General features: G+C 40.0%; 1 long non-coding RNA gene across 2 annotated transcripts; it reads right to left on the bottom strand.

The window, feature by feature from the left end:
* Positions 1-11416: 11416 nt before the first annotated feature.
* On the bottom strand, positions 11417-55689 carry LOC138105707 (uncharacterized). 2 transcript variants are annotated; one of them, XR_011148625.1, is made up of 5 exons: positions 55098-55689; positions 53681-53841; positions 18922-18999; positions 14417-14542; positions 11417-11619 (listed from the first exon to the last, which is right to left on the bottom strand). It is a non-coding gene; the product is annotated as an uncharacterized lncRNA (long non-coding RNA). The 2 variants fall into 2 exon arrangements; XR_011148626.1 differs by lacking the exons at positions 14417-14542; positions 18922-18999 and adding an exon at positions 12041-12132.
* Positions 55690-67830: the final 12141 nt, after the last annotated feature.

Consider the following 67830-nt stretch of genomic DNA (forward strand, 5'->3'; position numbering starts at 1 on the left):
GGTATGTTTTTATCTTCTCTTTTAAAAAAGAAAACACATTTCCTGGGTCAAAATGAAATATATTGTAATGAATTCTGATAAGCCTAGAGAAGCTAAATAAATTTCAAGACTTTACAAGTAATTCAAGTATCAATGTTTCAAATAAAATAACGTGTAAGAATTTGTTTCCGCAAAAATAAATTCCTCGTGTGACTTAGCTGAACCCATTCTACTGGCAACTGTCCATGTTTTCCCCTTAGATGTTACATTTGTGCTTCAAAACCAAGTGGCTCACACCAAGCTCTCTGATTTCTCTTTGTATTGCTGTCAGCCTATTCACATGTAAAACAACACCCCACTGCTTAACCCCTAATCTGCACTGAAATCCAGAGTAGCCGTTTCAGGTTTGATGTTTATGGCTCATCTTCACCTTGGAAAGGCTGTGGGTGGTGCCTCCACAGCCCCCTTCCTCTCAGGAGACCACCCTAAAGGATTAGTACATTAATGACCAGAGGTTTTATAAAGGCCAGTGTTTCCGGCAACCTGAAGATAAACCAGTGTTCCTTTGCCATCAGTCATCTGCCTGACTCAGAGAAAACATGGGCATTTTAGCTTTTCCTGTTGAGCACCACTATAGGCTAGGTTGAAGGACAAAAGCATGTCACAGTATCAAATCTCATTAAATAATATATGGGTTCAGATAACTGAATATGCTAAGGAAGTGACAAAAGCCTGAGGCTAATATGTTATGTATACAAAGGCCTCCATCTCTGTTTTTTCCACACTTCCTATCTGTGATTACAACTTCAGGGCCAAAAAATGTCAGAATTCAGTGACGTTTAAAAACATGCATTGATAATAGAAGAGCATCGCTGTTGTGCTGTAATCACACAAACCCCTGATCATTACAAGCACGGGAAATTCGTGGTCAAATTGTGCTTCAAAGCAATGCAAACACATAAAGGTGCAGAAATATGGGTCTAAGTAATAGCAGCTTTGCCCTTTCCTACCAGTAGCATGATGGAAAAAAGAAAGTTAGGAGGAAGACAGCACGAGATAGATTAAACTGATTTGCAATGACATTTTTTCAGACACCTCTCTTCTTGTTAAGAGAAGAATGACAGGTTTTGGTATTTAACAGCCACATTCACAAGAACAACATGAAATATTAATCTGATGCTATTGTCCCTTCTGGATTTATAACAGGTGATGTAATCATTGGTAGCAACAAGTTTCCTCCAAATGCAGCCTGTTCTGGTGATTTATATTAATTTGAATTGTATTAGAAGTTTAAGATTTAAGGTTTCTTCATTATTCTGTTATTATCACCTTTGAGTCTAGAAAAACCCTACAAGTGTTTCAGCATTTTCTGATCTATTTCACTGTCAATTAGCAACTGATTAAAAGATTTGTAGAAAATGACAACATAAACATCCCCTTGGTAGTCTGATGGTACTACAAATGGAGGGAGGTCAACATCTGAGCTCCACTGTGAACCCGAGTGAGTAGATTTTTTTGGATGATACAGCTGCATCCTGCCTTACTGAAGGCAGTAACTACTGCAGACTGTGGTGATATTTTTCCTCATTCTCTTAAGCCTTGTTGTATAGCAGGGAAATGTCACTTTTTCACAGAGTAAAGAGGTTTTTCTAATTCATTTTTTGTGTCAGGAAACTCAAAACAGAGGGGCTATCATGTTGTATCAAGCATCATGTAAGTACCATATTGATATTTTTGGTGAGGTCTCTACTGTGCCGGCAGCCTGTAGCATTCTTTTTCTGATGTCTCCAGCAGAGTTTCTATTATTGAAATGCAAGTGTTAGAAAGAGAAGGATATCTGAGCTCACTTGCAAGGAAACAAAGTAGACCTGTCTTCATACTGTCTTCTCTCAGCAGCACAGAAGGGCACAGCTCTTGTGAACTTTACATTTCCTTGTGTCCAGTGGAAACAAAGAAAGGGAGGAAAGGTTCTGGCTAACATTAGGAAACACCTTTCCACTGCGAGGGTGATTGACCACTGGCACAGTTTTCCCAGGAAGGTTGTGGCATCCCCCCTCCTTGGAGATTTTAGAAAGCTGTCTGGACATGGATCTGGGTGAGTGGCTGTGCATGGCCCTGCTTGAGCAGGGGCTGGACCAGATGAACTCCTGAGGTGCCTTCAAACCAATTATGTGAGAAGATTTTGGCTCAGGTGTACTTACTTTATGTTGGTCTAAGTCAAGATTTCAATCCTGTCTTATGAAATCACCTTGATTTTGAGGATAAACAATAGTTTTTATCAGAAAGTTATGTTATTTTCTAAACTAGAAGATAAGACTTTTTTTTGTTTAAATGATCAATATCAAAATTAAAGAATGAATATGAAGTTACGGCAAATCTCTCTTACACAGAGAGAATGGATGCATGGGACCTTAACAATTTTACACAAGCAATGACTTTGTTTTCCATCTTTGAGTGCTATTGGGTTAATGCTCATGAAATGCAATGGAATCATGCATATCATTCACACCAGGGTAGATGCTGGCAGCAAGATCCACTCCAATAAATCATCTGAATGGTTTTATGTCTCTGATGCTTCAAAAAGAGTCACTGTAGTGTTGCAAACAGTGAACTCACAGAAAATCAGATTCTAGATCTTAGGTCAGTTTTCTGGGTAAATAAATTAAGAAAACTCAAAGAAAAAATTTAATAATTTATGTGGGACTAGAACATGAAAAAGTCTGGACTACATGTACACCAAGGGACTTGATTTCACCTGGTCTTAGCTTGTTCCATCATTTCTTTCAGGTGTTTTACTTACTGCACTCTAATTGACCTAGCCAAATGCTGAAAGAACAGTTCACACAGCTCAAAAATGGTCTTGTTCTTTCTTCTTCACAAGCCAGAGGACAAACTGAATAATTGTAGAGGCTTAATCCTGTGGAACTGTACCCCATTACATTTCAGCATTAGGAAATAGCTGAGAAAAATTTCCATACTGACATGTTAATAGTGCAAGACCATGAGTTTTATTAATTCAACCTAATTACATTATTCACCCTTTATCTATGCAGCAAGTCAAAATCACTGTTATGCTCCACAAAGACAAGGGTCATAATAAAACCCAAATATTAGAGGCGTTGTTTGACAAGATGCAGCTTATGACAGAAAACCGTTTCCTTTCCTTGAAAAGAATGTCATTGTGACCATGTTCACTGATGATTAATTGTAACCACTGTGTTTTGTTTCACTTAATTCCCTCTAGATAGGTTCATTGGATTTCTGCTCTCTGCATTTCTGTGTGAATGTATTTTTTACCGGACTTCTCACTCAAATATGAATGCTGAAAATCTTGCATGGATCTGTTTGGAAATGGTAGCTAGCTTTGTTGAAATGCAGAACATCACCCAGCTGGCATGGTGAAAGCAAATGACACTCAAGCTCCAGAGCCTTTGAGAGTATGCTTGAAAACCATTTCCTTTACATTTTTTAATGCTTCACAGCATTGCCTCTAATCATAACTAATGCTTACTTTGTGCCTAATGGTGCAAATACCATGTATGATGGCATTTTATCTGAGGTGGCATAAAAACAGTGCAAGAAATCATTAGAGAAAATGCTAAGCAAATGTGAAAAATCAGCAAAGTTTAAAATGAAATGTTCTCTCTTGATTTCATACATTCCTGGCATAATAATACTGTAACATATCATTATCATTAGTTGTGCTGCTTGAATTAAGGCTATATAAACCAGTTGGGTATACTCTTGTGTTGTAAGGCGTTCTTGGCAGCCTGATTCCACCACAGCTGTTTTAGCCGCACTTTTATAAGAAGCCCTGAAATGAAAGACAATATATGTAACCACCAGTTTGACCCTTTCTTCATGTTGGGTATGGGCTTACTACATAAAAACATGGAGAGAAAACTTGCATTTCCCCAGCTCTCCAAACAGAGGCCAGAAACAGTGAGAAATACACAAGTAGCAAGAGATGATCCAGAGGCTGCCTGTAAGGAGATGAAACCAAGTTTCAAACACTGTCTCCAGTAGCTATGTGTTGCAGTCGAATCAGCAGTTCTAGCTGGGAAAGGAAATATTTCATCATGATGATTTTAATTTTATTTTTCCTAATTCCAAATAGTGCTGAAATCTTACTTGAGATCAATGCAGTTGCAGGGAGCAACTGGCAGGATTGTGGCTCTGTGCATCTATTTCAGCCTTTGAAAATCATGACTGAAATAAAAAGGTACAGGCTAAATTTTATTTTTTCATCTTCTCTTTCCCCTTTTCTCCCATCAAAATAATTAAGAATATTTGCCTGTGTTCACAATGCTGTTTCATTTCATTCAGCCATTCCATAAAGCAGGCATAGATAGCTGAGCTACTTGGAGTTCAGAGCTAAAATTCATATCTTCTGACTATAATGCATAGTCCATCCACATATAAGCATTACAAATTCAATCTCACTTGTTATATACAAATTTAATATAGTTATAAAAATAGAAAGGTGTATATTACCAGGACCCCCTACACCCAACCAAATAATCCTAACACCCCAAGTGGTACCATGCTTTCAAAATTGCAGATGCTGCATCATAGGCATTGTCAACGTCACAAAGCCTCTCTTCTGTGGATTGCCACTGATTTGCATTCAGATAAAAATGGTTAGGACCCACTCAGGATACCAATATTTCCTATCACTCTCCCACACAGAGGGACTGGGCATGTGCATTAATGCTCACCATACATCACATGTACTTTTACATTGCTCAAAATAACTCTAAGTTTGGTGCAGGATCTCTGAGAGAACACTGCATTATTATGTTTCAAAAGAGTTTGCTCCCTTTCAGTGCATCTGCTGCACTCACTGAACCTGCTGGCCTAAGCATGACGGGGCGGTGAGATGCTGATTGCGGCCTCTGCGAATCAGATTGACGAGGCAGCCGTAATGATCAGCCTGCCAAGCCTCACAGCTACAGTGTCAACACAGGCACAGCGCAAGGAAGCGTTCGGGACACGAACTTCAAAGTCATTCAGTCGATGTTTGTGCACACCGATATATTTCCAAGTTTTAATTTCTCTTTCACAGCGCAGGACTTCATGGAGGGCAGAGGATTGAAGTAAACCCAATTGGAGGCATCCTTGAAAAGCAAGCTATGGTTTTAAATTGCAGCTGTAGTGTATGTGAGGCAAGAGGTTGTTCAGAAGAAGCAGGGCCCCATTAAAAACCTCTGTGTGTTTTGCAGGGGAATTTTATATCGAACAACAAAACCATTTTCTTTTTGTGCTAACAATATCCATTGCAAAGTTTTCAGGGAGTGGTGACGAACAAGAAGACAGAGAGGAAACAGAACCTTCAAATACATTTCCTTACTGCACACTTTCTGCTGAATTGAATTTTAGTTTTATATAGAAAATGCTAGCGCCATATCTATATTCTGTTATATTCCCAGGCATTCTCTCAAAAGAAAAACCAACAGCACAATGCAAATTTTTATGCACCTAAGTGATATGTGCTCAGAATAGTGATTGGCCCCCTGTGGTATTGGGAAAAAATGAAAATCTTTGCTAATTAGATGCCTTCATAATAAGGAAATTTAATGGTTACTGTTATGCAATCAAGAATGAGAATGTCTTCCATTACAAAGAGCTATTCTTCACTACTATGCCAGAGAAACCACTAATTTTATTTTCAGATCAATAGTTTGTGTGTTGAGTTAATAAATGTGAAATGTTAATGCAGTATCAAGCAGCAATTTAGGCCTCTGGGTCCTAGTAACATCCCTTCTAATCAGCACACTCTGCAGTGATATATAGGATTATCTGTAGGGACAGATGAATGATACAATACAGAGAGCTACTGGTAGCTCTTGTAGTGATTCCAAGCTGGACAAGCCTCTCCAAAGAGGAACTGACCATACAAGCTTTCAAAAATCTTGTTTGTCTAATAAAATCCGTATAATTGTGAAACTTGTTTTCTCAAGAGGTATAATGCATATTTATTCTCTGTCTCAGGCCAGTTGAGCTAATAATGATTGCAATCAATAAGAAAGTCTTTCATGAGTATAGTTTTCTAATAGACACTTTAAGGGTCTCCAGCTATCAGATGAACCTACTTACATCTTGTGGGTAATTTACCACAGACATCTTGCAAAAATTACTTAGGGGAGTTAACATTTATTTTCACTCAAAGCTTGTGAAAACCATGCAAGATCAAGGGAAAGAAAAAATATTTTATCTCTGCATTAGAATTGTAACTAGCAGGTTCAACTTTCAAAGGCCCCTCTTCACAGCCTCTGAAACTGCACAAGGAATGGTTGAATGCCAGCTTTCACATGCAACTCAATGTGAAAACATGAGCTTTCCTATGAAAAACAGGCAAGCAACACTGCATTGAAATTTCAGAGAACACACTTGAAAAATTGCCCTTAATTGTCTGGTGTGCTGTGCTTGCAGATGGATTCACTGCCAAGGTGTATTTATGGGACATGTGAAAGTCGTTGTTATTCTCTGTTTGTTCCTCTTGCCTGATTTAGTTGTTTGGGTTCTCTAACACTTTCCATATGCAAGGGATGGCAGGAGAAGGCTTTGGCATGAGGCTGTGTGAATGCCTGTAGCTCTTCTTGATAACCAGGCCCATTCTGGGGGAAAACTCTTTGGCCTCGTGAAGCCTGGGCTAGCAAGTTGTATTCTAAAATGTTACCATGGTGTTGTGTCGTAGGGCTGACAAATTTCCTGACTATTCCATGACTCTGTAATGTTTTGTTTTTTCGTTGAAGCTGTGAGTCCTAGCACCAACAGGACCTGGCTTTCCTTTAAAAAAAAAAGTACTTTCCAAATGTCTTCTTTGTGAAAGAAAACTTGAAATTGTAACTGAAAGGCAAACATGGGGCATGGAGCTTAAGTCTGTAAATTATTTTTAAATACCCTGATTTCTAAACAAATGTCCTTATTTTTGGGATTATATACAATAATAGTGCTGCAAGTTCTAGCAAGCACACTTTTATTATTATCTTGCTGTTTTTATGAATAATGGTGTTTCTATCTCAATGGTTATTTTAAACTCATGCTTCAAAGCCAGCCAAGCTGAAGTATGTTCACGTTAGATTTTGATTAAACAGTTGAAAACAGTGGTCTGTCTCGAATGTGCTACAAAGATATTATCTAGGATTTCTTGTGCAATACCTCAGTCATTTTTTTACTGAAAGATGAAATTAAAAATGTTGATAAACTGAAACAAAGGTGTAGATGTTAAATCTTCACGTGTTGCTGCTGAATGTTTTCCCCCTTACTATATGGAAAGGTAAAAAACATGTTACTTCCTTAACACAGAGAACCTGTCTCTGCAGACCTAGAGTAATGGTAAATTCATTTGGCCATTTCCATTCAAATGTTTTGACGATTCAGTGGGATGATGCACACTTTACTCTGTAGAGAATAGTATGTGATAGCTGAATCAGCATGGAAAGAAGTTTTATTGATGTGGGAGTTTGAAGTTTAGATACAAATGGGAAAGTATTACATCATGATGTAGACAAAATCAGATGAAAACATCATGATACAGAACAAATCAGATGAAAACATAGCCCGTCTGAATATTTGGCATTCTTTTCCTAACCTGGGTAGCCAGTAAAACAGGTGCTAAAGAGAGAGAATCTTCTATATTAAACACAGTGAATATAAAGCATGTGTATGCTCACATCAGTAAAGTATGTGCAGAGAGACAGTTTCAGATAAATTAAAACAAATTATCTTCTAAGTACAAGGCACTACTGCAAATTCAGTGACAGCTTTGTAAATGAGTACAATTCTAGCATTGCTACCAAAGTGGTATTTGATTTGCCTGTGGGTTATCTATTGCAGAGATTGTTGAGACCTTTCAATAGCTATAATGGAAGATTCAGTCAGTGGTGTAACTTTCCCATCTGATTGACTCTATGAGTAGTCATGCAGAGTTCAGAGGTCAAATTCAAGACTTTATGGCAAACCTGAGAAATATTACCTTTCAGTTTAAGAGTCCAGGAGGAATCCAGCCATTGCAATAGTAATTTAGCATGGCAACATAATATATGTGCCAGCAGATACATTGATGTTATGCTAAAATATAGACTAATGGCAAATATTAGAAGACAGCAAGGAAATCAGTAACAACTTTCGAAAAGCAAAATGCTATTGCAAATTATCCATGGAGATCTGAGGCAAATAGTGCCTCTAAGCATGGCTGTCCATGCAAGAGAAGTCTTCACATTAAGAAATTATTTTTGGTTACTTGCCCACTTAAAAATAACACTAATCTCCAGAAGGGCTGTACAGGAAACTATTCTATTATGTAGTGCCTTAGACTACACCAATAGTCACTCTCGAGATACTCCTTCTCCTTACACCCCTTAGACTCATAATTTAAGGTCTTTCCATACCTAACAGCTATCTGAAATGTGAGTCCTGGATGAAACCTTGTTTTCCCTCAAAACATATCTGCTTCTCACTGTTGACATAATGATCTTGATCTAGACAATTTACACTCTCATTTTAGATTATCTGTATTTTTTTTTTGTGTGAGAAAAATATTTGAATGCAAGTAAGATGCTAGTTAAGTGGACTCCAACCCAAAGTATTTTTCCTGCTTTTACATAAAGACCTAGGTACTCACAGAGCTAAATATCAATTAAGCACTGATGTATAATTACATAGAAGAGTAATTGAAAAAAAAGGGATTTATTATTTATGAATTATGTAATTTTAATTATACCTAGACAATTCCTAATAGTTCCTTTGAAAGCCCATGCACTTTACTCCTGAGGAAATGAGCCTTCAAAGATGACTTTCTATAGACCCATATGTTTAATCATTTTAAATACTGGCAGAGTTTTTCATGTCAGTAATTTGCATTAAATTTTGCAATGTCTGGGTTCATTTGAGAACTCTTTGGACCTTGTTTGCATCCACCGTGAGAGCAAGACATTTGCAATTTGATGACTATAAGACTTAGTATTATAAGCTTGCTGCATGGTGAATACTCCTGAGTATCAGTTATATGTCCTTTAGCAAAAAATACTCCAGAAAAAGAACATTTTATAAAAAAGAACATCAAGATGTCATTGGACTTGCAGAGCAAAGTTCACTTGCATGATGATTGATGAAAGCTGTGGATAACTTTTCAGACTATGAAATAATAGCAATCTTACGGGCCAGTCCTCAGGAAACTTTAGCTGATTTTTAGACTGAAAGGGATGAAGTCTGGGGCCTGGCTGCTAAGGGATTATCACTTAAGGGGGTATCCAAAGATCTGCTTAATATTTTGCAAAGTAAGTAATTTTTTGACCACCTTGGGCAGGACTTTGGCATGCCAATTGTCCATAAAGGGTTGCCAGTACTCTGAGTGGCTTCTCCAGCTTCACTGAGCTGTTTATGAAATTCCTCATCTCCCTCTGCCTATAAATATATAGTCAGAGAGCAGGGAGGAAAGAGCTTCCCACCAGACTAGGGTCAGGATCAATTGCAAGACATAACTGGGGGCTAAAGCAGGACAAGCTAGCTCATATTCCTCATATCTTGTGTTTTGCCGAGGGCAGACATTCCTTGTTTAGGAAACAAAAGGTGTCATTCAACACCCCACTCTCCTGATGCAGTCACATCTGGCAATCTGTAGCTGCATGCCCTTATCACCAACTATAGACAGTGCTGACGTTACAGTTCTAGACATAAAGTTTGAGCAAGAAAGGAAAAAGAAAATAGCTCTTTTTCTGCACCAGCTGGAAGGAAAAATAGACCAACTATTACAACATTTTTATGATAAAATGTAGTACTCCTTCTTGAGACACACACTAGCAAAAAATTTCTTCTGCCCTCTTTCCCTTGATATACTTGTAGGAAAATATTTACAGTGAAAATATTGCCTACTCAGTAAACTATAATTTCACAACAAGAGCAAAGCTTCAGCAATTACTTTCCTATCAAGTAATTCTGTGGATTTATATTATCATTTAGCAGGTGGCCTGGTAACCTTCAGCCACTGATAGTTCTATGTGTGCTAAAGTGGTCATCCTTAAAATACACCTTTTAACTGCTGAGAACAATATTATACTATTTATGAAACCATATAATTTCAATAGCCAAACTCAGCAAGATTTTATTGCTCTCTGTACCTGTAATTGTGGAACAGCTGACTCGTCAGTCCGTAATCATCCCTTACCATTGAACAGATTTGCTAAAACTCTCAAAGTGACTTGTTTTCTCATCCTTCCTGTAAGCACTGCCACTCCCTCACAATTCCCTCACTTTTCTGATCAGTATAATAGTCATCTCAAAAGATTATAATTAACTACAGTTCAGATTAATAACAGGGAAACATTCATGCAACAAACTCTTCACTGCCTTGCTGAAAGATGTGTATTTTCAGTAATATAAAGAAAAAATGAAATTAATGAATATCTTAAAAATTATGCACATCTTAGCAATCGGTTTACCTTTTTCCTATAGTGTATTAAAGTAAATATTCCTTCCAGGATGGAGACAGTTTCCTCTGTTTTACCTCATTCACTACCATAGAATACTCCTTAACAAGCTCTCATCTACCTAATAACGTTCATCTTCAAATCTTTTGATAACAAACTGTGGTTTGCAGTATTTATTGAAGAATCAAACGTCTGTTAAGCCACAAATTTTCCTATTTATTCCCTCTCTCTCATTTTTTAGTCCAGGAGTAGGGGAGAAAACTTTGCTTTCATACTACCTGAAGCTCTGTATTGATACATGACTGTAGTCAAGTCATGCTTCAGGGTTTTAGTGAATTAGTTGCAAGGATCATGAAGAAATACCAGCACTTTGGCATGCAACTGGAATTTGAACTTGGATTTGGATTTTTTTCCTCCTGATTAGGCATGTGCTCTGTCAATGGCTGGGTTGGGGATAGTATGCAGAAAGGCACAGCAGTCTGAGCCTCCTTTCTCAAGTGTTTCCCAATACGGGGTTATATGACTTACACAGAATCAAACCACTGACCAGAGTTGGAGTGAAGGAAGGTCTGGCAGGAGCCCCATTTTTTGCAACATGGAATATGGGTCACCTATCAGAATAATCTGTTACTAACAAATTCCCTGCCCCCCAGCAAGATGAGCTGTTAAATTAAAGAGCGTGGTCACATGTGCAGAGCAGTAAATTAATGCTCTTCAAAGGATAGATGATTGCAGAGTTCACCATAAATACCTCAGACTACCCATTTTCTACTAATGGCTTTCAATCAACATATGGCCAAGGAACTGAAATGCTTCAGATTCACCTAAGTCATAGGTATCAATCTGTTGACAGCTGCACTGAGCTGCCTGGCTTGTGCTCTGCAAAGCGTCAGGCTGATCAATGTGAGGGATCCCCCATGGCAAGAGGCTCTGTGACTCTGGAGGATTTGCGCAATAGCATTTTAATCTCTCGCTTACACTTGCAAAGGAAGAAAAATAGCATCACAGGGACCCACAAATGCTGCAGTAGAACTCAGTAAATCCAGGATCCAGACTACAGGAAGGACGCCCGAGTAGGTCAGAGTAGGTGGTCTCCTTCATCTTGTGTTTGTTTTTTTTTTTTTGCAGTAGAGCATGTAGCTGTTGTATAAAAATAGATGATCATGACAGGTATTTGCCAGGATCCTCGAAGTAAGGCTCAGTTTTAACCCTGAAAGAAAGATGTAACTTTTAGAATTGTTTCCCAAACTGCTCCTACAACAATTACTTCAAGCCTTTCTATTACTCTTTCAAAAGCATTGCTGAGAAAATTGTTTTTTTCAGATAAGCAACATCCTGCATTGGCAGAGCATTTGAAAGGGCAGGGCTGGCCAGAGCAAGCTCCTCTGTGAATTCCTTGGCACACCTTTGCCTCTGAATGGAGTGCTAAAATCACAGCATTTTCCCTATAGCTGTATTCTATGTTGAAGTAATATCCACAGTCATTATTGCATATTCCGTGCTCCTGCATCCTCCATCCCCTACTTTCTTTTGCTAAGAGGAAGGTGATATTTGACTTTTATAATTGTCATGCCTATATTTGTTTGGAAAGCAAATATTTTTTGTTTTATTCCCTTTGCAAAGGGACTTACATTTCTGTGGTACTGGCTTGTGGCATGTGGTTCAGATAAACCCAGAGGAATTTTATTTGATTCATAGCTATATCTGAAGTGCTAAGAGGTGCCTGAAGGAAAAAACAGGAAGATGGAAAATACAGAGAATGGGTCAGATTCTCAGCAATTAATAATGGTCATATCCTCACTGCTTTTGAGTGACTTTTCACCATCTGAAAATTAAAAACATTGGGAAAGACAGTTTATTAGTAATCCAGGTAAATGGAAAGAATGTTCAGAAAAAAAGGAGGACACCCTTTATTTGACTTCTTCAAAACATTTTTAGGCTTTATTGTTAATAAGATTAAAAAGGAGATGAGCAATAAAGATATTGGAGCTGGGTTTATTATGAGAAAATGTACACTTCAGAAAGAGTGCTCTCCCACCACTTAGACAGAAAGTTTGTGTACACATCCTTCCATTCACATTTTTTTATTGCTGTTTGCCTAGGAGGAAAAAAAGTCCCTATTAAAAGAATGTGAGCAGAAGTGCATTGCCTCCCCTCTCCAGGTTACTTTTGATGCACTGATTCATGTATTTCCCATAACTATGTAATTTTCTGCCAGTCATGACTGCAGACCCTTCAGTGGGTGAAACATAATACTTCCCTCGAAAATAAAGCAAGTCATCTGACAAACTGTGTTCCTCCTCTTTTGTGGGTCATTCAGTGACTTTGTTTTACTGAGGGAACAAGGGGAAGTTTATAATAGGATCAGTTTTGTTTGCAATTTGTTTCTAATAGATGCCAATAAGCCGGTTAACTAGGCTCTAGTTAATGGAAATTTTATTGTGCTTCCCCCTGCAGTGCACATGACCTTTTCTTACAAGAGTTTGTGATTCTTGAAAACATGTATCTGCTGCCTTGCCTCGGGGTCTGCTTACAAGAGCAGGGATATGACCATAGGCTCTTCTGAACTTGTACACCAGCCCTCTGCTCTGACTAGACCAAAATACTTTGATCATCCTGTCAGTGGCAAATTTACAGCAACGTACTGGCTTTAGTTCCATGTGTATTTCTCCAAATATAATATCTCCCTCAAGAAATCAATGATAAGCTGTTAAACTAAAGAGCATGGTAACATCCACAGAGCAGTAAATTAATGGTCTTTTGTGGATAGATGGTTACAGATTTCATCATAAAAAATGGATAAAAGATTACATATCACACAGAGCGAAACTTTTAATAACTCAACATGACTTTTCTTAATGGGTTTTATTCATTTTAATCATTATAGTGTCAATGATGATTATAGTCTTATTAGATTCTGGTGATTGAGGAGCCTGTTTATGAGATATTGAAAATCTTAGTCTGTTCGGAAGTGTAGTTGCAGTCTGCGTAGGTTTGATGTGTAACTTCATCTGCAGAAGTAGGGCTTGCCAGAGAGTTTCAATTAATACTTTTACTAAATTGCTCCTGTCTGTAGTGACCTAGGTCACAGATGACTTAAAGATTCCACAACATCAGGTTCTCAAAACAGTGGACCAGCAAGAGCGTAAATCAAAGAGAGCCAAGGAACTAAAAAGGAAAGGAAAAAAGGAGGGGGAGGAGAATCATATGGCAAAAGAAACGAATCTGCTTTCCTCTCTAGTAGCCACATAAGTGTCTAGCCTTAAGTTATCGCTCTAGGTTAGGTCTTCCTTCCTAGTGATGGAGCTTTTCACATAGACTTAAGCATGTATGAACACTCACAATTAGAATAACTCTTCATATCACCTAGAACATGAACAGCATAAACAAAGCCGGCGCAACAATACCGTGTAATTATCTTTGCTTTCTGAGGGAGAATTATTATAGCAGTTTTTAAGAACTGTTTTTAAAAATATAAGTCTATGGTAATTAATTTTGATGTTAACAAGAATGCACTAGACCACCATTTTTTTTTGGCTCTTCTTTAAAGCTTGTTAAAAGAATCCCTTTCCTTGTGAGGCCACAGATACAATCTAAACACTACGAAATAAAAATGATGCCATAAGTTTGTTTATATTTAAAATGGAATATTTTTAGTAATCACATGTAGCTCTCTCTCAAGAGTGCCAACTTCCCCTTGCAAATCAAGAGCATTATGAACTATAAAAGGTTTAGATTAGAGCCACAGAAATTTATCTAAATCATACTGAATGAATTAATCCTTTGGGTTCTGAAAATCCAAGGAGAACTTCAGATGCATCCTACTTCTTAGCCTCATTCTGCCCTGTGGGCTATCCCTGACCAGCAGACCAACAGGGCTTAGGCTAGCCAGATCCCTGGAGGTGCTAGCAGGATGCTTATCCCAGTCACTGCTGCTTGTCCTCAAGTGTTACTGGAGATGGGAACTCCTATTCTAGGAGAATTGGCAGGGTATCTTCAGAGCTCACCATGTCCTTCCTCCTTCCATCCTGCTTTGCTAGGTGTGTTCCTCGTATGGCAGTAGCCAAGTCTACAGCACCTTCATCTCGTTGTCTGGCAACAGCTTCTTGGCCATGCCATGCCTCTTTCAGATCCTGAAAAAAGATGTCAGGATTTGTACTACTAAGGATTAAATTTGACCTTGCAGTGCCAACGGATGCATTATTTTTTGCATTATTTTTTGCTCTAAAGCATGGTCAGCAGTTTTCAAATATGTAAAAGGCACTTTAGACAGAAAGGAAATAAACTTTTCTGTGTCCACTGGTGACAAAACAGAGAGTGTTTGGTTTAAATTGCAGCAAAGGAGGTTTAGACTAGACATCAAAAAAAAAGCAATATAGACAGCTAACAACACAGGTAGCCAGGGATTGCTGTTGGCCATGTAGGGAAGTTGTGGAAACATTGTGTCTGAAAGTTGTTTTAAACTGTCAGGAGAAGAGCTAGATAATTTTCAGTCTGGTTTAGCCCCCTTTTTAAAAATGATTTCTAAGATTCTCCTCCCGCTTCAGAAATTTACACTAGTGTGGGTTTTATTGTTTGTTTGTTGGGGGGGTTTTGTTGTTTGTTTTTGTTTTGGTTTTGGTTTGTTTTGCATGTGGGTGGTCAGACAGTTTCTAACTTACTAAAATTTAGATTAGGTTTGAATTTTTAAATGTGAGTATTTCAGGTACTGCATTTTCTTTTCTATCTCTCTAAATTGTATCAACCATCATGAACTAGCTATCAGTATTTACTTTCTTAAATCACTGTATGTGTTACCGAATCACCATATTTACAATAAAGGATTACAATAACAATCTGATCACTCTTACACAAATGGATGCCAGAGGAAACCAACATGAATAAAAAAGTCTGACAAAAGTCCTTTGACTCAATCAATGTGAATCACAGAGAATGACTGGAGCTGGAAGGAAGCTCTGGATATCATCTAGTCCAACCCCCTGGATAAAGCAGGTTCACCTAGAGCAGGTTGCACAGGATCATGTTCAGGTGGGTTTTTAATATCTCTGGGAAAGGAGACTCTACAACCTCTCTGGGTGTCATGAAGTCATAGTTCCATACAATGACCACATGGATCTATTTGCTATTCTTGATTCAATCTTCCATTATTCCATTTGCATTGCAGAGAAAATGTGCCTTGTGCAGACCAAGATGATAAGTGAATGAGCATTTGCTATGTTCCTATAGATATAGCTAGCAGATGATAAAATACTGAATAAACCCCTACAGACTCTCAAATTCCTTTTCAGTGTGCCAGGTGTCATGTATTGCATCAGATGGTTTAGAAAATATCATTCTTAAATTGCTGTATTAGGCAACATAACGTACATAATCGAGGTAAGGAAACAGGCCTTCAGAATTAGCATTTCTACAGCTCATTCACTTTGTTCCTCTTTCTGGCTAAGCCTATTGTAAATATCTCAAAGGAGGGGGAGAATGGACAAAACACGTTTGTATTAAAAATGACTGGGGATTTTTTAAAATTAATGTGCCAATCATTTAGTAAGCTGCAGGGCAGACTCAGTAGCTGGGACAATCCAAATAAACCCCACATGCTTCTGTTTCAGTCACCTCCCTTTCCTCAGGGCACACTATTAACTCAGAAATAGGAGACCACGGTTTAAAATAGTGCTACTTGCTTAGAGGCAGAAAACTTTCCAGCTCTGTGCAGATGAAAATTTGAGAATCAGCCTCTCTCCCTCTTGATGTCTTTACCTGGACCATCTTGTATGTAGCTTCTTAGCTAACCTCATGTCTTCCTTCCTCTCTCTTCTTCGCTATTTTGCAGGAAAACTGTTACATGTTTTTAGAAAGGAGCAATAAATCTGGCCTACAGTTTGCCATCCCCTCTAAGCCCCCCACAAATGGGGCAAACAGATTTTGAGCCTTGGAAGTGCTGCACAGCTTCACCTGGGTGGGTTTGGGTCTACCCTGGTGCTTGCCAGACAGCAAGCTGCTCCTAAAACAGAGATGAGAGCTGGTCTCCACTGCCTAGCTCTGGGAGTCAGGGAATGATGCTTTCGTCTGTGGTTCTCCCATTAATCAGACAGCAAAGCAGACTGCTCCTGGCCCAGATCGCCAGTAAATTACTTCCCACTGGGGTGCTGGGCTAGGCGAGCAGCGGGCTGGGGCTCCACAGGCTCCCTGGCAGCCTGCTCTGCCCGTCAGGCACAGACAGTCAATGTGCAGGGGCCACCCAGAGAGCCAATTCCTTATTCCCTGGCGTGGGTGCGTGGGGCAACCTTGCCCTGTATTAGCAGGAAACACTCGGCAAATATATCAAAAGCACCAAGGCAGAAACTTGCAAACCGCAACTTCTTTATCCTTTCGTGAAAGGCTGATAGCATTTAATAGAAAACACATACCTTTCCAAACTCTCATATCAAGTTTCACAGGGATTCCTACAGACCAGGCTTCACAGGCAAGCATGGAGGTGAACATGGCTACAGGACTCTCCAGAGCAGCATGAAGGACAGCTAAGCTCCCGGCTGGCTTTAATCAACTAATGAGCTCTCAGGGTTTTGTGTCTATCAAACATTATGAGACACTACAAACTTGATGTTGTTCCTTCAGAAGATTAACTAAATTTCTCTAATGTGGACAAACATTGGATGAGAATGTGCAGGATTTGCAGGTATGCTCAAGTCTGCATATGTTACCACCTAGTGACTATCTGGGGTACATTGCAGCACTTTCTTCACAATGTGGAAATGTATTAGGAGACTTGTAATGCAAGCAAATACACGATGATTTATCAGAGTGACTGATCAATGCCATTAAATTAATATAGTGAAGTATCAGTAGTAAGTTGGGCAATCAAAAAGAGAAAAAAGCCCTGGTTTCTTTAGAGAGATACCAAAATTACCATCTCCAAATATTTGGGCTTTTTGCATTAAGGTCAAGAAGGCTATCCTGTTTCCTGGAACTGGGCTGATAAGTTCACAGTCTCATCTTTCCTTTTTTTTATTGAGGTAATAACTAATTGTTTCTGCTACATAACTTTGTCATACCTAATTGCCATTTTATTGTTCCCTAAGGTAAATTTTACTAAGACTTTTAAGAAGCTGAATTTAAAATTACTATTGCTGATTAAAAGTAGGAATTCTAGGTTGCAAAGCCTATGACAGCCTTATGCTATTTCCTGTGGCTGTATTTTAAGATAATTAAGAGCAGATCTCCCTGTACTGCATCTTTGTAAAGTAACTGCAAGTGTATTAAGGAGCAGGCCTACCTGGTAAATATTCATACTTGTTTATGAGGTGGGAAAGCTTTTCCCAAATGTTTTGTAAATTCTTGTTCACTGTCAGGTGAAGGCCAGTGACAAGGGGTGTTCCTCAGGGGTTGCATTGGGATTGGCGCTGTTTAACGCCTTTGTTGTTGACAGGGACAGTGGGATTTCACGCACCCTCAGCAAGCTTGTCAACAATACCAACTGGTGTGGTTGTGGCATTGGAGAGAAGGGATGGCATCCAGAGGGACCCTGACAGGCATGAGAGCTGGGCCTTTGTGAACCTCATGAAGTCCAACAAGGTCCTGCACCTGGGCTGGGGCAATCCCAAGCACAAATACAGGCTGGGCAGGGAATGGTTCAAGAGCAACCCTATGGAGAAGGACCTGGGGTTGTTGATTGACGAGAAGTGCAACATGACCCAGCATGCCAACTGCATGCCCAGAGAGCCAACTGTATCCTGGGCTGCATCAAGAGCAGCATGACCAACAGGTCAGGGGAGGTGATTCTCCCCCTCTGCTCTCATGAGACCCCACCTGGAGTGCTGTGTCCAGCTCTGGGCTCCCCAGCATAAAAAAAATGTGGACCTGCTGGGGTGGGTCCAGAGGAGGGCCACAAAGATGATCAGAGGGCTGGGTCATCTCTCCTGTGAAGACAGACTGAAAGAGCTGGGGTCTTTCAGCCCGGAGAACTGTTCCAGGCCAGGTTGGATGAGGCTTTGAGCAACCTGGCCTAGTGGGAGGTGTCCCTGCCCATGCCAGGAGGGTTAGAACTAGATGATATGTAAGGTACCATTCAACCAAAACCATTCTATGGTTCTATGACTCTCTTATGTATACCAGTAAAAGTTCTTCCAGTTGGCTATCACCACAATTACTTTAAATTCTTTCCCACCAAAGTGTCAGATCCGGGGATGGTATCTTATCATATAGCAGGCTTAATCCTACCATCTCTTCTCACTCACCTGAGCAAGGCTGATACATCTTCTAGTGGGGCTGAAAATGGCTCAGAGTGGGATCACCAATCCAGAACTTCCTATCCAGCTGGTGAGCATTACCTTCAAACTAAAATCCCAGGGCCTGATGGTGTCGGCATCTTTCAAAATCAGGGCCATTAGCTTATAAATATAATGGGAGATTTTGCATGTTTGAAATTCTTAAACCATGAAAAAGCAGAATGTCAGTAAGTTGGATGAAGTTACTGAGCCTGGTCACTGGGCATGGAACTTCTAGCAAAGAGTCTTACCTTTCATCAGAGATTGCCATATTTAGTCTATTTCTGCTTTTAATCCAAGTGGTTTGTTTTTCATCCTGGAATCCACAGCTGAGAAAAATAAAGGTACATGCTGAAAGTTTTTGGAAAGACACTACTCAGCCTGTGAAAGAAAGTTGGCTGAAGTATCATATAAAGGAAATATTTTTATCATAATTATTATGAATTTTTTTCATTTCTATGATGTCTCTTTTTAAAGGTACTATAAACATTATTCAAACCAGGTTCCCACTACTAAGAAAGGTCAAAAATTGCAGTAGACTCACAAAGTCAGGCTAGCCATTAGCAAATAAGGGTGTATGGAAAACCCATAAAGCACCTAAAGTGCCAGCTTATGTAATGTATCTAATATAATAAACACTCTGATGGGAGTCTAGGAGTGGAAAAAATGCATTTTCTTATTATAAAATATTTGAACATAATCAAGATTAGAAATTGATCAAACTGTGTGAGCCAGAAGGCTTTGTCATGAAGCCTGAAAATCCAGGAGACCTTCAGCTTGCTGGGAGAAAGCAGCTTAGCAAACTCTGCAGGGTGAATTGTTAATGCAAACTTATATTTAGTTATCTCAGAAATTGTGTGGGAGAGTTATTTGGCACAGCCATTGTTAGATTCTTACACTACTGTACAAACAACTGTCTGGTTTTAGATTACAACTATACTGTACTGGCAGTGAGACCAAGTAATGCAGGAGGAACGGAGTATATCACTCATTTCTGTTGCTCAGATGCCTTTTAAACAGGGTCCCTGAGAAAGCCAGTCATTGATGGCTAGTTGGCACTGAGTTAGACTGTTTTCCTGAGCAAGGATATTCCCACAACAGCTATAGTCACCTGGTATTGTACAAACTACCTGCTCAGAGGCGTTTGATTTGACACCCCATCGTCGTGCTATTTTTGGCACACTCCTTCCTAATTTGTGATTAACAAGGTTAGGTTGTTTTCACTTTGTAAGGACTATTTATAGTTCAAGAGGAGATTTCCCCCCATCCCTTCCCACTCCTACAGTTCATCAATAGCACGATTTTAGTCTTAGCATGTGACCACAGTTACACAGTCAGGTTAAGTAATTAAAAAAAGGAGAGCTGATTATGAAATACAGAGGACTAACTAGAAACGTATAAACAATGTACTGCATTTATGCAGCAGAGGAGAAGTAGATCCTGACAAGACTTTGTATGATGCTGTCACAACTAACATGCCTCCTTCAAGTGGACTGTGCTGTTCAGCAGATCCAAAACAGACTAAAGTCACATGGGATAGAAACTGTAGAATAAACCAGAACTTGAAATAATAGTAGGACTCAGTGACCCAATCATTTTGGCCCTGAACGCAATGGGAGTTTTATGGCTGAATTCAGTGGGAGCAGGAGCAAGTCTGGGAAACAGTAATCTATGATGAATTTGTAAATTCCTAGGAGAGATCAATGTGACATAACACAGCACCCATAACAAGTTAGCTGGAAGGGTATTTTAAGTGGCTTGTATATAAACTTGATTTAGGATGAAGTTATTAAAAGGACTGAATGCTGGAACAATTGTGTGCCCACTAAATTCAGAAGCAAAAAATAAATTTAAAAAAATTAGATATTTTAGTATTTATCTTAAAAAGCTTAACATTTGTAAATCTTCAGATAGGGACAGAAAAAAATGGATTTAGCCTGTTTTCAGCTATGTTGTGGACCCCTCAAAACAACACAGCAGAGGCAGAGAGGCGGCAAACAGCCCTAACCAGAAATTACTGCAATATACAAGGGGTCATCTATGCTGATTAATGTTAGCTGTACCTTCCAACAATCAACAGTTGTATTGGGCTGAGATAGATAGCAAGTGCACATGCAAATAGCAAAAGGAACAGTTGTGATTTCAAGAAGAGGTACTGTACTTTATGGAGCTGTATAAGCACTGTAGTTTTCCCAACTAGGGCTTTTGAAGTAAGTCATCTGGGTGAATGCAAGGTGAGAAGTACATGACAGAGATATCAGCCACAGGTCCAGGAGAGCAGCTTGTATCAGGCTGCTGATATCAGTGATCCTGACCTCCTTGACAGGTCAGTTACACATACTAAGGGTGGGATTCAAATTCTATATTGTTGCCCATCTAAAAAAGAAATGAGGTTTCTAGTCTAAGCCAGCAACTGAGAAAACGTCATCCCATTGTAAAACAAGTGTGAGAAGAGGTGTGATGAAATCTACTCTGGAGGAGCTTGTCTCCTTCCAGGGACAACTGTAGGATTCTTGATAGCTGAAATGCCAAACTTTTGGACTGCTCCTGGTGCATGAGGCGCATCTAATGACAATGGCTGCAAAATGCCTGCCTGGAAGCTCCCTTCTTCCTCACTATGCATGCTTGTCAATTCCGATGCAGCTGTATATTGTTAGTGGGTAACTTGAGCCTGAATATCTAGAGAGCTGGATCTGTACTTGCATCCCTAGATCCTTGCTCTGCCTGCTTTGCCAGTTGTGCTGTCTTCATGCCCTCTTAACAGGCTGTATCAACCCCTTATGCTTGTCCTACTGTGCCAAACCCGTGCTGTTCTGTTGCAATTCTCATTTCCTCTGATTGTCTATAGCAGATGGGTCCATCACCAAAGCTTTGTTCGTGCTGTAGTCGGATAGACTCTTTCCCCATCATTGCCCCATAGCAGGATGTAGCAAGCCTTACTGCAGCTGTATGTCTTTGCTGAGCCCCAAGACTGCACTTAGAATAAGCACTGGGACATCAGAGCACAAAAACTTAATGAACAGCCCCACACACTATTGGTAGTTTCCAGGTCTCCATCTCCCCTGAGCATGCCTCTCAGATCAGAACTCCCTTTCTTCCTCTGAGCTTTCCTCCCACATTCCTCTGCTTTCCTGGCAGTCTTCAGTCCAGCCTTCTTTCTGCCTCAGGGTCTTCACTTTATGCTCTACAGAGTTGTGGCCCAGAAACACTGGTTGCAGACTGCAGCCAACAATAAGAAGGCCATCATTCTCAGCTCTTACAAACCTATCCAATACTTGCTCCCTCTCTGTTTTGTCCTCTTACTGGATATGCCCTTTGGTACAGAGATGCAAATCTCAGCTAGCTTTGATCTCATGAATACAAATGCTGTTTTTATTAACCTTCCAAATGACTCCTGTACTGGGCACATCCTGCTTTTAGTTAGTCAAATGAAAGTAATGTTTCTGCTTGATTTCTTTTCTGTTTTCCAGATACTTGTGTTGCTTTGATATAATTTTACACAACAGTGTTCTTATTTTTACGTTCCTTTTTGATTAGTCGGTCTCTTACATATTATTCTCCTCTACTGATAATTCTTCACCTTTGCTCCTAGGTATGCTGCCTAGCTTTACTAAAAAGTGAAACATGGATAAGAGGCACAAGCATGACCAAATGTAATGCAATGTACTTTAGGAAGTCATTACACTTGTTCATTTGAATTCTTTACTGCTGGCTTTTCTTATGAAGTATCAGGAAACATGCAGATTACCATTTGGTTTTATTACTTAAGAGTTCCAGCTATCCTTACTTTAGATTAAAGTCATTGTTGTCACAGTAGCTCTTCCACTTCATCGCAAAGGATTGAGATTGCAGCCAAACGCAATCTCAATGGGTATAAATGGGTTCTGCTACATCTCCAAGACCTCCTGCCTGGATTAGGATGGGTTTTTAAACTGGGAAATGACATATCTGAGCTGTGACCAGTTGTGTTGTCCAGGCAAGTCTATTTAAAAGCACTTTCCATTTTAAATATAGCAATAAAATACCACACTAGCAAAACTTCTTGATAAGGGTAAGAGCAATACATCCAAATCCAATCTAAATTTGACATTGCCTAGAACAAGAATTCACATTGATAAGTCAGAACTCATTTACAGGGCCTTAAATGGGTGGGTAGCTATAATTTGGGTATTAAACTTGTAAAATATATTGATGGCATGCAAGGGCTAAATAAATAATTTACTACAAGAAAATTGGAAATGTTTACACAGTACTTAATTGACCAGCCACTCTCCCATGTTCTTGATAGTTTCCTATTTTGCATTTTTTTTTTAAATTTTCACACACTGAAATGTTTCCCATGTGTATTTTTTTTGAACTTCAGTGGATGTTCACAAGTCCCTATATTTCTGCATGCATAGCCTGTTTTCATCTTCGTTTCATCAGTCAATTACATTCTTTTTGGCATTTTCATTTGTTTGTTTAAAAGTGTGAATGAATCAAATGCCTTTTCTGGGCACAGCTCAGCTGGTGTTATTCTTAAGATTAAAATAAAATCACCTCAATGATCAGGCTAACTTTGAATGTTAGTTAAATCCATTTCCACTGTAAAGCAGACAGAGTTAATGGGTATTCCAGTGATCATAGTAAGAGTGGGATTGGCAGCTTTATATAAGTTTATAAAAATTCTTGTGACCACCTCACTGGCCAGTGTAACTCGGGATAGCTGCAGTGAGGCCAATGAATTTTGGCCTTAAAGGGTTTTTTCCATCCACACATATTGAAAACCTGGTGTGAGATTACATATAAGGTCTTGATTGACCCTGCCCTTCAAAGCACCCCAATTAAACCTGCTAAAGGTGTAAGATTTTATTTTTAAAACATCACACTTGCTTTTTGTTAGATTTCTATTCTGAAACCAGACCTCCATGGTGTGCTCTCACCACCTTTTCCTGTGACCCAGCGAAGAGAAGTGGGGGCTTTCATCCATCTCCCCAGCTATTGCCATTTCCTTGGGTGGCTATGGTGTTACTGTGCATGCTGATATCCCTTTGCTGCTCATGTGGAGTCTCCATGTCTCTGCTGCAGCAGTGAGAGGAAAAAAATGTTCCTTTATTTACCCTGTTAGGGGTACTGTGGGATCACTGTGCAGTGGCTTTTACTGGTTAAAAATTGCAACTTCTTTTTAGATGAATCATAAATTCATAGAATCTGGGCAACCTGATCTAGTGGCCCATGGTGGGATTTCATGATAGAACAGTTTGGGTTGTAAGGGACATTTAAACGTCATGCAGTTCAATCCCTGAAATAAGCAGGGACATCTTCAACTAGATCAGGTTGCTTAGAGCCCTGTCCAACCTGACCTTGAATGTTTCCAGGGATGGGGCATCTACCACCTCTCTGAGCAATCTGTTCCAGTGCTTCACCGCTCTCATTGCAAAAAAGTTTCTTCCTTATGTCTAGTCTGACTCTATAATTTTTAGTTTCAAACCATTACCCCTAGTCCTGTTGCTATAAGGAACTACAAATAGTTTGTCCCCATCTTTCCCATAAGTAGCCCTTAAGTACCAAAAGGCCATAATAAGGTGTTCCTGGAGCCTTCTCTTCTCTGGGCTGAACAACCCCAACTGCCTCAGCCAGTTTTCATAGAAAGGAGGAGTTCAAATTCCTCTTGCTCTTTTATGGTTCATTCTCATCTTTAGTCATCTACAGCAACCTACTGTGCAAAGAATTATGCTCTTAGGCAGGCAGCAGTGGTGCTTCCTCACACAGACATCCTTGGAGTGTTTCCAATGGAAGCACATGCAGCAGAGGTATTTTGCTAGTATAGTCTGTACAGGTTTCCCAGGAGATACAAGGTAGAGTGCCAGAGTACTTGCAGGCATTACTGCTTCTCTGTGAGGGTTTTTTTCCTAGATCAAATGGCATGACAAAACACATCCCTTACCACGCCAACTCATATACCAGACCCCAGGTGAGAAACACAGAAGTAAAGAAGTAAATCCAGAGGGAGTGCAGAAAATTTGGGGTAAGCAAAGGGACAGCTTTGCTCCAGCTGCTCTGGGTCACGGCCATCAGCTTTGCTATTGTTACAGGCACACAGAGACTCCCTTCTAATTCCTCTTTCCACCTGCCCTCTCCAATAACTTCCTTTAAAATGGGAGTTATTTTTTCTCAAAATATTTCCATTGTTTTCCAAGGAATGTCACCCCCTTCCAGCTGGGACCCTGTGCCATGGGTCAGATTGACACCGTTTTGCTTAGCAGCCACATGACCATTTTGGAGCCCAGACCTAGGTTCAGAGTAAAATATTTTGGGATTGAGGGGAAAGTCCTGTGTTCTTTGGATGGTGACAGGGTGGGATGGTTATGCTTTTTAAAAAGGGTATAATTCAGACATAAAAAAGCCTCTTGGCTGTAGGAGAAAGGGCATGCAGTAGTTGAACTTGCATTCTAGGGAGCCAGAAGGAAGAACAGCTCAATGCTTTGCTTTACATGTGTGCAGGATGCTGCTGCCTGAGGGAGTAAGAACCCACTTACAACCCCACATGGATTGCCCAGGCTTTGTCCAGGTGCACGAAACAAGCAGGGCCACACATCTGCTCACTTCCTCCCTGGGGATTAGAAGTTGGAGGGTGGGAAATGAATAGAGCCTGGGGTCCTTTCTCTCTGGCCAGCTCAGCTGAGATGGTGAGTGCCTGGGGGGGTTGAGGGAGGAAGGGTGGAATATTATTTTATTTCTGATTTAGGCCAGAGGTAAATGACTGCCTGAGGGAATAGTAGAGGAGAAGGTGTGTCGCTGAGTTACAGTGCCTCAGGGGGTTCCTGCTGCAATGGCACAACTATGTAATATGCCCCCTGGGGGATTGCATCTGAAATAAAAATGTAGCCTGTTACTTATTGGCATTAATGTTCACTTACTAATGTCTTTTATTGCTTAACTCTTCTATTTTGGCACCTGGGTAACTGCTTAAGTTCTTTTAAATTCACTGGACCAAATTCAGAGATCACATATCAAGAGATCTACATAGAGTTCACAACTGGCAGACTAGTGTGGATTGAAAGTAGTAAATTTAAGAAAGACTAGGGAGAGAGTTGTAATGAATGAAAGGATCATGGTAGATAAGATTCCTGCTCCCTGAAAATTATTTCTGAAACTGAGTAGTCGCTCAGTGAAAAAGGATTTTGACTCGGAGTCAAGAATTGCTTGTGGGCTCCTAGCACTCAAGAATCCTTTGTGCTATCTTTATAGAACTTGATAGTATAACAACTTAACTCTGCACTAATATAAAGTTCACAGACAAAACAACATGATGATAGCCTTAGATGAAGCTTTCCATGAATAATCCCAACAGTAAACCTGTCCTCAACATGAAAAGGACACCCGATATTCAGTACATTTCTGCGATCAAACCTCTACCCTTTATTTCCTTATTTAAGTACCCTGAAGCAAGTCACCACCCTGTCTGCACTCTATTCCATAATTCAGACACTAGTTTTTTTACTGGGCATTTCTCTGGCTACATGTAGGAAAATAACTAAGAATCAGTCTTCCTCACTCAGCTCATCTTGGTGGCAATGAGCTCAATGATAGTGGCACTGGCTCAACCCCAAACACTGCCCACGCACAACATGGGCATGGATGTTGGGGGAGTGTACTGTTTAGTTTTCTGGCCTTGGCTAGCAGACTTGTGGCTAGTTGTTTGCTACTGAGAATGCTCCTGTCAGATTTCTTTTCTCAGCCCATCACTTGGTGCCCATCATGCTTTTCCATGTCACCTCTCACTTGTGCAATGTCTACATTTGCTTGCTCTCTCTCACATCCCTTTCTAGTACCTCCATCTCCCACTTTTCATCAGAATACATCCTGAAAAAATATTTTGTGCTGTCTCATCTATTTTTCTCCAGCTATGGAAGGTACATCCCTAAATCCTTTCCAAACAACCTCATTATCTGCACTGAAATGCTGTCTTGACCTTCTGTGGCCCCAAAAAGGCCACCGGACCCAGTGCCTACAATGGGCACCCCTGCTCACTCATTAGCACCTATCCATCTGGTGTTTCCTGTCTTTTAAAAGAGAGGGAAAAATAATGTTTTTACTGTTTGTACAGCTTCTTGCACCGTGGGACTGACGTCATTGCTCTAGCCATACAAATACATGTAACAGTATCTTCCCCAAAAGCCACGGCCATCTTCCATAAGATTTGAAATTACATGCTAGCCCAAGGGTCCTCCCATGCTACTGAGCCATCACACAACAGCTGGGAAGGAGTGGGGGAAAAGGGTATATACAGGACTCCTCAGTACAGCAGCAGGAGGAGAAGAACTAGCTCTGTGTATTTAGTTACAGTTAATTATAAGTTTATGACCTTATGATGCAACTGTTGTAACCCTTGCTCAATATACTTTTGAGGCAGAGCATGCTGAACATACAGAGGGGGTGTATTTTATGGCTGTAGTGTTTGCTTGAGCTGTGCAGATAAGAGAGCTGTAGAGAGGTCTCCGTGCAGGACCAAGTGGAGCCATTTTGGCTGTGTGGTATTGGCAGGGGCTGAGTGTCTCTGCCAAAAGAGCTCGTGAATTGTAGGTGTAAGCCTCACTGACCTGCCACCCCCTGCTTTCTCTGGCAGCAGGGGTTGAAGTTGGTTCTTGCACTTTAAGAGGGGAGAAAAGCTAAGGGAAGGAGTAGGTGTCATTAACTCACAAGGGAAACCAGAATAGGATTTTTTCCCCCTTAATCGAGGCAGCTTTGGAATTTGACATTTGTTTCACCCAAAGATTTCCAAATGCTGTACATTTTTTTTCCACCCAGTTCATATATATTATGCCCATTTTATGGGTAAGCAAACTGATTCAGAAAGAGTAAATAGAGTGCCATTTGCAGGTCTATGAATAGATTCAAAGACCCTTGAAATCTTAATCCACTTGATCCCACTTAATGCCTTCAAGATGCATTAACAGGACAAAAAGAAGTTTAATTGAAGTGCATCAAACTCAGTTTAGGCACTGTAACTCTTCTACTTACAAGGGTAGCCACATAAGTAAAAATAAGGAAGCATTAGCTTCCATTTCCCTGGAAAATAAGTGAGCAGGAATGCATGCCACATCCTGGCTGGCATTTTAATCTCATCAAAGCAGAGCTCTTTCCCTACTGTGCTTTCCAAGATGCACAACGCAAATGTGGTCTGAACACAACAGAACTAATTGAACAATCACAGCAAAGGAGGTCAAAACCCAACAAACAGTGTGGCATCTAAAATGACTCTGGAGGATTTTAACAGATGGACACTTGTAAATCTAACAGGATTTCCTACTGGTGAGAATGCCTTAGGTAAAATTCAGAATGTCTCATTAAATTGTCAGCCAGCTATGAGGCATTGCTTATGTGAATATGAACAGCTCTGCAGCTTTACTGTAAATACACACAACCATGTATTAACATAGGCCTGAAAAGCAACATTTGGATGTGAGTTCAATTAGAAAGCCCGATCAAAACTGAAGAAGGATCAGATGTAATGTTTCTGGCTGGGATCCATTAGAGAGATACAGCAGGGAAGTTAAGCCAGGGGTCAGGCTTTTTCTCTCCCTGTTCTCCAAGTTGTATGGCTTTGCCTGTGTGCAGTTCCATGTAAATTTGCAAATCAGTTTGGTCTAGACTTCTCTAAGTCGTTTTGCTATTGCTTTCTTGTAACCTCCTGTGTTCTTAGGCTGTTGATGAAATGCATCAACAGACCCAGTACAGGTATAATAGCGCTCTCTGTCTCCCAAGTAGATGCTCCCATGCCAAGAATTCAAATGTAGGCTAGCACAACAACACAGCAGTTACACGCTTCCATTTTTACACATTTGTTTTACATAGTGCCAGTGATCTGGATAAGGGCAATTAGTCTGTTTCTCACCAGAGAAATTAGTCTGGTTGCACCCCTTTACCTCCTCCAGCAACCCTACTGCTTATGAGATCTGTGCGCCTGTTGCTCAAATCCACATTCCTGTAGAGACCCACTTTCTCGGTAAGAAATAGTCTCTGCTGGGTTTATTGGCATTTCTCACAGTATCTGAGTTCAAAGAAAATGATTACAAGTTAAGACAGAGCTCTGTTCTTTAAAGCACCACAGCGTATAGATCTGTTGAGTGATATATAACATAGAACAACTTCCAACTGAGGAAAGCTTAACACAGCTCGGGCTAGCTTGCTGATAGCTGCTCAGCTCCTAGAATTACTGCTTACAAACCATAAAGACCCCAGCTTGAGTTTCATGGAGGGAGGGGGGAGATGTGTGTTGTGCACACCGCAAGTACAGCCACAGGGCGGGTAACCCGCCAACTTCCTAACCTCAGCCAAAAAATCTGGCCACTGCCTGACAGTCAGAGTATGTGTATTTGCTGTCTGTCAGTGGCAGCAAAACAGCCTAAAGTCAAAAAAGAATTGTGTGAAAACACTGAGTTCAGTCGTGGGACTATTAGCGTGCGAAATCAACGGGCTTGGTGTCTGTTAAAACTGTCCTTCACTTCTGTGATATTTTTGGCAAGGAAATGGGCTGTAAATATAAACAGATCACTTCTCTCCTTACTGAAAAGCAGGCACCTCAGAGGGAGGAAGCACACCGCATGTTTATGAGAGCCACAGATTCCACACAGGATCTTAGAACTGGCATGCAGGGGTAAATTCCTGGTCGAGCTAAGAGACTTAAGGAAGGACAAGCCAACCATGAGAGAAAAACATGTGCAGTGTATCCCCTAAACCACAGAATACGTCTCTGTTGGGGACTGCTTGCACTACTGAGAGTGGGGTAATTGTGCCAGGACAGGACACATGGGTCTGTGATTATTGACCAAATACTTCAGCGCAGAACACATGCAGCACTCCTGGGCTGGAATAATAACCATGGAGTTTTATTCCCATACAGCATCTGGCTAGCGAGCCCTCGTCTCCCAAACACCCTCCTTCCTCTCCAAAGTCTCTTGTATTCCAGACTGGCACTGGAGAAAGAGCATCAAATGTGTATGCATAAGAACGTGTTATGGTAAGATGCCCACACTGGTATAAAAATTGATCCTGGTGTTACTGTAATTCAAGAGTAAATAGTGCACACTGCATTGTTTCACTAAATGAAGCAAATGCAATCTTCAATACAGCTTTAACAAAAAAAAATGTTGACAACAAATGTCAGGTAAAATCCCTCAATTCTATGTTATATGAACACTTTCTTTACTGCAGATGATCAGAAGTGCAAATTACTTTTAATGGAAAATTGTTGTGGGGCATAAGGAACTTATTAAAAATCCATTGTTTAAAGACTATCTTCTGTAGAGATTACTAAATTTTCTTCTTTTTTTCCCATACATTTTTTCCCCATACATTTTTACATATGGTCATCTTAACTGACCACTTTTGTCTGACTTCTTTGATCACCAAGCATACACCAATACATTATTACTTCATCAGAAACTTAATGATCCACACCCCCCTTTTATCTTTCAACATCCATCTCATTTCTTCATACTTGTTTATAAACTGAGCCTTAAGGAAAGAAGAAAAATTACTAGAATATTAAGATATCCTAAACCTTCAAAACAAGAAGGCCGTAAAAACAGACATGAAGTTGGAAATCCTATATTTATTTATCCATTCCCAGTGTATGTTAGAGTTCTTAACCAGAAAAAGTAACAAATGCTTGAGAGTGGTTATGAAGTTGCACTGGCAAATCAGGGGAGAATCAGGTACCAAATCTGTGCAGTGGGAGAAACCCCACCAAGAGCCCTCAGAGCTACGGTGGTATCCTGCCCTGGCATGCTGCTTCCTGAGCCTGCTTGGCAAGTGACCACATAATGTGCCTTTCTTCAACACTTTGGCAAATCAAAGAACTCTAAAAGATTTGTGAGATGTGACTCATTGGCAAAAATCTTGTTAAGTCTTTCCTCTTATTATACACATTTCTGTGAACAGCTACTAACATTCTTCTCTCCTATAACCTCTACCAGGGTGCATGGCAGACAAGTCAGATTTACTTCTATAATTCCCACACTCCCCCCAAGAGCCCTTTTTGATATCATCTTTGTTACTTTATATTCATCTGGTGTCAGAGTATATTTGATCAGTAATTTACCTGTACCACAATTAATAAAGTGCTTTTGTACTTCAGTTTGTTTAGATGTCATGTGTAAACATGATCTGATTTTGGAAATTTCTTATTGTTCCATTTACTGAGTTACCCTGCAGCCTGCATTATTATGACTAAAATATGAAAATGATCCTTAGATTCCTAGAATCATAAAATCATAGAGTCACAGAATGGTTTGGGTTGGAAGGGACTTTTAAAGGTCATCTTGTCCAACCCCATGCAGTGACCAGGGGCATCTTCAATTAGGTAAGGTTGCTCAGAATCCCATTCAACCTGGCCTTGAATGTTGCCAAGAAGGGGGCAACTGCAACCTCTCTGTAGATTCATTTCATTAAAGAACAGCTCTATGTAAGATGAAGTGTTCCTGGTGAGCATAAATGCAAAAGATTGATTTAGATTATCAGTAACAGTTTTATCTTTCCTAACAGTTCCTTTTAGATTTTGTTAATATTTCCACCATGCCTGGTCTTTGGAAGGCACTCTGTTTCTGATAAATTTGTTATTATTAATTTTATGGCTGTAGCATAAAATCTGAATCCAGATTTGACTTTCTGAGATCTTAGAGGTTCAGATTTGGACTATTATAAAAATAGGAACAATATGTGGAGCCTGGGGCAAGGCGCTGAGCCTAACATTCCTTGCAAACAAGGCAGAGGCCTTGCAAGGTGACTGGGTGAATTAGCACGGTTCCAGGTATTCATTTTCAGCTCATTTATTCAACATTTGACTACTCACAAAAAAAAGTACATTGTTCATGCTCTGCAAATGAGACACAGGAGCTTGGTTATTTTCTCTTCAGGTGTAAACATCACCAGGCCTGCAGAAAACTCCCCCCAGAGTACAAGATAGTCTGGAAGTTCTTCACGGAACTTCTGATGATCCTACTGATGATCATGTAGGAGAAGAAAGGGAGCCACCTGTGAGACAAAGCCTTTATGTTTATCTCTAACCGGTCTGTTGGCCAACAGTTGTTGGATCATCTACAGGGAGCACCTACACATTTGCTGTTTTGTTGTGAGCCACTGCCAGCTCGCTGCAACCAACTTCTGAGCTGACTGCCAGCCACGCAGCCTTAGGGAGGGTAATGCCCCAGATAATTAGACTCTTCTGAGAGACAGGTCTGTTACCACAAGCTGGGAAGACCCAGCTTTTAGCTATTTTGTGGTGTAGGCTTACATCTCTTGGGATTGCACCATCTAGGATCTTCTGCCCAACAGACAGACTTACGGCCCTGCTGTCAGGAACGCTGATTTCTGATTCTCTTCTCCAAACCAGCAACCTCACTGCTAAGAGTAAAAGATGACTCTTCTGACAAGTGTCCATTTATTTTCTTTGCCATCTTCTCCTTCCCTGGTATATCCCATGTGTTTGCAGTATGTCAGCCCTCATAGTAACTTCATATTCTGTCATTGAAACAAGACACACAGGTGAACAGATACATTAAAATGATGGTGGTGCATTTGGGATGTGCTGGGATGGTTTTCTGTCATGCCATTTCACATAAGGCAGGTGATTAAGGAGAAATTAGATTTACTTCAATCAACTTTATTTGATAAAAATAAATGCTGTGGGCAAGGTTAAATTTGGATGAGCTGTTTTTTGATTCCTAACTACATACATCAGCTCTCTAAACACGAAATAAACTCAATGACAAACTCTCATTGTGTGATTTTTTACCTTACTTTTACTAAACGAAATTATTAGTTATCAGAAAGAGAACAGCAAAGTGAAGAGAGGAAGAGAGAAACTAGCCCAAGTGGCTTATTTAAAAAAAAAAAATTAAAAAATTCTAATTTGCAATTTCTGCTCATGCATTACATTTTCCCTGAAAACTCATGGTCTAATATTAAGTACAGCAGCACCAAGGACCTGATTTACCTTGCATACCAAGTATCTTTCCCACGTAAAGAAAAGAAAGCTCTTCTATAATTGAGCTGTCCACAAGAAGAAAATGGAGAAGGCAGGAGAAAATAACTCCTGATATTATTCACTTCTTATATGCAATTTTAAAAGATTTTTCAGACAACTAAAAATGCTCTTTTTTTGGTGTTTTTTTTCTTTCCTTTTTGTAGTAAAATAAGCCATTCTTCTGGTGGTAAAATTCATACATAAAGAGGTAAACTCTGAAGCAACTGACTGCACTTTCAGTAAGCATATTTCTGACAATTCATTAAATACAGAAAGCTTTATCTGCCAGGAGAAATAGAATGTGGAAGCAATGCTGACACTCTGAAGCAAAAGAATGCTTGTATTGGAGGAGAAGGAGAAGTGTATAAAGAACCTCACTTATATTTGAATAACAATTATTAAAAAGTCATAAGACCCTAACAGGCTTTGTCTGTCCTTTTTTTTTTTTAATCCAGTCAAGCAGCATGTCTCTGTTGTTGTTACTCATCCACTCCTTTGTCAGCTCTGAAGAGAAGGAGGAATTCAGGTTGCATTTCCAACACGAATGCAGTTGCAAGGAATACATACTATGTTCACAAACCAAAACCATCTCACTTAGCTCTCCTGGGCTAGGAACCATTCTGCTGAGGGTGCTGATCCTTACAGAGCTAGAAAGCCAAGAGCAGTACCAGGCATCCTGAACCTCCACACTACCATCTTTCTTGAACATGCTGAGAAAATGTTGCTGCAGAGAGGAGTTTCAACTCCCTGCCACACTTTTCAGTGAGTAAAGGCTTCTATCTGCTCTCAAGCCACTGCTAATGTGCAGTTAAGCAGGTCCTGCATGGTGAAGCAGACCTATTTGCTCTGAGTGTTCCAGGAATTATCAAATCTCATTGAACTGAGCACATGAGCAAAGTGTCTCTCTGTGGCAATCATAAGGTATGTGGTGGAAATCTGTAGCAAAAATATTTTGGCAATCCATTCATGCTCATAATAACCCTTCCAAATGGCACTACTAGGAGAAGACCTGATCCTTTCTTGATATGTAGACCAACTTGGCTCTCTGATTGAATCCAGGACCAGCAGAAAACAAAATGCAGTGAGACCATGTTGGCTCCATCAGTTTTTGAACCTTGAATTAGGTGAGCTCAGCTGGGACCCAGGCCTGGGAACCAGCCCAAACTCCTTGAGGCTACTAAGTGTCCCAAAGTAATGATTACTTGAAAGTTCTTGGAGAACTTTTAATTTTCCATGAGAATCCAGTGCAGTGTCTCCAAATAGATGGGTATTATAATGCCTAATGTTTAGGCACATACCTGCAGCACCTGAGCACATCTTGTGTGGCTGGCAAAGGTTGCCAATGCTGTACTTCTGCATGGGAATCCAGAAATTAGGGCTTTCCTCTGAGATATGAAAGACCTGAGACCAAACCATTCTTCTGCCTGCTGGGACATGCATTCACATCCTCTTTGAAAAGCCCCACTGCCCCAGGCAATGTGGGAAATTATATTCAACCACTTCTGCTGAAGCTGCTCTGCTACATGTAGGGTAGTTAAATACTTATGCCGAGGAAGAAAGGAGAAAGAACAGCCTATGGGTGGTTGGGGCCAAGCAAAAGTACTGTTACCTGCTCCTCACAAGGTCACCATCTTCTCCTCTTCCTGGAGGTCCTTGTCTGTGCTCTGACACTGAGTGATAATTGATGCTGGGATCTCCAAGGAATCACTGGAGAGAGGTGCAGGATGTGCTGCAGACAGGTGGGTGGAAGCTGGGAGGAAGAAGAGTCTCCAGCTGCTCCAAGCCCTTTATTTTTGCCCTAACTGGGTGGCCTCTCCATTCCAAGATCGCTACGGAAGGTAACAACATTTAATCTAAAGAATATTTAATTCTAACATACAGTGATTAAACTTCACAGAAGAAAGAAAGGCTTTCCCACCCCAGAGCTCTGTGAGAGCAGGCATGCCCTTGTGCAGTAACTGTTCAGGTCCCCTTGGGCTTAAGGCAGCAAAGGCACTAAATGTGACAGTGGCACCTAAGTCCTCTAGCAGAACCAGCTGTAATTGCCTGCTAGCTGAAAACCACACCCATGTACAGTATTTATACATATGTTTACATCTTCCAAAGGGAAAACAAATAAAACAATTAATGTAACTTACAGAAGAAATGTGACCAAAAAAAGTCACATAAAATATTTTCTGAAGTGATTGATTTTTTTAACAGTTCAAAAATCTTGGAGGTAAGGAAATAATTAATGAATATTTTCTTTTAAAGAAATAATTGCTGAATTTTTATTTTAGAAAAAGATGTAAAATTACCCAATGACATTAGGATAACAAAAATTCTTCCAATAAAATGACATGGTTTCTACTGTAGGAAGGTTTTGCCTGAAGTGATTTTGAAGACCCTGAAATGAATACACACTGTAGTATATCCTAGTTCTGTGGGCTGTGACACGTGCATCTACAATAGCTATTGCACACAATGCATGTGTAGAATCTTATGCAGCAATTTTGCATCAAAGGAAGCACTGTCTTTGACTTCATTGGGAATTGGAGAGGCCCTTAAGGAGTAGAAGAGTATATCTATATATATATGTAAAAGAAACAAAGCTTAGTTTAGATGTGAATCACAAAGCTGCCATTGAGTTTATGCTCAGTTTAACCTATTAAACAATGTGAGATGAGCAAAAATTACTCATTTCCATACTGCTGATTTTGCAGACTTCAGAAACCCTGAGCATGAAATAAATAACTTGCTCTTAACAACTTTCTGTGTGGATAATATATTTAAATGTAGGAAGATGTAAATGATGTATTTTTATTGCATTGCTGGTTACCTCTCTGTATCAATCCAACTAAATGCAGAAATTTAAATTTACAAGGAACTGCCTAAAAAGATTTGTCTGTTCTTCACAAATAAAGCTGGTTGACCATGCTGTTATGGAAGGCTCCGAAGATTAAGTCAACTCTACAAATATAATCAGTACTGTATTTCCTGCATGCCTGGCCTGATTGTCTAGCTCTGTTTGTACTATAAAAATGCAGTGATAAAACTGCACAGAAGAAAAGACTGGATGTCACTGTAAACAAGTCTGTGTAATATTCCTCTATGCCATTCTTTATTAGATGGGTTTCCTGTGTCAATATACTGTGGTTATTCCTAAAGTCAGGACTCTGAAAACACGAGATCACTCTAAAGGGCTTTTAGCGCTTGAGAAAGGTGTAGCTGCTGGGTGGTTTTTCTTCTTTTCTGGTTTGTTTGATTTTGGTTTTGTTTGGGGTTTTTTTTTGCTTGTTTATTGTTAGTTCTCTTTAAATTTTTTTAAATAAATAAAATGAACATTTCTTAGAACTAATGAAAATGAACATTTCTTAGAACTAATGCTTTGGGAGTTTAAAAGAGAAATTATGCATATTGTGAGACATATTAGGGGATGGCAGGAAAATCAGTGATTATGAAATTTGTTTGCTTTTCTGATGGCTAATTTGCTGATAGGATAAATTTTTATGCAATTGTCCTCAGTCTTGATAGGTAAAGCTATGGTCACTTAACGCATAGCTGCTTACCTCTGTGAAGTCTTTTAACCTTTTTCTATTGCACTTGGTCTATGATCCTTTTGAACTTGAAATCTTAGTACCACACATAAACCTGAACAAATAATAGAATATGCAAAAACCTCTTACCTTTTCAAATTCCTACCATGAGACTAAGTTAGTGCATTTTCTCCCTTTTACTGCCTTTCCCTTCCAGATTTCTTTTCTTGTATCTCTTTTTTCCTGCCATGACCACAAAGAATTGAGAAACAAAGCTGTGCTCACTTCCTGCAGACAAATAATCTCTACAAAGAGCTGAGTCCCTTGTACCCATAACCATCTTGCCCCAGGCTCTTTCCTTTGAAACATTCCCTGTAAATGTACCTTCCTCGAAGAGCAAAACTGGGTAATCAGATTCCAAGGAGGCACAAACTGTCCGGGGCATCAGGCGACTAAGAGTACTACTGGGGAGCATTAAAATGCATGAGATTATAACTCCATGTTCTTGTAAAGATCTCTCATGCTTAGAAATGAAGCCACAAGATTTGCACAAGTTTCCATGTAACTCCTTCTGAACTTTGACTTTCTGCTGGTCATATATTCCTTTCTCCTGAGCTCCTGCACCATGAGACCTCTCTCTGTTTTGAGGCTGGTTTTCTTCGGCTTTGCCTTACTAGAAAAATGAGTCATGTCCAAGAACAGGAGCTGGGCAAAGGGGATACCTACAACAGTGCTGTTTGCTCTGTGAGTGAAGACAAATTCAAACTTGATGGGTGCACAGTATCCATCCATTCATCCATCCATCCATCCATCCATGAGACATTGGACACTAACAATTTCATGTGGGCCAAAAACCTTTTGAGTAAACTGTGACTTCCAGAACTTTGAAAGCATTCAACTTCTTCCTGAGGTTGGAGCATAGCAATCTCCTGAGCTGGACCTGTCCATGGACATGACCTTCTGCAGTGCCCTGCAGTTGTGCAGCAGGTGAAAGCATACACAGCAACACATCCTGCATGACCTATTATTTCTGAAAAAGTCAATGTGCAGAGGGTTGAGCTAAAAATCACAATGGATAACCAGGAAAGGAAAAAAATACTTAACGAGTTTCTAGGAACTGGGATTCAAGTCTCACTGCAAATGAGGGAGGAAAAGGGAGAGAGGGAGGGAGGGAGGGAGGAGGCATTTGTCTAAGCCTACAAGAATAAATGTCCTCAAGAGCTTTCAGAATCTCCTCTCTCAATATGAATTAATTACCTTACTTACAACAAAAATATTGTATTATGACATATACCAATCTATAAATGTAATATATCATACATGGGCCGCTTTACAACCCAATCCAGTTATCTGGATCAGTGCTACAATTCATTTGGGTAAGGGCTGAATTACTTGGGAAACAGATGTCAATTTCTTTTTAGATAGTTTTTGGGTTATTGTTCTCTGCCTGTTTAAAAATACTAAGTTAAATTAGATTATAAGATATAGCACGCTTCATTGTGATTTTAATTGTAAATCCTGTTGAATACATGTTAACTTCCTGCCTTCTTCATAAGAGAAAGAAGGAAAATAAAAATTTTCAATACAGAATTTTTTTTCCTGTGTGTGATTTTAAAGCAGTGTGTATGAATGAAACCACCTCTCAAAATAAGCTTGCAAACTTATAATTACAGATAACAACAAATTTGCAAGAGTCTCTCTGAAGACATGCGCAGTAAGACTGCAAACTTTGTACAGTTCTTTTTAGTAGTGACTTATTTTTTTGGAATGGATGAAGATCAGATTTGCAGCAATGGAACTCGTAACAGGTATACCTCATTAAGCAAGTTTGTGCACAAAGAACACTGTGCTTTAGCTGTTGCTTTCTTAAAGTTAATTTTGTTTTCCATTTGCTTCTTATCTGATCAGCAAGAATATAATGAGACTGGCTGTATGAAAGCTTTCTGAAGGCAGGGTGCCAAGAGGAAGGAGTCAGGTTCATTTTGGTTGCGCCGAGCAATAGGACGAGAGGCAACGGGCAGAAACTGTAACACAGGAAGTTCCACCTGAACATATGTGAAAGCTTTACTGTGAGGGTTAACCTGCTCTGGAACAAGCTGCCCAGACATTGTGGAGTCTTCCTCACTGGAGATACTCAAAAGCCATCTGGACACATTCCAGAGTAGTGTGCTCTAGGGGGCCCTGCGGGAATGAAAAGCTTGGACATGGTGACCTCCAGAGGTTCCTTCCAACCTTACCCATTGTGTGAATCTATGTGAAAGGCATGTAGCAAAAGTTCTTCTACTCCAATGAAAAGACACAGGAAATTGGGCCAAGTGTTAAGGGCTTACTATACAAGTTTTTATCATTCTACATTGTTACTTTCAAAATCACCAGTTCTAAATTCTATCTTCTATTAACCATTCTTCTTTACTAAATTGGGGTTTTTTTGAGTGTCACAGCTCTAAGTTTTTACATTATGATCACACTATGAAATTGATTTTGTCTCTAAGTTATTGCAATCTTCAACAGATCCACCAAATAATTTTGATTCTTCTTTCTTAAAAAAATCTCAACAAATGTTTCCATAGATTTTTGTATGTTCCTTTTAAACAGTGATTCTGTTTAGCAAGACATAATGAAGTTTTGTTCACAATATGTGTCAAGACATTCAAAACATAGTCTCATGTATTTCCCACTGGAGTGACCCCATTAATATTCCACCTTAATGGTCATGTGCATATTGATGCTTCTCTGGCCAGGATTAACAAGCCTTTCTTTCCACATGCCATTTGAAGCATGCTCCTGCCATGACCTATTTGGTACTGGGATGGGAGGGCTAGCTGCAAACTGAAGCACAAGACCATTCACCAGAGTGAATGTGTGGTGGTCCGCTGTGGTCGTGGAGTGAGCCTGTGGTCTGTCTGCCAGCCAATTTCAGTCCTTGCTGACATCAAAAAGAGGAGTCCTGTGGCCTGTTGGGTGCCAGAGGCTTACTGGAGAAAATGTCTCACCTTGTCATGCCTGTCAGACAAAGAAGTTCTTCTTTTGTTTTCTTTTAGGCTAAGCCCCAATGCTACATAGTGATGCTATTCTCAAATATAAAAGCTTGAACACATACTCTGAGCCACAGGGAGGACTGTGGTTAAAAGCTCCCATACTGTCATTAGCACAGGTGCTGCTATCCCTATGTAAAGCTCACAACAGCTTGTAGATGCTGACTTTAGTCATCACTAAAACATTTGTCTTAAGCCACCTGAGGAATGAAATAAAGAGGGTGAAAAGACCTACCAGAAGAAAGATAGCACTCAGAGACAAATCCAGCATGTTCTGTAGTCTGAAGTAATGGTACTTTCAACTGGTGTTGATCTCTTACATAGAAGGGCTACATCTGAGATGGGAGGGACTAGACATCAGAGGGTTACCAGGTATACTAGTTCTTTACATTATTTTAATGTAACCCAATATGTACATTTGCACATTATATATATAAAAATCTGCTTTATTTATTAGATATTTGATAATCTCTCCATGCTAACTGTCATGAATTTTTTTCTTCTAGGTGAAGCAGATGAGATTTTGAAGAGGAAAGTTCCAGCAGCAGAAGATAGAGTTCTCTGAAGTAACAAACCCCCGTGGCTCCTGCTGCTGCAATTGCCATAGAAACAGAAATGCCACTTATACTCCTCTCCCTGCTTTGTAATGAAATATTGCCACTTGAGGGGATTTAGAAGGTTGCATGCAAAGGCTTTGATCCTGCAAGGTGCTGAACATCCCTGGTGAGGTGCTGGAACCCTGGTTCCCAAGGTATTTACATATATCACATCTATTGATTTTCAAGTCCAAAGGAAGCTTGAAGTAAAAAGTCTTCTGAGGATGTGAGCTTTTTAATTCTTGCTGAAAAGGCTGAGGGTTTAGGACTTAATTCATTTTCTCTTGCTACTGTCTGGGACTTCTGCTGTTTAAACAGTGATAGGTCTGGTCTCTTCATGAGTCTACTTGGTGTTTATCTGAGGTTAGAACAGGTCACAGAAGCCAGCCACTGATGTGGCACAGACAGATGGCAATGCAGCCCTGGACACCTTGGTTTAACTTACTATTTTCATATGCTTATTTTAATGTTATCCAATCAGGTGGCTAAATCATGATATGTTCCCTAATTACTGCTGAAGATACCAGAAACTATCCAGAGCAAGTGGCCAAATGACTGTCTACAACTTAAATAAAATTTGGGGATTTTTTAGATCCACAAAGGGATCTAATTTTTTACAGAGGAAGGAAACTAGGGTAATAATAATTAAAGTAACATTTACTCCTTAATAAATGCCTATTTTTATACTGGCGTTAGAGGTTAATAGCACTGTTATTTACTCCTCTGCCAGAAAGTACTGAGGGATATGAAATGTAGCAGCCAATAAAGCTGAGCCATCAGATAAATAACATCCATATTACTCTCTGACAAATTCTTTTGCTACACGGGGATATAAATAACACTAAGAAAGCAGTTCCTACATTACAAGTTTACTGATGTGTAAAATGTAATTTTAAAAAGAGCCCAAAGCACCAGGAATGTGACTTGCTGTAACATGATCTATAGGAAGAGATACGTGGCACATCTAACACCTGTAAGGAGCTGAAGCTGGGGAAGTGAGACATCTTTGTGAAAGTGGGATGCAGCCCTGAAGTGGAAAAAATAGAAAGAGCAACTCTCATTCAGAGAAGCGATGATAGCTTTATGCTTTTTGAAGCCTTGAGCAAGGCTTCAGAATAATAATGGTTATGTTTCTGTGTCCACAGTTCTCAGAGGGATGGATTGGCCACGGACTGCCTGGGTCTCATAGCAAAATTGCATTGCATTTATGTTCAGAAAACAGAGGGTGTGATGAGCTCCTGATGCAACACAGGAGGTTTACCTCTGAGCGTTTTCCTTTCCATAAGCACCCAGGATGGACCAGGCTGCATCTTTTCAGCAGCAAACAGCCACAAAGAGGGACCCAAGAGCGCCAAATTGCCTTACCGTAGGAAGATACTTTGTTGGTTTATGCCCTTGAAAGTGAAAACAAACACTTCTTTTTGTGTTGGATTTTGGAATGACTTAGTAAGAAGAGAGATACAGGTGGGTATGTAGGTAGCCAGATAGATAGATAGATAGATAGATAAACAGGCAGACAGGAATGTGTTTCCTAAACTAAACATACTGACATTAGAATAAAATACTGGCATTAGGAAAAATGCATGAGGAAAACGGCAGCATGCATGAAATGAATGTTGGGGACAAGAAAGAAATGGGGAAATGTTCAGTGTGGTCAATGCTCATGCAGACATGTTCCTTTGCACCATGTGGGATGGAAAAAGAAGGAATTGCTTCATCCAGAGGAACTGTACAATTTCTTTAATTGCTCTGTCTCCAGTTTCTCTGCAGTCCACTTTGGAAGCCTTTCTTTGCAATGCTTTGGATATGAAACTCTGTTGCCTGAACTCCTTAACATGCAGAACACTGAAATTCAGTGAAATCTTCATCTTCTTCTAATACAGACCATTAAAACTAAATTCATACCATTATGATGCAGAGGCCCTGCAGGCCATCCTGTGCGCTCCTTTGCCTTCAGTCCCTGTCTGGGGAGAGCCAGAACTGGGCAGGAGGCTGGAGTCCCCCTCAGACCCACCTCTTCCCTGCTGCAGAGAGCTGAGCTGTTTGTCAATCCTATAGCTCCAGAGGAGCTCTGGGGGGTGGCTGTGCACTCTGCATGGAAGCGCCATGGGATGATCCCGTGGATGACTGTTTCTGGCAGGTATTATTTTGGAGCTTACTGAGTAATTGCATACACACAGTCTGAGGTGGGTATTTACAGCAACTCTTGTCCTGCAATTTGCCATGTGCTATATTTTTTGCTGTTTTGTGCCACCAGAGACAGTTTTTATATTGTGCTGCCTATCAATAAGTACAAAATATAAAATCTGCTGTTTCCTGAAAATCTGGTTTGGGAAATGTCAGTCTTGTCTAATGTTTGCTGCAATAAATGGTCTTCTCTGCTATCACTCACCAAAGACCCCAGCAACAGCTGCTCAATGCCTGCCTTTCGTAGGGAAGAGAGAGAGGTGAAAAAAGGACAGAGAGAAAAAAGAGGGGTGGACTGTCAGCTCAGCTGTTGATCTTACAGCTGAGCCTGGGTATTGCTGAGGTGGATGACTGTTTGTGAATAGTCCTGGATTTTTCTTTATTTTATGAGAGATAATAAAATGTTAATTTAGGATTACTGTCCATTATATTAATATTTCAAAACTTCTTGGAAATGTTACGTTCGTATTTTAAGTTCTATGCTTCCGGAACAATTGTATATATATCCTCTTGATGAACTCCAAATGAACATCCTCAGAGCATTAACAAGCACACAAAGAAATAAAAATAGGAAAGCCATTTCTAAACTGCCAGAAATGTTTTGGTCCAGCTAAGAAAAATTGCAGCACAAAACAAAACAGGCAGAGTGTTTAATCTGTAGCAGCATAATGACAGGAATATGCAAGTGCACTGATATTTTGGACTAAATGTGTAAGTAATACATTTCAATCAAATCTTGACACCATGGGGTCATTTAGATGTGAGTGCAAATATGTCCCTTCGGACTTTTCCTTACTAAAGGCAAAAGCATTTCTGTAATTCAAACAATGTTATATTGTCTTCTTCCAATAAAATAAAGAACTTACTCAAATTAATACTAATTAAAGATATATGGGAAAGTATGTCTGCAGCAGAGTATTGAGACCTTTCTAATTTCTTTCAAAATGTGTTTCAAACTTGGTATCTGCCATAATTGAAAGGATAAATTTTGCCAACATTATGAACATATCCATTTGGAAAGTCAAAACAAGTATGATTTAGATCTGGTTTTTGTCATAGATAAATAGTTCTTTTTGTAGCGAGCCCTGGAGTACTTAGAGCAACCCAGCAAAGTCCAATGAAGTGTCAACTCAAGCCAGGAACATTATTATTTATTGTCAGTTAGGACCTTCATCACTTACAGACATCACTGGAAATATTACTGGTGATTGATACTGATGGCAATGATGATTACTCTTGCAATAAGCTTAATTAAAATAATGAAGTACTGTTGCACAGAACTTGGTTGTTGCCCAGGCAGGATAATGTATAAGCAGCACAAGGAAGTCATCAGCTCAGAGTGCTTCATATTTCAAGTGTGACATTGCTAGGGAAGCAAAAAGGCATTGTGTGCCATTTCTCCACTATTTCTGCTCCATCTCCTATGTGTATGCATATACAAATAATTGCTGGAATAGACACTGCAGAGATTGCCTTTCAGATATTAATCTTGACTCTCTCCCTTAATGAAGCGTAGATTGGTCATAGTGGGGGTATTGCTGCTTTTATAAGATGCTGCAAGTCTCTGAGAAATTCTTTTTTCCATTATTCTTCACAGAGCTCTTCTCTGACCATTTGGTTGTGGCAGTTTAATTGATCTTCACCTGCCACAGTGAGTAGCCCATGCAATCAAAGGTTATAAGGGACCTGGAGGGAGGAGAGCAATATCTGGCCTCTCTTGTTCTAGGTAGTAAATGCCAACAAAACCCCCCAAGCACTAAGGTGTAACATCATCTCATTATTCTGTTCTATTCTATTAGCTGTGTATTTAAGAGCCCAGAATATAGATGTAAACTCTGAACCATCCAGGCTAGCTGAGCTGATCTCAGGCCCAAGTCTCCCACAGTACAGGAAACAGCTATAAAGATCACAGGCAGCTCCAATTTCAGAGCAGGAAGATCTGCATTTATAAAGGATTTGCATTTATACATCCCCCCATATTAAAGGCTTTTGGAATAAGTTTAATTAAGCTGGTATACTGTATAAACATTTAGGGGCAAGTTGATTATAAGGGGTTTTATATATTATTTGTATTTCTCTTTGGTGTGGCCTAAAAATTCAAAGTTAAGCAGTGATCATTTAAAAATCATGTAAAGAGTAGCACATCTGTAATATTAGGTAAGACATGGATGCTCATTTAGGAGGATATTTCACAAGAGCTTAGGAAAAAGCCTTTTCCCGGCAGGTAAAATGCAACTGTGCAATCAAATTAGGAGCCAAGTCTAGAGTTACCACCACATTGTGCCATTGAGATGGTCTAATTCTGGATATTCTGTCTCTTGTCCTTCCCTATTTCCGGGTCAAAGATAGATGGTGTTTAATGTTATTTTGTCTGGAAGCTTGTACCTTGTCCCTTTGCCTGTCCATAGCTTACAAAACATGCCAAGTATCTGTTTTTCTTCCCTGCCACTTTCCACTTACTTTAATTCGCTGAGCACTTCGCTTCACACTCACACCAGTATTTTGAATATAACCTTTCTCTTGAATGAGAAAATACTGTAGAGCTAAGCAGTATCTTGTATAAATTACATACCCTGCAAGTGAAGAGACAGGTGATGTCCAGATGAAGCAGAAAGGGCACAGCTTAGGCACTTGTGTTACTCATACAGACCTGCAGACTCCTTCAGCACAGTTGAGGGTGCACCCTTACCATTCCAGTTGCTCCAGCCACCACTGTTCCAGTATCACCAGTGTTCTCTTGATTTATGCCAATAAATTATTTTGCCTGAATCAATTATCTTTTCTCATTAGTTAAGCCTGTGTCCTGTCTCTGTTAAGAGGAAGGAAACCACTAAAGAGATATGCAATCAGCTCAATAGTGGTGGTTGTAAAACTGGTTTCACATAAGATGATATCAGGGTTTGAATTTTCTTGTGCATACCAAGAAGGTATATTTGCCTTTTCAATGAGATGTTTTGCCTGTTAAACATCCCATAAAATGCCAGTTGCAGAGTGGGAAACCATCTGAATCCTCTCTTACAGTCGTTACAGGCAATCATAGAGATTGAGGTCTAATATTTCTTAAAGAAGGAAGAAATAGTTTGACTGACACAGATGTGTTTGCTAAGTATCCTATTTTCGATAGAGGCTGACATTTTCAGAAGGTGCATTTGACCCAATTTTGCAGCATAATAAAATGCTTGTGGCTTTATGTTTTCGTATACCACCAAGAAACTGAGAAAAGATTGCCCCATTAGGCCATTTGACAAACTTACAGGAAAATGCATTCAGCGATAGTTTCTAAAGAATTACATCATGAGTGGAGCAGCAGAGAGAGACCAGAAGAGAAAGAGGATGGTGTGGGTGTGCTCTGAGAGAAGAGAATTACTCAGAGGACAGAGAGAGTTTGAGATAAGCAGGAATAAGAAGTCTACTTGGTGACACTAAAGAAAATCAACTGAATCAACAAAAACTTGAAAGGTTTGAGCTGATACAGGGAATGAGTGGAGAAAAAACCCAAATCAATATAAAGCAATGCAGTGCTCAAGACTAGAAATCTGTGGGACACACAGAGCAACACAGAAATGGGTGCTCAATTTTAAGTGAATGTGCTTAAGTGCTCTATTGAAAAAGAAGAAAATAGGCAATATTTAAATGCATTTCCACAAAGGAAAGTGGTGCATGTTACAAAAACTAAGACTTCAAAGAGTTTCCACAGAGAAAGCAGTCCTTCCTTCAAAAAATTCAAACACAGAAAAACTGTAAATTTTCCTTTCAGACCCCAAATGTGTCTATGCAGACATGATATTCATAACCTGAATTCCTTTCTTTCAATGTTGATTCACCAGTTTTGCTTGTAACATAGTAAAGCAAGGAGTCTCAAAACGTGCCATCATTCCTCAGAGCGAGATCCTGGTGTAAGGTCAAATATGTGGACCAGTTAGGGAGTTAAGAAGAAAAATGAAAGCATTTCAACCTAGAAGGCACCTTTGCAGTGTTCTTGGTTAATTGTTTCTTGAAGTGTAAATTTTCAGTTCTGCTGAAGGGTTTTTTTGTGTGAAAAAGAAGACTCTTTAGCAGAAAACTTTGAGGACAATAACCACTTTTTCCTAGGTTTGTCATATTTTTGAAAGGACTAATTAAAATACCAAATTTTCTGTCCTAAGGTATTTTTTAACACCCAGATGCAGACCACTGACATTTCATGCACACAAGTCAATAAGAACAATTTCTTACTGTTAAAAATGAACAATCTGCTATGTCTCAAAACATAATTATAAATGAAAGAATGCGTGAGAACTATCTAATCATACCTGGTTCTGATCTCACTATAGCTGTTCTGCAATCACCTTTTAGCACCATCTGAAACAGGAAAAAGGGAAAAAAAAAAAGAAGAGAACAGGGACTAGTCCAGGGACTATTATAATGTCACAGTATAAATCTTGCCAGAATTCTTTTGTTTTTCTATCACAAAGATGACATAACAGATATTGGAGAGCTTGGAAATGGCTAGGAATGATAAGGAGTATGTAAATGCTTCTTATTTTGAGAGGATTTGCGTTAAGAAGATGAATTAAACAGCTTATAACAAGATACAGCATCATGTCTAGTGTAAAGATAGAACATGCACTTTTGGTTACCCTCTATCCTAATTGAAAAATGAAAGGCAGTCAATATAATTAAAGGGCAACTTGACTTTTTAGTTCAATTTTTTTTTAACAGTGCCTAGCCAGTGTGACACAGACCCTTCTTTTAACCAGGTACTTAATGTGGCTGAAAAAGGACAGACTGTTTAGTTAGAAGGGCTGGCATCATCCTAAATTAAATTTTACAAAGATTTTTTTTCCTAGCATGCAAATAAACCCTCATGCCCCAGGACAAAAGCCAGCCACAAGACGACAGAGGGCTAACGAGCAGCTTCCCTAACAGAGCAGTTATTCCAGAAGGCCCCAGCTCAGCAGTTCTTCGCTGCCTAGGAAGGCATGTTGAGTGGAAATGTTCAAAGGGGTAGAAAACAATTAGGTGTGCAACTCCCATCCAAAGCTGGGGGAGGAGGAGAGGCGAATGCCAGACTTCCACCAGGCTGTTGAAAATCTTCCCATGCCTGAACTTAAGCACGTGCTTAAATGCGTTGGACTTTCACGGCTGAGACAGGACCCTGGATTAGAGGACTCATGGAGTGGATCAAGCACGGGGAGCCCTATGCTGCTGTACAATAAAGCTGAAGTCTCCTTTCCTGTTGTTAATCTCTTTCCTGTCTGTTAGCCTCAAGGCACAGTGAAGAGTTAATTGATTTTCATCCAGGAAAAGAGGACTTCACTGAAAGTGCAGTCATGGAATTTTTTATTTTATTTTAAGCACCAGGCACACCTGCCAGGCCCCCAATTATTCCTCAGGAGGAGAAAGTCTACTGTTTTTCCTGTGAGGAAACCCTCTGATCCAAGCACTTGTTGGAGGTTTTTACCTCTTCTATGCACTGCGTTAATCTGCATTTCCTTTTAAAACCTGGCTGCTGGTGGAGGTTTTGGGGTAGCCTGTCCTTTTGTATAGGTGTTTAGTGGTTAAGGTATTTAACCAGGGAAAGATAAAGCCAGGGCTAGTTTCCTCCTCCGCTGCGGGTGCTAAAAGTCCAAGGAAATGTACCCTGAAGCTCTGCTGGCTGTCCATCAATGAGGGAAGTTGGGATTTTGGGCCCCTTGGGCTGGGCATCCTTCCTGGGGCCTAGCCCAGAAAAGGGGAGATTCCTCCACACAGTTCCTTTAAAAAAAACATTTTGTGGGGGACCTGACTCTGCTGCTGAGTGCTGGGGCTCTGGAATTCCTCAGCTGCCTTAGGGAGTGGAGTTGGTGCAAACATCACACTGGGCCAGAGCTACCCTCAGAGATGCACTGCATTTCTGAGGAGATTTGGAATTTGATGATTGGGAAGCACCATGAGGAACCAGGAGCTGAAAGGCTGTGTTCCCACCATTTTGTGCAGCAGCATTAGATGTAAGGTTGAGCTCCTGCACAGCCTGTTGGAGCTGCATTGGGATGTCGCCTCACAGCAAAATCTGGACTGTTTTGGGTAAAACCAAACTGCAAGATCTTCTTTGGGAGAGCACAGAGTGCTCCAGTAACTCACAGAAACCTACCTGTGCTCTTCAAGTTGCCCCCCAGCCCTGACACAGACAGTGTGGACATGGGTCTTCAGTAGCAAAAATTTCCCTCTACTAATCCTCTCCTTTTCTATCTCTTTACATGAAGATGAAGTCTTAAATGTTCCAAATCAGTATAATTCTTACTAAGGTAGCTTGGTCTTTTTAACACTTTTTTTAAAGTCACATTGAGCCACTACTGCAGTACTCTGACAGAACAGTTTTTATAGCATTACATGGGGAAATGACGCTTGTGTTGGTGAGGCTTGAAATAACAACAACAACAAAAAAGCAAGACAGCAAAAAGTGAAAAATAATTGTGCCGAATTCAAAGTTGCACAGGAGGCTATAATGGCTTTACATTTTTTTAAATACCAGAACAGGTTCTGTTGTGTGTCTTGTACCCACTAATGGATTTTAACTTTATTACTATTCAGTTTTATTGGAACTAATCAGAAGACTGTAGGAATGAAAGGACTCCCACATTACTGAAACAGTTAATTTTTTTAAAGCCAGGCTACTGAAGAGCAAGTTAAAAGGGAGGAGCAGATCAAATCCATGTGTGGGTCATTTAAGAGCTCAGTCTCATTTTTGAAATATAGATTATCAAGGATAACATGAATTCAGCATTTCTATGTAATGTTTCATTCATTGATCTCTTAGGCCAGCAGCACTTGGCTGTAAAGAGAGATGTAAAAATGAGTTTTAAAACTTTACCCTCTTTTAATATTTTATAACCTGTCAAAAAGAATCAGTTAGAGGCTTTGCCTTCTCTCAAGTTCTGATATCATGGCAGCAGATCTTCAGCAGAAATGTGTTATTTCATACAACTAAATGGTAGTTGCCATGAAAGCACATGGCGAGTCATGACTCTGAAGAAATTCCTGGATGAACAGTAGCAAAGGTGAAACGAATGGCTAACACCTGCCAAAACCTGCATGGAGAGTGCTGATGTCATCAGCAGTGCCATCACTTCACAGGCAAAGCCTCCGCTCAGGTCTTGACAGGTAAGGGCAGGAGGCTACGACCTTCAAATAGTCTATTTTAAGATGCATTTTCTGTGTGGCCTTTATAAGTCTCACTGAAGCCTGGGCAGGACCCAGCCTTTTACTCATCAGGTCCTTATTTATGTTTATTTATAAGCTTTTTTATGGACGTCATCTTGTTACTGTGTGAGTGCATTATGTATATTAATGGCCTTGTCCCGAAGCTTTGCTAGGAGTGATGAAAGAGCAATCCCTCGCTCTGACAACAGGGAACAGGGATGCAAGGAGGGGCGAGGTGACGGGCCAAGGTCACACACAGTGTCTCTTGTCCCCCAGCCTCAGCTTTAACTGCTGCTCTCATTTTTGGATAAGTTGTAGCTATTTACTTTGGTGGGACCTGAAGTTTTCACGACTCTCCCAGGGTGAAGTCTAAAATGTTACTGGCATATCAGTAATGGGATAGACAGACAGACAGGTACACATGTCCACAGACTTCAGGACTGAAGCTTCATGAGCTGTTTCACAGACCTCCCCAGAGCACTGCTTGGAACTTTCTGTGAGCAATATTGAGAAAATGTCATCCAATAGACAAAAAGCCAGAGCATGAATTTCTGGCTTTGCACCATAGGCTGAGCACTGTAGGCTCAGCATGGGAGTATTGGCAATGTATTTAATTTTTTTGCAGGAAACTGTAAAACAGACATCCCGATGCTAGAGGCTTCCTCACGAAGTTTTGAACAAAACACTTAGATCAAAAGAGGTTGTTCAGATATTTGTATCCTCCATGAAAAAATTGACTTTTCAAGCCGTGGTTACCCTAAGAATTCAATGATGAAACCATCCTCTGAAGCACTGGGAATACCCAGTCAGCAACACGAAGATGCTTAATACAGTTAAGTGTAATATTTTCCTGTATGTCAAGGCCACTGTTTTGGACAAAACTGCACGTGGAAATAGTTAACCCACATGACAGTAAAATACTAGCCATCTATATTATGCTGACATTTAATTATCAGTCAAGAAAGATCAGAAAACACAAAGCAAATCACTGGTAGGTTGAAAAGAAAAGCATATTACTCTCATCTCTTACAAGACTACTAAGCTGTAGAATCAGAACTGAGGGTCCATGCTAACTGGTAACTGATTCAAAGTTTCTGGACACACAGCAGCTGAAATTGAAAGTAAAGTGAATGAAGGTGATGTGTTTAGCCTCAGGAAGCATGGAATTAAACTGTCTGCTGGTAGGAGGTGAGAGGAGAAAAAACTGGAAATGGAGCAGTCCCTTGTTTTGTAACAGCAACCCACAGGAAGGTGGTAGGGGGAAGGAAAGGGGGATGAAACCACAGCAAGATTTCCCTTCAGTGTACCTAGCAGGAGATTAACAGAGAATATGCTTAATTATTGCTTCCTGCCCACCTGCCTTGTTCTTTCAAGAACCAGAGCTCACTCAAACAACATTCACTCCCTTGGCAAATGCACTTCTAATAGACTTGGTTACAAATTAACCAAGTCAGTTGCTTCTTTTACCTAGAAGGATTTGCAGTTAATTCTGTCCACCTTTTTTTTCAGACCGGCTGGTGAACTTTCAGTTTCCAAGGATAAGAATCTGAACGTCATGCTGGGATAAATCAGCATAACTTCTGTTCAAGGCAGTGATATTGCTTGTATTTACACCAGTCAGTCATCCATCAGTTCTGGATGATCAAATTCGCTGTCCTATTTACTGCCTTCGGTAATTCTGTGTTATCCTAGTCAGCGCTAGATTTATCTTGTTAATAATTCATGGATTGCCTTCAACTTATGACTCTCTGTGCTACACAAATGATATGGAGTAATTAAAATACCTTTAAAGCACCTTGAGTGGTGTTGGCAGGAACAACAGCAAGTATTTAAAAGAATATTTAATATCGTGCACTGCCGGCATGCATGCTGGGAAACAAGCTTACATCCCAGACCCTACCCTGGGCCAATCACAGGAGAATGGCTTAATTGGTTAATCATATAAATTACAGTCACTTAATCATTTTAATCACCATCAGCCAATTAGCTCGGAGTTATGGGCTCTGAGGTAACAGTTATGCAAATGTTTGCTCCACTGCAAGCTATTAACAGCCATATTTTCTATATCAAGCTGACAGTGACTGATGTGAAAAGCGAAGTTAAGAAAGTGAGCATTTGTTTAGTATAAACTTCTCCTTCTGATTAGAATGAAGCATATTATTGGAATGGACTGAAAATGCAGCAGTTGTCTTTTTTCATCATAGAAAAACCCTTCCATTGGTTATGCTGGAGTGGGCATGCTGAGGTGCTCTCTGAGGTGTTTTTGCAGAACACTACCATGATTGCCCCAGTGTTCCACCATCACTGTCGCTTTTAATGAACCACTTATACAGCAGGATCAGCAAAAATTTCACTGGAAGTCTGCAACAGTGAATGAGGGCTAGTTTCTTGTTTATCAATGGTGGATAATTTTCCAGAACGGAGGTGTTACTGCCTAACATGGTCTCCCCTGCTCTGTCTCTGCCAAAATCATCCCAGTTTTATACCCATGAAAGTAGTGGCATCCTGCTGGCTTAAGTGGAGGTAGTTGCTACTCACAGTGACGATCAGAATTTATCCCAGCTCTTTCCTAAGGGTGAAAAAGTGCAGATAAGATTTTTCAGTATTTTATCACTCATTTGCATTGTTTGGGTAAAATGGGGATGCATGATAAAAACCCAGACACAGGAAATGCAGAGCAGCAGAAGTATCTCTGACAGTGCACTGGGGCTGGAATATACAAGACTTGTGTGATCAGATGTCCATTGGCATAGGTTCTGTTAAGGAAATACATTATTCTGACCCATTGCCAACTTGGTCTCCCTTGACAGTCATGCAGAAGATTCCTATAGTAAAACTGATATGGGGGGACGAAGTTGGAGAGGAGTGAGATATTTGTTAGCATTACTATTTTATTTTTTATATTTATCAGACAGAAGTACACTTAGAAGTCTAGCAGATAAAGAGGGTGCAGCTGACACAATTCTCTGTAGCATTCAGAAGCTTGTCACTGAAAGAGTGACATGTACCTCAGAGAAACACTTAGGAGTTGCAGACTCTAACACACATAGAAAATGCTCTTGTTGTATTTGGTGTGAGAAGCCACAAGGTGTCCATTTTCAAAATGTCTCACTACCATCAAGAAACTGACCTACAAGATATGGAGGAAGGCTTCCATGAAACTCTACAATATTTTGATTTTTGTGTTTGATTTTTGTGTGTGTTGTTGTTTTAAGACATTTGGGGTTGCAAAGTTCCATATTTGAAGCACTTAGAGGTGTAGCTACATAGACACACATATCATTGCCACCAAGGTGATGTATTATGGCTTAAATTAAACGTGCCTGCTAAGGACATTAGTAAAAAATATGCTATGGTTATTTGAAGCCAGTTAGCCTGTTGTACTCTATAATATTCAATTAACAAATTATTACAACATCTATTAAAAATTTATTAGTCCTTTATCGGTTACTCACAAATAGGACCGTAATATAAAGCATGATCATTTTGGCTATTTAGATTAACAGTCAGTTTGGGGAGATGGTGCATGAGTTATGAGTACCGTATTTCAAGACAGAGGGGCTGATCTTGTCAGCTAGAACAAAAAACCAAAACCCACACTATGTTCAGAATCACAGAATATTCTGGGTTCGAAGGGACCCACATCAATCATCAAGTCCAGCTCTTAAGTGAATGGCCCATACAGGGATCAAACCTGCGTGAACCTGTGACCTTGGCATTATTAGCACCATGTTCTAATCAACAGAGCTAATTTCATGGTCAAATATTAATCAACAAAGAAACAGCTAGGAGCTGAAAAGACTGTTCTCCAAGTGTTTCCTCTTTGGTGCAGAGGAGGAGGAAATATGTTCCTGAGTTTCAGCTCAGGCTCAGTGACACTATGAGTAAATGAGCTATGTAGTTACTCTAAGAATCCAATGAACCAAGTGCTACAAATAGGTTGCTACTAATAAAATGCAAAAAGACCTGGCAAAGTTGGGGGGAAAATTGCTGCTACAACTGCAGATGGGTGTGTACATGAAAAGTGACTCTTGATGTCAACCAGTAAAGTCTATAGTAAAGGCAGCCAAGCTGAATGGCAACCACCCAGAGGGCAATCCCTTTCATAATAGGTCTGTGAGCTAGGAAAATATTTGCATACAAATTTATGGAGGAAATTGAAATTAAGATTAAAGCCTTAATCTTATAAAAAGACGAGACCAACCAGGGTTCTACAGTACCCACAGAGACAGGATCTGTCTGTGGCACACCACGTAAGCACAGTGCTGTGCCAGCATGGACAGCACGGCCCCAAACAGCTCGGCAATAAACCCAGATCTAAGGATCAAACCTCAGGAAGGAGACCAGGCTAGGAATGACACATCCTCTCCCTGTAAAGGAATGAAATGCCTCATTTTACAGTTCCAATGCCCCAGTATTATTTAATCTTTCAACGACCTTGTTTGAGAGAAATCCTGAAAAATACTGAAGTAATACTTTTAAATTTCTGCCTTTAAGCAATATCTTACCTTTCTGTAGCACCAAGGAAGCTCCTGTTGAGTAGCAGTATCTTTCAGCTGTGTTGACAGGATCCCCTGGCCTTTGCCATGCCCTCAGCAGAGATACTTATGCCTGGTAAGCACTGCTTGCTCTGTCAAGGTCGTTCCACAGCTTCAGAGACATGCTCTGCCTGAAATAAATTAATAACAAAGCACACCTATCAATATTTATTACAATTACTCAGGCAGAATGTAAAACATAGGCTTTATTCATCAGTAGAGTGCAGTCAGACCATTGCTATGACCCCAAGACTAAGCCCCCAAAACCTTCAACCCTTATAAATGGTGTCATGTCCTGTCAGAAGCAAGTGTTGGAGCTGCTCATCTGGTTCTGCAAGGAAGATGGGTCCAGGTAAAGAGTTCAAACAGGAGGAGATCCTCCTGCAGAGAACAGAGTTGCTAAGGCTCTAATTAGCCTTCCATTAAAACATTTCCCAATACCAAAGAGGAAGTGTGTTTGTCTAGGATATTCATTTACCCTATCAGGCTGAAATCTTCTAAAATCTTTCTATGACCCACATGCCAGAAGATATCTTTATGATGGTGGTTGCACAAAACCATTGACTTCTCTAGCCTGATGCCATTCAGCTTTCAAAAATGAATATAGCTGTGATTTTGTATGTGTCCATGCACTTTTCAAAAGTCTGTAGGAGAAGAAAAACATTATTTCCTTGCTAGTTTGTTAAATGATCATCAATTGTCATATTTTGCATCTGCCACTGGGAAAAAAAAAGGTTTTATGGCTGTGTAAAAATACTTTAATGTCAGGTTTTCTTCATTCCTTTACTCGAGCTATGGTTCTCCTATTCCTACATTCACTTCAGCCAAGCAGTCACAAGGAATGCCAGATCAGGCTTCCTGAATATTAGCCTCAATTAAACCAGGTGGCCTTTGATTGTTAACAATTGATTAGAAAGCAAAAGACAGATTTACAGCAAATTAGTCAATACCTGAACTTTCTTCTTTATTGGTAAAAGAGATCTCCTTTCTGCCTGTTGTTATTTTTGATATTCCGTTAAGGTGTCTGCATTTATGTCACCATGTCTCAGTAGAAAGGCTTTTTTTATTCTATTGACAAATCTGTCACTTAAGGAAGAACATAATACTGCTGCTGGTTTTACTGATTAATGATAAGTTTGACCATATTACATATGATAATGATCTTAATGTATTGTCATTTAGGTACACGATGGTGCTTGGTGTTTGCTTGCAGGGAGGTCACACTGTACCACACTGTTTTTTTTTGATTAGTGTGTTAAGGGTGAAGAGGTACATTGGTGCACAACCCCAGAGCAGGAACAATCTCCATTCAGGAGCAGTGCTGTGCAAATGCCTTTCTCTCTGAGATTTCTAACTTTACAAAGAACATGATGAATCTTTGACTCACCTTAAGCAACAGTGTGCCTAAGGTGTGGCCTGCATCCCAAACTCGATCAATATTTGTCTCAGGCATTGTAGTCCAGACAGGCAAGTTATCTAAGGTTGTGAATATCAGCAAACACAGGTAGATTGCTAGAGTTAAATTCAAGAAAGAATGGCAGCCCCAGTGAAAGTTTAGGCACCTCAGGGAACAGCATCTGAACAGGGGCTTTCTGGATATAGCTTTTGGCCTGAATTTCTGTTTGAGTTGAAGTTTGGGTGTTGGTACATCCACTAGCTGTACTACTGGTTACAGCTCAGCAACAAGGTAGCTCTGGAAAATATCCCAACCACTTCTCGTTTTAGAGGCCTTAAATATTTTTGGAAATCTGGCTCCGTAATCAACCACATAAAGAAGGATCTTAGAGCCCATCACCAAAGCGCAGGAAGTCGACACAAACAAGATTTTCTGTTGTTCTTCCTCTTCATCTCCTTGTCTCTGACATCTTCACCAGGCTGCGGAATGGCATCCAAACCTGAGAGATGAGTGCATGAAAGAAGGTTGGTCCTTGCATGGCCTGCAGTTTGAAATCAGATACCAAAATCAGGAAGGAAAACAGTCAAACCCTGTTCTTTGGTGAGAGTCAAGTACAAAAAGCCATGACCCTCCTTCAAGCACCAGTATAACCGGATGAGCCTTGTCTTGGGCTTGTCAAAGCATCAAGTGCACCCATTAGCTATTCCCCTTTTCTACAGGACATGTTTTCCCAACTGACAGTACAAAGTCAATGTATGACTGCAGATTTCTTGAAGGCACAGGGAACTGCAAACTCTGCTTTGACTGGAAGTGACTGCAGGTATGGATGTGAAAGATGTTTAAGGACCTTAGGGAAATTAAGACAAAATCACAGCTGTACTACTTAAGAAATGTAGCAATAGAAAGGACATGGTTAAATTAATAGGGGTGTTCTGTTGTTCAGATCTGGGAACATGGAATACAAGCCAGGTCTGGGCAGTGAATGTTAAAGCAGCAGTAAAATGGGCAACATTAAAAGTATAAAAGGACTATTATAAACTCCTGATTTAGCCTTCTTAATAAAAACTGAAAGCTTGCATTGCTTCCAGTAAGGGCTACTGAAAGTGTGACTGTGTTAGTACAGGTGGGGCCAGGGAGAGGAAAAGAAAGAGAAAACAGAGCATCAGGAGAAAGTGTGTTTTTATTGTCTGATTTTGGTTTTTATTAGCAAAGTTTGTAATGCAAAAAGGGTAGCTGGATTGCTCTACTTTACATAGTGAAGGAAAGCCTGAGGAGTCCTCAGAGAGAAAGAAGGAACTCATCTCTTTTAGCATGCTCCATTTTTCATCTTTGAATTCAGAGATCTCAGGCCTCAGACAACATCTAAGGCAGAAGTTAAACTAAGGAGAAGACAGACTTTCTTCTTTTTGGTCTGGCCATAATGATGAGGTAATTTGATGTCTCTTAAAGCTTTTTGACTGTCCACTGATGTAAGCCAAATTACCTTGGACTGGTTATGGGCTAAAGAAAGCAAATTCTTAGTCCACAAGAAATATGTCTGATCCTCTGAAAGGTTCCCCATCTATGCCTCTGTTGACTGCACAAGAGCCTTCATCAGCTATTCTTCCTCATGGAAGTCCCTTAGCTACGTGCTGAACTAAGGTGCTGTGAACCTGGGGACACTGAGTGACCAAATGGGAACTTTTGGGATACTGTGAGTGGCTCTTGTCTGTGCCACTTTCACCAGAGACAGTAACCTGTTCTCCATGTGTGCTGGATTTCTAGCAGTGAGAAGCTCAAAGCGCCGAAGGCCTGACCCTACCCTGGACAGTGGCTAGAGACTTTATTATTAGCTTATGACTAAGAGAATTCTGTTCTATTTGCTTTTTTTCTCATACACCATATGTTGAATCCACTGATGAATTGTCCCCTGAAGAACTCTGCTTTTTTCCCATTGCTCTTTCTCCTTTGACTCTTTAGGATAACTTCTAAAATAATCATGAACTCGAATTAAAATAGCTAAAAATTAAACAGATGTTGACCCTGATCTTTCAACTGTTCCTTTCAATTTTAGTTACTCTTGTTAAGACTTTTAATGAGGGACACAGACTATTTTTATTATCTCAACTAATTCCAGTAATTTTCTAATTTGTGTCATGCAACTGCTACTACTGATTAAGTTAAAGCAGCTTTTTATTCTTAGCAAAAAGTAGGATAGATCTGTTTGTGACTGGCCAAGGCATTTGGTTTATTCTGGTGATCTCTGACAGAAACCAGAGTAAAATAGACAGATCACTGAAAGACCATTTCCCACAGTTTTGAGTTAGCAATGGGTTTAGATTGACCTAAGTCTTCAGTAATGCAGGTGTGAATGAGGACCATTAAGTATAATTAATTTTTCCTTCCTCAGTGAACAGTACAACATATTTGTCTGTATGAATGTCTGTATCTACAGGATAGGGCTTCATGAATAATTTGGCAGATCAGATTCAGAGAAATGGTGTGACTTGGTAAAGTGAAGAACAAGGTAGGAGGTATATTGAGCACCTGCCCTCTCTCACAGAGTGTTCAGCATCTTGCAGGATTAATCCCTTACTATGGGTTGTTATGATTCACATTTGTAATGACCGGCTCACCCTAACAAGAAACAAACTACATTTCAAACTTTGATCCAAACGTAAATTGGCTGCTGGTCAATTGAACAGAAATTAGATCATCACTCACTAAGCCAAAGTCATCAACAATATGTTGATGTATTTCTCAATAGCAATTTCTCAAAATCGTTCTGCAGCTGTAATCAGAGAAGGCAGCAGAGGTTTGTTTCTCTGCTGCCTTTTAGCTCTGTCCCTTTTGGGTCCAAGAGGAGACAGCTGTGGTCACGTTCTGGTGCACGATGAAAAGAATCAGGTGACAATTTGCAAAGTCTGGTTCCTGATGCTGCAATCCTTAACTTGAGCAGGGTGTCATGCCTCCTGTGCTCGGAGTAAAAGTCTGTTTTAGAGAACTAGACAAAAACACATTGTCACCGGGAAGATAGGCATGGACAAGGGTAGGAATTGCTGGAGAGTTAGACAGAGATTGTGAAAGAGTGGTAAGATGTTATAGGACAAAATGCCCTGATCAATCCTTGAATTTCAACAGAAGAAATTACAGACAGAAGGGGGGAATCGACATCAAGTGAGATACTAGTGCAGTAAATACTGTTAATTGTATGTCAGGAACACATTGTAAAAGGCAGGAAAAGCAGCTGTTTGATCCTGCATTCATGAGTAATACATGTCTTACAGGTCTGTGATTGTTTACTATGCATCATGTTCTCAGTATTTCCATTTTTATTTTATTCCAGATAGTTATAAATGGCTAATATTCCTACAAGTACAAAGATACAATGATGTACTTTCATCTCCTTCTGAGGACTTCTTGTCATTTTAAGAATAAGAAAAATTCCTCTAACTAGATCATTTACTCCAAACCAAAAATATACCCACAACTGTAACAGGCTACAAGAGTGTCAAGAGTGTCTCCCATTCCAAAGGGTGTCTGAAGATTCCTGTCAAAGATCAAAGCACTGTGCAAAGGGTTGTGTGCATGTGGGAATCTGTGTGCAGTTTATGCACTCTGCTGGATAAGAAATGCTGTGAGCATGGCTGCAAAAAAAAAAAAAAAAAAAAAGAGTCCCAGTCGACTGTGCTAACCTGTTTTGTACCAGCACTGTCATCATTCAACTTTTATTTTGAACTGAAATATCAAGGATTATGGAAAGAAAAATAAATGGACAATTTCCCATAAAAGGCATTCATTTCCAGTGGTCTAGCAAAGGCTTGCACTTGAGAATGGGAAGATACTGTCAGAGCCATAAATGGTAACTGAAAGCCCCAACCTGAATTTCACTGTTCCTCTGTCAACAAATAACTATGAAAACTGGTAAATATTTCTAGTAATAATCTTCAAAAATGATGATGGCTTAGTATTATTATTGGTTAGTTGATTAACTCACCTACTAGAGATACAAAGGTCCAACTCTGCTGATGACTCATAGAAGTGTCAGTGTGATGCCGTGTGATGCAGTTTGTTTTTCCATTTGCTTTCCTGAAATCCCTAGGAAATTACTCTCACAAAAGCATATTAAAAGGTCTTTATTAATATAGCAGAGTTAATCAGAGTATAATCTAGGAAATGCCAGAAGTGCCACAACCAGTCGACTGTTACTCCTCTGAGGTGTCGCAGCCTCCACTAATAAAATATCACAACCAAAATTATAATAAAAAAGCAAACAGATTTTTTTTTGGATCAGTCATGCTGTGCTCGCTTTGAAAATGACTGCATAGTAAGGTGAGATTTTAAAAGTTCCAAACAGAAGCAATTAAGTTGGTGAAAGAAAATACAGCTATTTGCAAATCTGCCTTCTCCTCCTTCACTCTCCAGCACAAGAGTACTCCTAAGGGACCAGTTAATTTCTGCATGAGTATGTACTGTTCTTTAGGTCACAGTACAGCAGACTGAGACACAGAAGTTCAAGCCAAAATTGTTTTGCAATTAAGAAAGTGTTGCAAGGTGAAGTTGTGAGGGGAAATAATAAAAAGGAGGTCTTTAGTATCATAACTTTTTTTTTTTTTCAGTGGGTCTGAAACATATGTTTTAATCTAAGAGACATACTTGAGATATATAGTTTTGAATTAGGTCAGACTTAGATGTTTAAGAGAATTCATGAAAGAGGGGCAAAGCTATATACGTTGCACATTGTGTAATGTTTTGGTTTAAGGGTCTCTAGTTATCAGTTAATGTCTGCTGTAAATTGTTATTAGTGACATACATTAATAATAAAACCTGAGAAAACACCAATGTTTTTTAAGTAGCTCAGATTTTGAGCACTTTACAGCTAATGGAATCCCTGCCTTACAGCAAGGAATTACTCTCCAGCAGGCCAGTGACATTTCCACAAATTAAGACTTTTCCACTGTCACAGGGAACACTTTGGATTGAACTAGGGTCTCCTGAGTCTTAGCCCAACCTTCATAGCCCTAAGCAATTGTAGGTAAACCCCTTCACGCTAACTAAAAATAGGCTAAATACATTTTAAATGGCAAGCTTTTGAGAATTGTATTTTCTCAACAACCAGCCATGGAATACAGAACAAAGCAGAGCCCAAGTGTTAATTGCTCCCACCCCATAATTAAATGCAGACATACTGTACTCTGACTGTGATTCTTGAAAGCATGCCCACTTGTTTTTTTTCCATGCAATAAAAAAGAACTCCATCAATATTTTGTTTGAGTAAATGCAGTTAGCAATATCTGACGTGACAATAGGTTATTGGCATAGTTATGATCAGAAATGCCTTCATACATTAGCCACAAACTAAAAAAACAAAGGCAGTAGTCAAGCCACTACAAATTATTCTGCTTATTAACATCCGGTATGCTCTAGAAAGCAGTGAATGCGCATGTGTTTATTTTGTGCTTCTGTCGGGGAATGGCCCCGGATCAGATTTAGTGCATGCCTGTCTGGATGAGCCCATGCACTTAGTTGGACAGATGCAAGCCTGTCTGGCCCAGAAGTCAAACACTCACATCAGCATAGCACCAGGAGGAACCTCGTGTGTGTTGTTTCTCTGCTGTTATGTCTTCATAGGTCTGGACCAAAGGCCAACCTCTGCATAGCCGGACCAAAGTGTCTGCAGCTGGAGCCAGCGACACTCCTCCTCCACTCGTGTCCTGTGATCTGAGCTAGCACCAAAAGCTTTCTCAGTCGGGTGACTGAGAGCATGAGAGCCTTGTTATCCCTCTCCAAGTCTGACCTTCACTGTTGGCTTTACTTAGGAGCTAAATGAAAGTTGAATATTTATGATTTAGATGTGCCAAGATCGAGACTTTACTTTCCAATTAATTTCAAGTGGTTGGTTTAATAAACAAGAAATCCCTTCCAAAAATTGAATCAACGCATTACATGCCTTCAGGGCTTGGACCCCCTAGGCTACCTTCTGCTTATGTTTTATTTGCATCCTGCACATTTACTTTGTGAGTGTCTAGGTCTGCAAGGATAACCCAAGCTGAGATTTTGTATGATTACTTGTAGATGATTAAGTCAAACATCAGATTTAATAGACTGCTGTTAAATATGGGCAATAATTTTCATTTCCTTTAGAGGGTGGGCAGCATTAGGGCATTGCTCTTGTCACCACCTGTATGTTGGTAAGGTCCCCTCCTGTGGGTAGGAAGGCAGGGGTGTTGTTGCTCTCACTGGGGGGGCTCTCTGAGGAAGCCCTGGTCACATTCTTGCACTTTGGAAGTGCACTGAACCAAAGTACAGATTACCTGAACCAAAATGCTCACAGTCCACCTCCTTCCCTCCCCCTCAGCACCACCTATCCTTTGGGCATTTACCATCTGTTTCCAGATTCCCATGCAGAAAGGGGTTAAAAGCATTGCTACACTTACAGCCTATGCTCAGAGGACTTCGTACCACAACGGTTTCTTCTATGCCCCAGCAGTACTGGCTGGTAATTTGAAAGTTGCTTTATGATCCCTGCAGAGTGAAATAAACTTGTAAGTGAGAGGTAAAGCCTTGTGCCTGAATAGTGCTATAAAGCTGTTTAACTCCAGCAAGTTATACAATCCCACATAACATCCCCTTGGGGGCTGAGTAAATTCTTGTGGGAGAGGAGGAGGAAGATCAAGATACTGTGAGGGAAATGCTTGGTAGATGCTCTGCTGCCTGTGGTGTCAGGGCTCGTCCCTGTGATGCAGACCGTGCATCCATTGTTCCTCCTTCTGCAGGCCTCTTGGTTACACACCCCACTGCAAAGCTGTTCACCGAGATCACAAAGAGGTCTTCTGACTTTCATTTGAACCTTCAGCGTATGTCTAACTCTGATCTGATGATTTCCTGAGCTGGTATACCTGTGTTTTTTTCCCACCTTGGTACCCAAATATAATACAGCTAGTGAATTAATCAATGAACTTTTTCCTCCCATATCAGCACTGTACCCTACTGTCACATTTGCATTCTGTTTTACGTATTTCCTTAGAAATAAGACACTAAGCCTGAAGAACCTGTGTGTGCTTTAGGGAGTCTCTGACACAATCCAAACATCTTCCTGGAAAAAAACATAAATTGTTCCTTTCTAAATTTGTCCTGTGGTTTCAAATAAGAAATACAATTCTTTTGAAGCTGTTAAATATGATGCCATTATTAAAAGGCAGATGTGTGCTCAACCAAGAGGCAATAGCATCACTTTGAAGAGGTAAACCATCCCTGTAAACTGCCTTAGAAATTTTTATTAATACCAGTAAATAATACTATTAGTTCTATATCCAAACTGTTTTAGGCCCATGGGAATGCAGGGAGAGAGCTGACTTCACCAGTGAGAACTGCAGCCATTATTTTGGCAGCATTGAACCTAGATTTATGGTATTCCATTAAGAAGGAATGCATTAACTCTACAACTGTCACCACTGCATTGATGTCAAAGGAAGTGCTCTGCCTGGCTTTGCTGACTTGATTGATGGAAAATAGTATATCAGTCTGGTTGCTCTCTCTCTGATGAGAAAGGCAAGTATCCTGGACCCCTGAAGCTATAGCAGAACTCAATTTTTTTTTCACTCTTGGCGAATTTTCCTGCATTCTTTGGCCCTGGCCATGGAAAAGGAAAAATAATACAGTTGACTTTTTTACATTGCCCAGAGAGGAAGCAACCCAACAGGCAGAGCAATGCAGAAGAACCCGTCTTGCCTTCCAGTCCAGTTCAATTTCAAGCTTCAGCTTTGCACAAATGCAATCAAGAGTGGGCCAGACTTGAGCAGCAAACTCAAACAACTCAGCATACTTGGAGATCTCTGCAGATTGAAACTCAGACAGAATCTGGATTGCAGGACAAAGATTTCTTACCATGGATCCACTCTCCCAGCAGACTGAAAAAATATTGGCTTCATCTCTGGTGAATACTTAAAATAGCACCTATTCCTGTAGCACATTAAAAAGGCACTTATTTTTTGAAAAGCAGGGAAGTTCTTCTTTTGCTCTTGAAGAGACAGAGAATTGAGACACACAGGAAATGTCTAGTGAGTAAAATAACCAGGGACCATGCTCTGCCCCTGAGGCCAGGCAGCACAGCATGGCTCAGCTCTACATACCACACTCTCTTTTTTCACTTCCCCACCCCCCAGACTCTGGGCATTTGAGTTGAAATTGCCTGATGGGAATGGACCCTGGCACATGCTCTCCCCTGAAGCGCATCTGTGTGTTGTTTGGAGGAAGGGCAATCAGCACAGTAATCCCTGTGCTCGGGAGCATGCAGGAATTACAGAGCATGGACAACTGCTGGCCTTCTGCTGCTGCCCTGCTCTGCCTGCCAGGGTAGGCACAGCAAAAGGAGCTGTGTGTCCTTTTATGGCCCCTTAAAGGACTTGGCAGAACACCAGCCTTCAAGTCCATGAATATGATCCTTGAAACTCTCATCTAAACCTACTGGCAATTCAACCTCTAGCAGCAAGCTGAACCTGGTGGGTAACATTCTGCATCTGTGAATGTACCCAGTCGCTTTGGTTGTGGCAACCCAAGATGTTCGCCTTTCTGCTCTGAAAGTCTTCAACAAGATCATGGAGGGCACCACTGTCAGTCAAGTCAAAAAAGTAATGTAAGGAGAAGGTAGCATCCATGACCAGCTTGATTACATTTGCAAATAGGATCCCCAAGTGTATGTGCATACACGTGCACACACACACACACACACACAGAGGGTGTGCACATGTGCATGCACACTCCAAGAGACAGTGCCTAGTAAAGTGTCTCAGCACCATCTGCAGCAAACAGGTTCTGCAAAAACCAATCCCAACTGATGTTCCCACAGTGACACTGTGGGGGGAACTTCCCATGTCTCCCCACATGCTCCCTTCTGTAGAAGGCTCAGTGGTTATGGTGCAGACCAAGGACTTGAAAAATCTGAATTCCTCAAACACCAAAAGGACAGGACCACAGTTAGATTATATTCCATACAGAAGAGAGAGAGGAAACAGTAAAACATATTTTTCAGAGTTTTGTTTTCACTTTGGATCAAGAAGCAAATTCATATTATGGAAGATAACATTTTATCAACTTCTTGCCCATACACATTGATGGTTTTGATCCTATGGATGAAAAAAAATAATATAGGATGCTTTCTGTTAGATTTCTTTCTGTGTTATTATTAGAAATCCTCCCAGTAGACTTAGAACTGATGTTCTCTTTACAGAAATAATCTCTATTATTCATAATATTTTTGGCCTGAAATTAGTCCTTCCACAAAGCCTTCCCATCTCAGCTGGGAAAGATTAGTCTCTTTACTGTCTTCCCTCACTGCCCTCTTCTGTTACTCATCTGCTCATACTTTATCTCATTCAAAAGCAAGAGGCTTACACTGAATTCATTAATCAGAGTTTCTGAAGTTAAGATGGGGGGAAATCTCACCCCTGCACATCCTCTCATCATTGCTGTGCTTATCATCCTCTTAAATTGGTTTGTCAGCCAGCCACTCACCTCAGCTGATGTTTCTTGCTATACCAGCATTACAGTCACTAGAAGAAACAATAAATTATGGCATGTAGCGAGGTTCATATACTACTGAGCCAAAAAAATCACTCAGAATTTTGTTGCTGACATTTCCCTCACAGCATCTTGTAAAAACGGGTGTTTCTAATTTAAGTTTTTACATTTTCCTTCCAATCGTTCTCATTCAAGTCTCACACTTTTATTAAACATCAGCTATGGAGCTAACTCAGTTCACTGAGTTATTTCAGAAATTATTAACATAGATTATCCCAGAAATCATAGTATCTTGATTCTTTATCTTCTAAAATATATTTACAAATTAGGTTTCTCTAAATAGCTCCCATGTAAGAAGCGATACTGCAGCGATTTGGTGGTGCTGCTCGAGGGCTACTTACATTCACTGCATGGGAAGTTCAATGTGAGCCATACAGAAAGGGTTATAAACATAACTGTGTACAACAAACAACAGTTTGAAAACAGATATTTTCCACAACAGGGAGCAAATTTTTCTCTATATTTGCTTGATCATCACCTTGCCCTTTCTAATACACTTAGTCATCACTGTTTTAGAGTACAAGGCAATGTGATTCAGCAATCTTCAGGCAAAACATAGCACAGATGTGTTTGGCCAATCTGCAGGCTAATTGATAATATATCAGCTGACAGTCTGCAGGGGAACTGGCTGCAGATGTCTCTCCTTGAGGGTTGTGATGACCATTATGAGTGTATTAAGCTTTAAATTTTGTATGTTTATAAAGAACTCTGATAAGTTGATAGACATTTAAATATTCTGAAATAAATGTGCTAAGTATATTCCTGACTATCAGATTTTACTACCAAAATCTGCAGTTTCCAGGGCCTTCTATTTTGTATATTCATAGAAGGTAAAGATGGAAAGAAGCAGCATAAGCTTTATTTGATAATACATGTTTTTAATTGTTTGCATAAACCCTGGTAGGAAACCAAAAAACCCTGTGCAGTGACCTAACGCACACACACTCATTTCTCTGATTTCAGACTTTCAAATAACCATTGGCAGGACTAGCAGAACACAACGAGCATCTGTGTCTCTGCTTTGGTTTCTATTGCTATGACAATTATCTGTGTGAAACTGGTTCATTACAGTAATGTGTGCTCCACCATAACAGACCTAGTCAGTTTGGTACAACGACTCTTCAGAGGATTTAGCTTTTTATTACAGTGAATCAAAACGAAAGAAGCAATCTGACTGTATGGCTGACTCTTGAGCTGAAACATGTTTTATCCATTCATTTTTCAACAGGCTTTCAAAACTGTATTGCATAAAGTTTGTTTTAGCTATCAAAAAAACCTATCGAGATGTGTTACTCATTTTAAACAAATGTTCCTATTGTAGTGTCAGATTTACATGTTTTTCTGGCTTTGACTCAGATGGATTCTTCATGGGGATCAAAGTGATAAAGTTCATTACACCAGAAAACTCACTTAGATCAACTTACAGTACTTCAATGAAAGTGAGTTTCCTTTGCTGGAACAACTTAGAGTGTATGCATATATTCTGATGTTCCTGGTTGCAGTCTTCCGATTTTTCTCAGCCCAAATACTCTGCTTGTCTCCAGAGACACAGAAAAAGTCATGCAAATATTCCACATTTTTGCCCATTATATATGGGAGGCAATGTTGAAAGTTGTAGCTTTAACAAAAATTGAAGTTATTTAGCATGCTACCAAGAGCTTGAATGCATCTTTGAGGAAGTTTTTGTTACTGTCTTCACTGGGTTCATGATTTTGGCAGCAGGCAGACACAGATTAGGTTGCATGTTTAATGAGCTATATAATTTTTGGTCTGACAGCCTTTCCTACAGAATATTGTCCTACTGTTCAAACAGTACCATTCCTTCACATCTCCTCACCTACTCATAAGAATGAAAGTAAGATGGGGTAAAGAATGCTTTAAATCACTTTTAATGGAAAAATGCAGATCCATCCACTGGAACATTTTATGAGAAGATGTCATTTACGTAAATTTTACAAAGGTTTGAGGGATCTAGAATGGAGTGGTTGGTCAGAGGGAATAGGGTAAATTGCGAACACACAGGATGAAATTCCCAAACAACCACATTTCCTGGATTTGCCTCAGCTGTTAAAATGTTGGACCTTCTGAGCGGGCTTGAAGCCTCATTGCATTGCAAGACAAAAGCAAATGACAAACACTGGAATTTTTTTCCAGAACAGAATTGCTCTTTCTCAGCCATCCAACCCTCTATGAGTAAAACTCATCATCTTTCATTTGCACAAACTTTCTGATGTTATGCACATAATTTTGATGGACAGCATTTCTTCCTGAGTTGATTCCCATTGGTCATGATTACTAGTCAACCGTGTTTTCAAAGAGTTAAATATTTCTGCCAGCAGTTGCTTATCACAAATCTATGTATCACAAACTGTGATACAGCTGTAGCTTTTTCTACCACTTTAATCTCTGGAGGGAAATTTCCTTTGACATGCCCACCTGGACAGAGCCCCTTTTACAATTGCCAGTTAAAAAGTACTTCCATTCTGTCCCCTGACAGATCCTACGGTAAATGGAAGAGATGAGGCAAAGACAAGACTTGAGGAACGCAGACTGGTCCATGCCATGATTACAGAGTATTGATCAACTACTATATTGCCCAGACAAGTGCCACCAGCCTGAAATGTGCTGACCTGTGCAAAGATAAGTAAAGTACTCAGCAAAATGGATTAACCCAGAGCTAGAATGTGATGGGTTGAAGGCATGTGTTACCCTGCTAACTGTGAGTAATGGTAAATGATGCGTGGATAGTTTAGGTCTAAGCCTAAGTGCTGCCTAAGTACCTCCACAGTTTTGCTTACCAAGTGAGTCTTAAAAATCACCAGTGAGGACTTGTAGAGTTATGCTAAATATGGCTCAGTAAAGCTACAGGGTATATATCACTTTCCTCTCTCTTTCTCCTTCCAAACCTATTTCTATGTCTGGTATTAAAACAAAGCCCCAGAGAGACTACCAGGCATAAACCCCTGCTGTGCAGGGCTTACCATTAAGTCATATTGGAAAACTTAAATCCAACCCCTCTGCTCCCTCGTCTTTCACAAGCTGGGGAGAAGAAATGTATTTCAAAATGAAGGAAAATATGAGAACCTCAGGAAAACAGGTGATTTTATGAAATTTTTTACAGTGTTGAGATGAAATCTCACTGGAAATCCTTACGGAATTTCATTGC

Source organism: Aphelocoma coerulescens, chromosome 2 (genome assembly GCF_041296385.1).
Source record: "Aphelocoma coerulescens isolate FSJ_1873_10779 chromosome 2, UR_Acoe_1.0, whole genome shotgun sequence".
Taxonomy (NCBI): Eukaryota; Metazoa; Chordata; class Aves; order Passeriformes; family Corvidae; genus Aphelocoma; species Aphelocoma coerulescens.